Raw genomic sequence first — 62,181 nt, forward strand, 5'->3', positions numbered from 1 at the left:
AATATACAGTCATAGAGTCTGATGTATCAATTGAACCGCCCGAACGACGATTATGAGTTATTATGTTACCGTTTAAACAATGTTTTCAGGAATAGGCAATTCATGAAAAGTTCAAAAACAATTATTTACAAACCTTTAAAATCCGTGTTCGGTCTAAAACATAAAACTTCACCGCGCTAGAAACAATATGAATTTTTGTATCCATTGCCGTTGCGTATGTATTTATTCCTGGTATATTTAAGTCCTTGGCCTCTTCCACTGCGGTTTTTAGTTTGTCTAATGTCGTTGCAGACTCGTTGCTCTATGCTTCTGGACTCTCTTTTTTGTTAACTCTCTGTACTTTTTTTTTTCAAGTCAAGATTGTCTCTGTAGTCTATTCAATGCATTTATATTTTTTGTCTGATAATAATAATTATTTCAAATTATATATCTTCATTAATTACTTCATTAGAACTAAAATAAATATAATGATAATCTTTATAAGCTGTCTTTAATGATTATTAATTTACAAAATATGTTCTACCATTTTTAGTTAGTACCTCGCCAGCCTATGAACCAGTCCTGTTCATAGGCCATAGCAACAAACAACTGCCTCAGAAAATTGGCCAGGTTAAGGCATATGAATCCTACTGTATAATTCATTTCCTCTGTATACCAGGGAAAGTTCATAAAGAATTCCTGTGGTAAGAAGAGACAAACAGATAAGAAACTTTTAAGCTATGAACACAGTTTTTGCTTAAAATTGCAATATTGTATTTGTTTTAACCCCTTTTAACAAATTCTGCAACACGCTGGAAGCCGCACCCTTGTCTGTGTTTCCCCTTGCCTCCTGGGAGTGGCCTCATTATTGCTGCCCTTAAAAGGCGGGTCAGGCGCCTCGATCAGAGCAGCTTGAGCTCTAAATACACATGCCAAGCTTATTGCCCATGCAATAGTTGGTGAAGATGTGTGCAGTAATTCTCATTCAAGAGGGCATCCTTATATTCTTTGTCTGCTAAAGCATGGTCCCATTTAATTTAAAACAAGTTTATTTACACGAAAGTGGCAATAGGTCAGGAGAAGCTACCTGCATTTTTGCACAAGTTTGTTCATGGCCATTGTTTATTGTGTGCATTTGGAGTTATAAAATTGAGTTATCCACCTAGTGCGGAACCAGTTCATCATCCTAACTATACAAAATCACTTCAAAGATCTTCCTGAAGCTGTATGATTCAATTTCGGTAGCCAGTATCCTTTTCAGTGTCATCCAAAAAATAAGGGAGAAAAGTTGGAAATGTTTGCATCCCATACCTCATATGGATGCATTGGTGCCTTGAATTTGACATGAATGTACAGGTATTTTCTTTTAGCACTGGATATAGTCCAGCCTCTAATGGCCAGAGCTAACTTTTCTGCATCTTTGATGGCTTCTTGTATTTCAAATTAATGTTGAATTTATGCCAAGCACCTCTCTCATCTCACCTGATTCCCTTATAATGCCAATTGCTCTTTTTCTTTCACAGAACTTTTAATGGCAAATGTTTTTCTTTTCTTGTTTTTTCTTTATTATTATATATTATATTGGCCTAGACTAAACAGTACCTGATTGTCTGTCGTTGATTGTAGCTGGCCTAGGTCTAGGCATTGGCCGCCGATTGCCAGCCATCCCAACCTCATTTGGTGCAAACGAGTCTCTAATAGAAACTAGGGCTGGATTGATACTGGGACGCCTACCTAGTATAGCATTCAATACAGCATAATGTTTGAAGTCTATTTCTTCCGTCCCAGCACCTGATTTGTTTGATTTGTCTTTAGCTGCCTTGAATGCAGCTTGCAGACATTTTATTTTGGTCTGGACATAATGTCCTTCTTTTTGGCTATGACCAAGATTTTGGAGTTTCAACGCAATTTCCTTGAAAACAGCCATCTTGTTGCCGACGCTAGCTTTCCAGTTTTTTTATTTCAAGCCTGTCTATATATTCAGGTCTGCCCCATAATGCAATCAAATCAACCACTTCTGTACTCTTCCATGTAACATGTTTAGTTTTGTTATTTTCGAATATTGCTGTTGATTGTAAAAAACTGGCCATGCTAGCTCGAGAAACCGCGCGAATAGACTGGCTGCTGATTGCGGTCGTGTCTTTTCATTGGCTGACGTTGACTGGAGGTTGAAATCACTGATGCATCAATGAATGAGCGTTATGAAATCTACCCTCTTCCGCTAGGGTTATTAACGCCACTGGCGCGGAGTAACAGCTCCCTAACGCTAATCTGCAGCCTGGTTCAGACAAAAAAGTATGTAGCTGCTTACATAACTCTACCTTAATGCCGTGAGTCTGAACATACCCATAGAAACAGTAGATTTATCAACAGCTGTAGGTAAATCATTCACATAGAGGAGAAAAAGCAAGGGTCCCAATATAGACCCCTGTGGGATCCCACATATACTGTGACATTCATCAGAACTTTTGCACTTGTGGCATTAGAGAAATTGCGTTAAACTGGTTTGAAAGTTATTTAGTAAACCGTAAACAATATGTTGCGTTATAGGCTCATTTAAATCATCAGTGGAGGCTGTGAATTGGGTCGGTTTTAGGACCACTACTATTTTTAATTTACGTAAATGATCTTTCTAGATCAAGTGACACTCTGAAAGTCATATCCTTTGCTGATGATACTACGATTTTGTATTCTCATTCTGATATCAATGTCTTATATAAAACCGTCAACACTGAACTAAATCAAATGACTGACTGGTCAAAAACCTATCTTGTTATACTAAAAAATTAATTGATATTGCTAAAAATTTTCATCTAACTCAATTAATAACTGAGCCAACGAGAATCACAGAAAATAGTAGTACTTTAATAGACCATATTTACACAACAGTTCCTAATAGTATCTCCAAATCAGGTGTTTTACATACAGGTATCAGTGACCATTCTGCTATCTATGTAATTGTTGGTAAACAAGAAAAGTGTAAAGCTCATAAGCATAAATATAAAACAAGTAGAAACTACAAACATTTTAATGAAAATGAATTTAAAAGGGATATTGAAAAAATAAACTGGCAAGAAATTCAACATTATAATGATATTGATGACGCTACATATTTTTTCGAATCTAATTTTCTTAAAATTGCTAATGATTATGCCCCGCTAAAAAAGAAGAGGGTGCGAAACAAAACTAGTCCTTGGCTAACAGATGATCTAGTTAGGTCTATTCGTAAGCGTGATGTACTAAAAAAGAAAGCATCTAAAACTAATACACCTGAAATGTGGGCTCAATACAAACTAAGTAAAAATAAGGTAAATGCTGAAATAAAGAAATGTAAAAAAGAATATTTTTCTAAACAATTAGATACAAAAGATTAAAGAAAATATGGGAAACTTTAAGATATATTGTCCCAGCAAAGAGTATAAACACTGAAATATCAAACTTAAAAACAAATGATAACAAACTAACAGCAGACTCTTCTAAAATAGCCAACAATTTAAACAAATATTTTTCTAAAATAGGACCTGACCTTGCAAAAAACATCCCACCAGAAATTCCTAGATTACTTATTGTAAATAATACTAATCAAAGTAGGGACCTACTTAAATTTAGTTTTGTTAATCAGGAATATATTTATAAACAATTAAACGCACTCGATGTTAGTAAAGCGACAGGCTTAGATGAGCTTCCAGCTAAAATGTTTACCATTGTATACCCACTCTAAAAGGTCAAACTGACGGTGACCTCGCGAGCGCGAAACGTGTCTATTATTAACCGACGGTCGCGTGCCTAATATATTGCTTACTGCACATGCGCAACAACCTTAGCATCTTGGCATGATTTCATATTTATGCTAGCTGCTATCCTAGTAAACCCAATGGGTTATCCGACATTTTATCTTAAGTTTAGATCATGATCTATATACTCAGCTTTGTCTACTTCTTGTATCTTGTGAAAACAATAATGTGGATCAGATATATAGCAGTTTTGGTTCGATTAGGCTCGGTGATTAGCTGTGATGTAGATGACGCAACCACTAGCCAATCAATCACCAGGCACTATAATTTAAATATAATCACATCGATAATAGGGAGATTCATGAAGAAACCCTGCTTAGCCATAATTAACAAGGTCATATACATGGCTGCAGTCGCGTGCTCAAGTTAGTGTTTACCGACCAACCGACCAACCAACCGACCGACTGACATAGTGAGCTGTAGAATCACGTTGCACGCGACTAAAAACACGTTTGTTGTACTGCATACCACAGCACACGGTAACGACATACATGGTCAAATACATAATTTAATATTCTATAGATTAACGCAATTGGTAATTTCAGTAGGTTGCATGACAATATGATGATTCAAATATAAAAATTGCATATTTTATTAATATTACCAACTACTTACAATTACGGTCGTAAGAAAGTGAACTTAGTAGTCCGATTGTGATGAAATTAAAACAAATTGTTCAGCAATATCTTGTTGTTGTCAATCATCGACGCAGACATGTCAATAGAACAATCTATACTGCGCATACGATTTCTACATGGGTATATTTGTTGTCAAGAAATGTAACAGTTGATTCGCAGCGTTCTATAGAGGACCGCAGTTAGAGACACGCAGTTCAAAGCAAAGATCGTATAGCGCCACGTAGTTTCGTGGCGCTATAGTATCTTTGGTTCAAAGAGCGTGTTTGTTTGATTGGCAGCAGTGCTTTAGTATAGTCAAGCCCGTAGGAAAATCGTTTTATTCCACCGTCGATACGTATCCTTCTATTCATTAATTTATGATATCACTAAGCGGTTTCAAGTTACTATAATTATGTCTGTCAAATTTATATAACTATACAGTTGTACCAATCTACGACGGGTCGGTATTGATACGTAGGTCTACAGATTTCACATGTAAATATGCATTGAAGAGTTTATGTTCAATTGGTACGTAAAGAATTACAATTTAAAATGTTAAAGTTTATCCTGTCATCCCATCTTTAGCATTTTAACAGAAGCAAAACTCTTGAATATAGTAAAGTATTTTTTTATCTATAAAACTATCATTAAAATACATATACTTGGATTAACAAAACTAAACAAGAAAAACACCAACATCAAAAATAAGATCAAACATTAAATGTTCACATTTTTAAACTACTATTTTTTTTCTTATGTTTAGAGCAAAGCACATGCACGTTCAGAGCCAAACACCTAAACATTGAAGTACTCCTCATGTAACAGCCTGTAGTGCATTGCAACTATTTATATTATGCTTTGCATCAAGCACTTTTTTTGCCTACATAAAACTGGTTAAAATAAGTGAGGTTCAATTCATATCAATAACATATGTTAAAATACACAATAATTGATTATCAATATAGTTGGAAAACCTTAATATTTTATAACTAGAAGAACCCGTGCTCCGCAAGGTATTTTTATGCCTTTGCATGGGCAAGTATAATAAAAACGCACTCTGATAAATGTACTTTGACAATTTTTTGTAGTTTTGTAATTACATTGTGGTCTAGTTTTGATACTTAATAATTACACATGTCGCGGATTCGAACGTACTGAACATTAATATAAATGGCCGTGATTAAGATAATTATTCTGTTCAAAGAATAAGTGTAATTAATTAAAACTTCGCACGGTTATATACTTTACATGGGCAAGTATATCAAAAGCGCACTCTGATAAAATTACTTTGACAAATAAAACCAAATTGTATCAAGCATAACATTCAGAACTACTGTATTTACGGCGGCCATTGATTGTTATACACTATCCCTTCACTTTGAAATATATGTAGACTAAAAAATGAAAGTAATACTGGATATGGAACTTTATACTTTACTTTTGACTGATCAGACTTTGCGAAAATAAAAGACGCTAAAGAAAAATTGTGCTGTGTGAATTAGATGATGCGCGCAGACACTAAAGTATGAAAGCATAAGTGCCAAACTATATTATTATTATTTTTTCGCATAATATTAGTTATTTGATACATACAGATAACATAAAAAAGTTTAACATAAATCGATTAGAATTGTTAGGTTGGTTTTTTTTTTAATATGAATATGAAATAAATTATAGAATAATAAAACTACAGCTGCTTACGCACACAAAAATTGTCCGAAATTAATGCACTCCGACTTTTTTTTGGCTGTTGATATTTTGTCGAAACAGGACACCCATTTGGATTCATTTTATTTGTGTTTGTGTATGTATTCGACAGAAGTTGGCTTGTACATGTAAAATTAAATTAAATTAATTTCTCTTGTGACTGCGAGAATATCATACAAAAATTAATACTGTATTTTAAATTCTGTTATTTTTCTTGACAGCTGTTGACATGTGGTCGGCTGGTGTTATTTTCTTGTCCCTCCTCAGTGGTCATTACCCGTTCTTCCGTGCCCAAGATGACATGGTATACCTTGCACAAATTATTATTTTTTTTTTTATTATTATTATTTCATACTCATCCAACAGCGAGTAACCTGCCAATTACAGGATGGATAAACTATTTAAAATTTCACAAGACAAACATATACACAAGATGCTCTACATAAACAAAGACTTAGTATTATGGGCACAGACAAGATGAAAGAAGCAGCAACTTCCTGTGGTAAGTATTGACAAAATACCAAGTAGGGGACACTCTTAGGATCCAACAAAGTGTCTCTTTTAATGGGGGTGTCCCCTGAAAAAATGTTATAGTGTTAAAACCCCTTATACGTTTTTAGGAAAAGTGTACCCACTTGAATAGGGGTGTCCCTTAGGAGAGTATTGATAACAATGTTAATGGTAGTCAGTGTTTATAGTAATAACAGTGTCATAGAAGTCTTTTGCTTGTAGTTTGGTTATTTCTATTGAGATAATACAGTACAATGGTTAGGGGTTTTTGTTATTAGTTTCGATAGGATTTCAAAAATAAAAGAAACTGAATTGAATAACCCATATAAAAATAATAATCATTTTACAGTAGGCCTATTAGACATTACCAATTCTTAATTTTGATTCATACAAATTTCAATTTAATTAAAATAACTTACTCTTTTTTTTTTTTTTTTCTTGGTTCTGCATGTCTTATCGTTTGGGTAGAAACCATTTGGGGCATATGGCATACAACATAATTCTCTGTCTGATGAGTAAAATAGAAAGGAATGTCAATAATGTTTGGGTTTAATTAAATCTCCTCTCCCATCTCACCTGACGTTATTATTTACACTATTTAAATATACCCAATCGAATATATGAAATGACATTTGATTAGTGTATGTACAGTATTCTTTAATGTCACTTAAGTCTAAGACAACAGTAGTTTGCTTAGGCTGTCTGGCCTTTCTTCCACCTTCTTTATCTAATAATAATAATAATAAACAGTATTTATATAGCGCCTAATGGATCACTGACCCCTCTAGGTGCTTTACATAGGACCTTAACTAATGGTAATAAACTATCCCCCGCCGGACACCATTCCGGTATTTCTTAGTCGAGGTTTCGGGGATGGAGATAATCAATAATGTGAGAAAAAAAATGTAACAAAGCTTAACTATGCTTAACTATGCTTAACTAAGGTAAAACTATCCCCCGCCGGACACCATCCCGGTATTTCTGAGTCAAGGTTTTGGGGCCAGAATTAACAATAGAGAGTAAATGAAGCATGCACAACTTAAGCTAGGGTTAAACTATCCCCCGCCGGACACCATCCCGGTATCTAGAGTTGTAAAGATATGTTTTGACAGCTGCAATTACTTCCTCATTTGTGGAATCCTTTGAATTTGGGTTTTTTCGAACCCCTCCTTTAAAAAAAAAAGGAGGACAAATCAAATTGTGTTAAAAGATTTCTACCTTGTTTTTCCCAACAGAGATCAAACTGGTACCCACTGCCATTCGAACCTACGGTTAGAAAAAAAGGCAGATTTGGTACTTTATTTTTATATATATATATTTTTTTTAATTTATTTCCTTTATTGCATCAAGTAAGCAGTGATGAAGTTGACATAAATATAATAGTAAATATGTAAACACATAGTATAACACAGTCCAAACAAGTGTATACTAAAATATATCATAGTCCACAAATCAGTCTTTCAATGGCCATCACAGTACATCCAGTAACACAAACCAATAGAGGTTCACAATTTACTTATCATAACTCAGTTACTGATCATTCACCAATCATTGAAAACTCCGTGGAAAGTAATGAAGTTTTTTGTGCGTTGTGTCCGGACTTTGGGGAGGGTGAACGATCTAACGCGTTGGAGCTGATGGTTGTGTGTGGGAGGTTTAGGTAAGAGAGAGTGTAATATATGATCTTCTTTTTTCATTTTATCAAAGAATTTTCTTGACAACTTCTCGCGGTGTTCAGATAGAGTGATGATGTTAAGGTATCTGCGGGTATCAGCATACAAGGTACCATCAGGGCATATTATGTTACACGCTCTTCTTTGGACATGTTCGATTTGGTCAGATTGTGCTTTGGATAAACTCGGGGACCAAACAGCACAGGCATATTCAAGAACTGGTCGTATCACTGCTTGATAGTATCGGAGCAGTTCCAGTCTATCTAGGCCAGACCTCTTGAGTTGCTTAAGAAAAAACAACCTTGGTACAACGCGCTTGGTTAAACAGTCAACATGCGTCTGCCACGGCAATTTACGGTCAAGATTGACACCTAGTAACTTTGCATGTTCAACACACTTGACTTCAGATCCATTCACAGTGATTGGGTCAAACTCAGTTGGTGTTCTCTTACATGTAATGCGCAGTTCAACCGATTTTTTTCTCATTCAGTTTCATACTATCTTGAATTTTGCACTCGGAGTTCTTATTATATCTTTGGTAAAAGGTGGTATCGTCCATATATTTCATAAGCGGCAGATCGACCTGGAGGTCATCAATGAAGGCAACAAACAGGATTGGACCAAGCCATGATCCTTGTGGGATTCCTCCATTTGGTTTTAACACCAAATGTTGGTCAGTCAGTTAATTCTTGCTGAGAATATAGGTTCTGTTTTAGCCCTAAATCTCCCACAGGCCTTTTGGGTAGATAGAGCTAAATATTATATGTTTGGAGTTCATCTCCTGTAGTAGAAATCTGAACAAAGTGTTGATGTAATTTGTTTAGGTGTAAGTACTGATGTATATTTGCATATGACCTTCACCGATTATTTGTACCATAACACAAATAGATTCAGATTGAAACGTAGGCCTAGGGATGGTAGGCTAGGCTAGGATACCTAATTTGTCTATAGAAGATACAGTATTTAACGCTATATCTAGCCTACTGACTACATATTATTTGATTTTGTGTTTTGGTAATTTCATTGTAGCAACATTGTTTTTTTGCTTTTACTTTTTAATTATGTGACCCAAATTCATCCTATCCAATCAAATGACAAGAATCCACAATTGTGCTTGATGTACCTCAATTTTTGGTTGTTGAAGCTACATCAGATATTAGGATTGACACGGTTTTGATTGACCTAGACAATATTAAAATCTCGGAGAAAAAGGAATACAGACAAGCGTGATGCGCTCCATTTAATGTGATGAGCAATAAACGAAAGAGACAAAAATCATATATTTTACATTCGTGTGGCCATAAGATGATGTCACAATGTCCGGTTAGCCATATTGATTAATGATCCGATATCTACAACTCATCACCTTCCAGAATATGTAAGTAAAAAAAAGTTTACCTCGTAGTTCAGAATCTATGATTGTTTTAAAAAAGGCATAATTTTGACGAATTGTTTTAAAATTTGATACAATTACTATAAAAGGCTGGAAAGACATAATTCACGCAAAAAAAGATGTTTTTAGCGCTACGTGCGGACCACGCGCGTAAAATTGTTCGCGCGCGTGGGAATTTTTGACATGCTCAAAATGTCATGATCAGCGTAGAAAGTTGATTAGAAATTAATTTTGCGCAATTTAAATTTTAAATGCGCGTGCGCGCGTAACTTCGTTTAAAAAATGCCATTTTTAGTGCACAAAAATTTAGCGCAAGATATAAATTAAACTTTTGCTAAGTTTCAACTTACATAGTTATATGGTTTTCAATCTATGTTGAATACGGGAAATTCATAAAATCACACGTAAGTCACGTTACGCATTTCTGACGTCATTCACAATAGTAGGTGCACAACTTCACGTCAATGCCCATATGTTGACAAAGTTATGAAATGTTATGTTTACACATTTTTGATATAAGCGAGACACAAAAATAGAGGAGAAATGCGTGTGCGCGCGTAACGTCTTGTAAAACATGGCATTTTTAATCCACAAAAAGTTGATATGATCAATCATAAAAAATCATAAAATCGCACGTAAGTCACGTTGCGAAACTCTGACGTCATTCAAAATAGGAGGTGCACAACTAGAAAGAAAGAAGAATAATACTAGACATGAAACTCGTCACTTTGACGAGTTAGTTATCCGCACGACAAACGCCACGTGCACGTCATACGTTGGAATATTGCACACAGAAAAAGATTATGGCATTATGACCTGAAAAATATGATATGTTGTTAGTGCTGAATTCTGTCAATTTTGTGTCATATTATACAGTATAAACAGTATAATATGTATACATATTACATACAGTGCAGAATAGGTGAAATTATGGGACCCGCCATTTATTCATATTTTTAACATGGCTACGGTATCAAAATTAAACTCTAAGATAGCAATTTCGGAAGGAAATTATCTCAGCAACAACATATTAACATGTAGAAGGAATTTGAATACGTAAAATATAGATGCGCGCTCTTTTAAATGTGATAAACTATGACGCAAAAGGTGGAAATACGACATTTTTTAGTTAACTGGCCATATGATGACGTCATAACATCTGATTAGCAAAATTTTCACATGAATTCGTATCTACAATCCAATAGCTTCCAGAAAACGTTTTAATCATGATTATCACTTTTTATTCTTACGAGCTATAACAGATTGAAATTTACTGTAAAGATGAAAATAAGTGACCCACGTTATTTACATTTTTAGACATGATGACGTTATAAAAATTTAAATATTTTTAACTCATTGGAAAGATAGTTGATTGACCTAGACAGTATTAAAATCTTGCAGAAAATGGAATACGGATAAGCGTGATGCGCTCCATTGAATGTGATGAGCAATAACGAAGAGAAAAAATTCCTATATTTTGCATTCGTGTGGCCATACGATGACGTCACAATGTCCGGTTAGCCATATTGATCCATCATCCGATATCTAAAACTCATTAACTTCCAGAATATGTAATTTAAAAAAAAGTTCACCTCATAGTTTAAAATGGTAAAATTACTCTAGAAGGCTGGAAAAACATAATTCATACGAAAAAAAGATGTTTTTCACGGTACGTGGCAACCGCGCGCGTAAAAAAATGCGCGCACGTGGGAATTTTTGACATGCTCAAAATGTCATGAAACGCGTAGAAAGTTGATTAGAAATTGATTTTTCGCATTTTGAAATTTTAAACACGTGTGCGCGCGTAACTTCGTGTGAAACATGCCATTTTTTCCCCACAGTCAGTTAGCGCAAGATATAAATTACACTTTTGTTAAGTTTCAATTTAAATTGCTATATGGTTTTCGATCTATGTTAAATACGCGAAATTCGTTAAAACGCGCGTAAATCACGTTGCGCAATTTTGACGTCATTCACAATAGGAGGTGCACAATTTCACGTGAATGCCCACATGTTGACAAAGTTATAAAATGTTTTGTTTACAAGTTCTTGAGATACGCGAGACACAAAATTGACAGAAAGAAAGAATAATACAGAAAAAAAAAAAAAAGATGATTTCATACAGTTACAAGGAGTTATCCGCTACTAAGCGGATAACTAATAAAGAAAAGAAAAAAAGATCCAGGACGATTACAAGGAGTTATCCGCTACTAAGCGGATAACTAATAAGAGATGAAAGATAAAAAATGTTTTCAATACTAATATTCTGTAATACTGAAAAACATTAAATATAGTACAGTAGTATAGCATGTATAATACTATAAAACTATTGCGGCGAATGTTTATATTTTGCATCCAGGGTCATCGCAGTTTGTATATCATCGTCTGACATAAACCCAGTCATATGAATTGTGTGACCTTTGGGCCTTTCAACACTCCATGAATTATAGGCCTACTGTATAAAAAGTACCAAAAAACTGATTTTCATTCGATTACAAAGTGATACCCAATATTTATAATTGGTAGCACACACATACCAAAATACTATCATTTTTATTATTTAAAGTGGAGCTACACTCAGACTTTCTCAGCTTATATTATGTTTAAGTATGTTTAATTGAAAGTGATTACATAAAAAAAACAGGGAAAACACGGAAATATTTTTCAAAAACCCATTTCTAAAAAATCGGTCAGAAAATAGTGTTTTTTAATACATTACACTTTTTCAGTAACTTAGAGGTTATTAGTTTACAATACGTCACGAAACGCGTTAATACACTTATGTGTCGAAAAATGGGGAATAAATTTTATACACACAATTAATACGATTTGTTTAGGCCTAAGTAATATTTCCGATAAAAATGTCAGTATAATTTACATGTATAACCTCATGATTTGCAACAGCATAATAATCTTATGAGATTGCTTATTAACTTATTGCTTATTGCTTATTAACTAGGCCTAGTCCTAGCTAAGCCGTCTGCTCAGCCTAGCTAGCCTTGAATTTTTGTGTAAGCCTATAATGGCATTCATGGGTTTAAAAATGCTTGGTCGTTTCGCCCCAACCGGATCAGGTGCCGTTTTCGGCCACCTCGACTATTCCATTATTATGATAGGGGTGTGGTATATTATGTTTTATGTAGAGAAGGGTGTGTCTATTGAATAGGAAGACAATACAATGAACAGTTGAATAAAATTAGGATTTAATTAAAACATCTGAAAATATACTATATTAATGATATATATATATATTACAATCGGTTCTATAAATAACTAAATTAAATACTACAGTTTAATAAAGCTTTAGAGAAAATAGAGAGGACAGAGATGGGGCGATAGTTAGAGAAATCAGATTTGTTTCCAGATTTGTAGATGGGGGTAACGCGCGCAAACTTCATCCTGTCTGGGAAAACACCCTTTAATAAAGCAAGATTAAAAATATGGGTAAGTGGAAAAGAAATGAGATCGGCAATATGTTTGATGGGCTTGGTTTGGAAATCATCAATACCGGGTGATTTGTTGTTTTTAAAGGTAGAAATGATTTTAAAAACTTCGGCCTCATTGACTGGAGTAAAGAATATTGAGTTAGGGGTAGGGTTGGGTAAAAAGACTTTAATTTATTTTTTTTTTTTTCGTTTTTGAGGAGAGGAAAGTGTTTGAACTTATATTAAAATCAATATATGATAAAGTGTGAATAAGCCTTATTTGGGTCATCAGTGTTAATAACATCAGTCCAATGTTGGGTGGAAATTTCAAGACGATTATTTTCCAATATCTTCTGCTGTTGCACTCTCATCACTAATTGACTTGGATAACTGTTCCTTGGAACTACGAATTTTCTTCAGAAGATTAGTTTTTCCTTGGCCAAATATGGCAGATGTCGTATCGCAGCCACTCCAAGCATGAGCGAATTACAAATGTGATGTTACATCATTGCCAGTATTCTTGACAAGATCACAACTTTTCTACAACTTTAGCTCTTTAATATATGACTGTTTCGCTTCAGTATATATCTGCCATAGTTGGGTTTAAAGTGGTACATCAGCAACACAAGCACGTCTGTGTCATCGGCTACCACATCAACAGTTTGCCCTTGCCGTGCGTACTCTAGATCAAATGAAACAGTACTTGTATGAACTACATGCCCATCTTTTTTGAGGTAGCAGCTTAACAATTCAATTACCGCCCATACTTGGGTATAAGCCCACCCCCGACTTTTGATTAATTTTCATGAAAAATGAGGCACTCGGGTATAAGCCCACCCATTAATTCGAAGATCTACAGTGTGTGTCGTAATACATTATTTTGTATTTGGCGACGTCCATACACCGAATACACCTACCTTTGATCATAACCAAGCTAGGCTAATATACGCTAGGCCATATGAGGCCTAGCGGTCCTGTTTTGTTTACACTCCATCGCGGTCGAAGATCGCTTCACACACGACGCTACAAACAAGTCGCCAAAACGGAAAACCACTAGGCCTATTTGGTATCGGCTGCCATAAACAAGCTTATTAAATTTCTTTGGTACATTTCTATTTAACGAACATTGTATACTTGCTTTTCTGCTTGATAAATTCTTGTTCAATTGATGTTTAAAATAAAATAAATTACACAAACTATAAGCTTAATTTTCCGACACTCTACACCTCGCGTATTATATTAGAGGCAACGTTGTACACGTGAGGGCGCTCGCTCGCATGGTGGAATACACAGTGTACATGTGCTGTTTTTTACGATCTGCATTTTTGGATCCTCGGGTATAAGCCCACCCCCCAAACTTGACGTGATTTCATGTTCGAAAAAGGAAGGACTACAGAAAAGGAAGTGAAGAACTTGCTGGATGGAGTAAAGAAAAAAGGAACAAATTGGAACATCATTCTGTACAGCTACGACTTCCAACCAGGAAGAACAAATGTAGACCTGAAATATAAGGTATAAGAACTGGAAAAATAAATTCACGATTATTGTAGCTACATTCAATTATACCATACCTTTTTGGACGGAAAAATTTATTTTTGAAGGGAAATTATTTTTAGTACTAAATTACAAAATAAAATAATATAAATATAATGCAAAACTTGCTTGGGGCCTATAAAATTAAACAATTATACCTCCCCATCATGCACCGGTTCTCATTTCAAAAAGTTTTTAATGAAAAGTGTGCGAATAAATTGTTAATGTAAAAATGAGTTTATTTCGATTCGGATTTACCGAGGTTCGGCCTAGGCCTAATGCTGTGATGAAGAAGGGCAGATAGGGGATATTGAAGCAGAGGGCATACGTAAAAGACATGGGTAAAAAGATCGTCATTATAATAGAGAATGGCTCAGTTACAATGAAGAGAAAATGTTTTGTCGTGACTGTCTAGCGCATCCAGTTACAGCGAGGCAAGCTGGATTTGAACAAAGAACGGGCTCATGTCCATTGCAAGAGCCACATAAACACACATCATTATTTAGTCACTTTAAGTCACTACTCAAAACTCACCTTTTATGATTTTTTTTTTTTTTTTTTACAGCGCCATGAGCAATGAATGTTGGAATGGCGCTATATAAATCGAACGATTGATTGATTGATTGATAGCTTATTAAGTATTGTTATGTACAATTAAATCTTGGAATCGAGACAAAATATTTTAGTAAAAATTTATACTCAAATTATGGCTGGGATTTTGATGTAAGAAGTAGTACCGTAATTGATTGAAATTACAATAATTTGAATATAATTTTACTCGACTAGACCTAGGCTATTGCAATTGAATTGACGGTACCTATCTATTGTATGGTAACAACAGCGAAAGCTCATGACGTAAATTTCGCTATGCTCTTCTGACGTCACAGCAATTTACGGCGGCGGCTGTACGGCGAGCGCGTGCGGCGATATCCTCGATTTCGCGATGGTTCTGAAATCATATGTATACCCCTAATACGTTTTTAAAATATGGTCCTCGGTACAGTTGTCCTTTAAGAAAAAAAAATATATATATATATATATATATATGTATAAGTATCCAATATAAGTAAGTATACAGTATGTCAATAATATGACAAATAGACAATCAAATCACGTACAATTGTTTCATCTACCGATGTTCACGCTAGGTTACAAAGTTTCCCGGACGAGCCCCCATAAATGTCACACAGCCGCAATTACGGCTCTTTCGGCCATGTAATATCTGGTAACCACCGGTAAACAACAGTAAATAGCCACAACTGTACACATATAAATGTAAAAAGTAAATTTAATAACAATCTTTGACAAACAATTCTTCCTTTATAATCCAAACCCCCAAAAAAAAACCCACAAAAAAAACCAACCAATTCTCAAACAATGATACAGTATCCCTATTCCCCACACAATTTATACACTTTCCCAAATTCCCAATCCTTCCAGACAAAATATCAACAATCTTCTTATTGTCAAATAAATCCCAGAACCCCCCTTCCAAATACAATAATATCACAAGATGAATAATTAAACAATAATAAATGTCCACAATATTGTTCCTTCTTGCCTTTTCTCCTACGCTGACACAAAAACAAATTCGAAAGATAAAAGTTAAAATGATTCTGCTTGTATTCCCAGTTATAATTCTTCTCAAACTGCAACTATTTTCTGACATATAAATAAATGAAATATAAAGTTAAAATGTTTCCTGATGTCCTTCTGCACTGCAATCCGCTCCCCGATCAATTATTTCTTTCTCCTTTTCCACGTAACATAATATCAGTATCAATAAAGTCAGTCTTCGATACTTTCAACAATTCTTTAAAAGCAATTAATTCTGCTATTTCCAACAGTTATTATTCGATTTATTAACTTCCTGTATATCACTTTATTTCATTTCTGCTCCAGCTCTATATCACCATAATTATTTCCAACTCACAATTTACTAACTTCATGTATATCACCTTATTTCCTTTCCGCTTCAGCTCTATATCACCATAATTCTTTCCAACCCACAATTTATTAACTTCATATATATCACTTTACTTCCTTTCTGCTTCAACATAACATAACCCTCCTTCTCTGTCTCCTCTCAATTTTCATTTTCATCTCCCTCTCAACCTTCCCTCAATTGCACACATACCACCACCTTATCCTTCTCAACCAATCAGCAACTCACACACCAACTCAACTCTTACACCTCTCCTCCAATCAGCAACCTCCACACACTCCTTCTCTGCACACAAACACTCTGCTCCACTGGCTTCAAACAATAGTTTCCTAAAACAAAAGAAAGGTTCAAATAATGAAAACACTTGTGACACCAACTCAAAATCAGTTGTTAATTTGCTTATTTTTCTGATTTTGAATAATTTCCATTTTTCTCTATCCGGTTGTTCGTGTTTATATGGCAATTTTAAAATGTTTGATTGGCCAACCGGCCAATCACCGCTCTGACAATTTTGTTTTCCAAAAAAAAAACAATTGCATTTTTTATTTTTCTGTGCCAAAACAAAAACATTACGAAAACTTTCTGGCTACACAACTACAGCGCCCGTTGCCATTAGACTACCAACCATTTGCTATTCAACAATAAGTTGTACAATTCTTACCCTCATAACAGGCACTTCCAGCTTTTGATGACCCCACTCCTCCAATCCGAATCATCTTCATTTATGACGATTTCCAGCTTAATATGGGCATGGGCTTTTTCTTATATTCTGAATTTTCGGCCATATCCTGCAGGAACAGCGCTTGGCCATGATTGTTAGAGAAACAATGGAACAGGTCAATTGATTCAATTGGGTTCACAGAATTCACCATGGCTTCAATCCCTGTAAAAATTTTGTACAAGGGAAGGTGGGGCACAATTGCCACGATTTCGACATGGCATTTACTTGCACCATTTGTCTGGAAAAGTAAAAATTTGTTATTGGAATATAAGTTACAATAAATAATTTGTTTTGTATTTTTGATTTGATGTTGTACGGTATTTTTAATGATTAGTAGGTTGTCGTAAAGTGTATTGTTAGTTGAAGATGTAGACGTTAATAAGGTATTTGATAGTTTAGTGGTATTGGATATCTGGTTATGTGATTTTACGATAGGCCTACTTTTAAAAGTTTATTTGTATATTGATTTGTTTTGGTATATGAATGGGGTTGCAATTTACCGTAAATTTGGTGGATGCCGTGCTTGAGGCATGGCCTTCTTGGGTAATTACTACTGCGCTCACAATAATGTTATCAGTAAGGGTTGCGGCTTTTTCCGCCGCAGATCCCCATAGAGTTATATTCATGGGGGCCTCCCTTGTCCCCATGGTCAGTGTTCTTCTGGTGTAGGTTGGTGCCTGAGTCAGTTGGCCGATCTAAAAGAGAAATATAATTATTTTAAGGCAACATTGTGATTTTTATTTTAGAATGAGAAAGTGAAATTGTATGTTTTAACCAAAGATGTAAAAAGATTTAATTTGAAAATTATGAAAACGAAACTCTAACGCATTGATTTTTCTCCGCTTTTTCGTACATCCCGAATAATTTCGTGAAGTTATGAAACTAGCGTTTAAACGAGCACTCTTTTTAGTAGGCGGGTCTTGTTTGTGAGTTTGTTAGGGAAAGTTAAAGGAAAAGTATCTAAGTATATGTATACATTTATATTAATTGTTCAATAGTTCGTTTAAGTGGTATAAGTAAACTATCAATATGTATAGAAAAGTTGTATACATCGTTTGGTTTCTTGAAAAGGAAAATGTATACATAGGTGGAAAAATATTAAATGTAATAAAATGACTGATTATATTTTTTTATTCGCAGTATGGTTGTGTTCAATTTGTAGATTGAATAAGTAATTTTATTTTATTTATCAATAAAATAGCTTAATAAGCTATGACTTTTCTGCACAAGTTATTTTTAAATTTTAATCCATATATTCCTCCACTCCATGCATCGCCATCAGAATCACTCGATTCTTTGATCTCTGCTTCTTCCGTTTCACTGTCATTTTCCACCTCATCATGTGTGTCATCATTTGAAAACATTGTCCATGTCTTTCTTAATTACACTGTATCCTAATCTCATACAATACAAAACAAAATAATTAAACCAATACATAATAATGCATAATACTTAGACTTGCCTAAAGCTTAATTAATGACATGGTTGAAATTGCTTGGGAATAATCTCGGCAATTTTGACAGCCTCCTCCGATGGCTCAGCTGGAGCTGAACTTTTACCTTTTGCCATTTTCTTACGAGTTGACATCACAACTTTTTTTGCTTTCGGCCTCTTTTGTTTTCGTAGCTGGGCTGCCGACCGTTAATCCTGCAACTGAACATTGAACTCTTGTTCAATCATACGAAAATTATTTTCCTTGCTTTCTAAGGTACCCTCGTATTTCTCAACAAGGGCTACCAATGTACATCTTTCGAATTCAGAAATTTTCGGCATTTTGATTTTATGAATAGTGAGTGTAATTTCAAAAAGGTATAGGTGCCTATTGCGGTGAATGTTTAGAATTTTGCGCTTCAGTAAATCGAGGGACATCCAGAGTTGTCGCACTGATAACTTTAACAGGAAACAATTCCTGCCATCTTTTCTCCAATCCAATCTTTTCAGGTATGCACTTGCTAGATTGACAATACCAATGCGTATGAGATGATATGCATATTTGTTATGAAAGTTCCAGATCAATGGGTAGGCCTTCATAAAATCATCTAGGTCAATGTGTTGATGTTATAACATGCTGATGTCCAACTTCATTTGTTGCTTCTTCATAGTAACGCAGAAAGTCCAGTAGGGTTTCATAGTCTGTTTACACTGTCAATATTTTATTAATAATAAATACAAATCAAATTCAGACAAATAAAAATATTTGACTGTACCAGTCCAATTAAATTGTCTTTGCCACAGCTGGCTTGATTAGACAGTCCAGAATGCATTTTGTTCCTGAATTACAATCTTTACCCCCAATGAGTAAAGTAAATGTAAAATGTTGATGTACGCCAACCTATGACATGATGCATATTCGCTTATGTATATTGTTTGAATGTTGGCGTGTCAAAATCAATTGTTGATATACTACTATATTCTCGACGTAACAACGTAAACTGAACAGTTCTTTTCAGAACTTATACACGTGGTGTACCACAAACTTTATATCAATATACGCTTATAGTGCTGAGTTGTACCTATTATGCATCATACATACAGTTATACATTGTAGCATAGCATGTTCTAATTTGTTGGTATGATGACGTTATCAAAATAAACTGGAAGATGAAAATTTCGAAAGATAATGAATTGAGCAAAAAAAAAAATGTAAGGTTTGGAAGAAAATTTGGCGTGTACATGTGCAATGCGCGCTCTTTAAAATTGTTATAAATGTGACGAAAGATATGAAAAAACTTTGTTAATTCAACTGGCCATATCACAACATCCGATGTGAATTTTTATGTGAATTCATATCTAAATTTCAGCAGCTATCAATTTATTTTCACGAATCATTCTATTCCAACTCAAGTTCCATCTTTGCTATATTAACAGTCCAGTCAACATTAGGGGATAGTGAATGAAAACCATTAGTTTTTCATTTACTATACCCTATATTACATAGTAATTTTTATATTAAAAGTCTAGACACAATAATTGACAAATGAGTTTTAAGTGAATTACCAAACCAATGTTTATTAAAGAAAAGCAATAGAAAATAAAAATGCATTTCAACTTTTAAAATCCAAAAGGAAAACAAATTATACGGTCTTTTCATCGTTTTCGATAAATGTCATGGCGAGACATGTGTTATTTAAATTTGTTTGTTGGGAAATCTTTTTTTTGTCAAGGCTAATGAAAATGTCAATGGTTATAATTATAATTTAATTGGTAAACAATGTAACATAATTGCAAAGAATGGTGAAATTAAACCAGCTAATTTAAAAAATAATGTATTATAAATATAATAATAATCAATTTACTTACTTCTGAAACAGTCCCACGTACTGAAATCCTATGTTTTGTAGGAATTCGTGGGATATCGGCAATTTTGAGTACAGGGGAAAATTGGTAGGCATCAATGAAAAAAAACTGCAAATATAAAAAAAGAAAGAAATGAATGAATGAACTAATTTATGCATTACCGTACATTGAAAATGCTCAAACTAAACAAGAAGCTGTTGATGATACCAATGAAGGAAAAAAAAGGAAACATGGCTTCACAGATGATGGAAATAATTTATATTTGGCTAAATCCTTTTCCATCAATGAAAAAAAACTGCAAATATAAAAAAAGAAAGAATTAGTTCATTCATTCATTTCTGTGATCTTTGTCGGTATGAATTTATGCATTACCGTACATTGAAAATGCTCAAACTAAACAAGAAGCTGTTGATGATACCAATGAAGGAAAAAAAAGGAAACATGGCTTAACAGATGATGGAAATAATTTATATTTCTCCTCTGGTCTTTCTGGGCCAAGTTTGTGAACTTAGTTGAATTCTAATACAAAGGTTGATTTCTTAATTATAAAAGTATATTTATTATATTACAATTGCTTCTTCCATCAAAACTCGAAACTCCCCTGGGTCTTGGTTACCTCTTGGGAGATGTTTAGCAGTTACAATTTATATTTGGCTAAATCCTTTTTCATCAATGATTGCTTCTTCCATCAAAACTCGAAACTCCTCTGGGTCTTGGTTACCTCTTGGGAGATGTTTAGCAGTTACAATTTATATTGGGAACATCTTCAATGCAGAAAAATATAGTTGCTTTGATCTATGAAAGTGGTCAATTCACGTGCACGTGAGAACATCACGTCGGCTGTATATTCACGCGTTTCAGATTTGTAAACAACTTGCTTGATGTTCAGCAAAAGGAGATCATCGAAATTCCGCTCATCATCGTCCCCACTAAATCTAGGAATGGTCCTATAGACTTGTACTGCGCGCCGCAACCATCAGTAAAACGCACTATCTTAGTAAGTTGAGTTGGACACACTTCTTTCACATGCTTTATTGCATGGCATGAAAATGTGTGGACATGGTGGTCATGGTTTAAATCATTAGATATGTAGACAATGGAATGGGATATTGTTTTCTCGCAGGGATTATGACAGTTGTAATAGCATGATTGGGTGAACTGATACTTGCTCTTGTGTCCAGTGAGCCGATTGGACCTCATCTTGAGCTTTACATGTGTAATTTTCGGGGTAGTCGAGCACCATTACACAAATACCTTCTGGAAGTTTGGAAGTTAATTGAGAGAATTGTTGCTGTTGCCAATTCTTCATGAATATATGATGTGACATTGTGTTCAGTTCATCTTTCAACTCCTCTGTTAACTTACTAATTGTCCCATCCTTAGGCAGCTTCATCTTTTTCATCAAATTGACACCAATGTTACGTCGAAGAGGGGTTTTTTGGTAACCACAGTCTGTCGGTTTAAAGTTTTGAGACGTGAAAAGTTGCTTTTGTATGATAAATTTGGGATATTTTAACATTATAAAATGAACAAAATAAATCAACATGGCGATGTATTCGTACATAAAAACATATTTATATATCCATCTTCTTTATTGTAACACAATTTTGTGTTAAAAACAGGAACATTTTCATAATCATACAATAATGATTTAAATGAGCTGCATTAGTATAAACCCTAACCCTGTATCCCAACCTGATGGAATGACCCATATAGTAAAATAGGGCTTTAAGCTGTTTTTGTAAGCTAATTAAAACAAATGTAACCATTATTGGATCATTATTGACGTTTTGCGGAAGATGGTCATTTTCAAGTTCATAAGGTCAAATAGAGCACAAACCTGTTAATTATCGGTATTAATAATTGAAATAAATATAATTTTCATGATAGGCTGGGGCTAATGGTTATAGTGTGGTGTCAAAAAGACCAGAATTGTACTGGGAAGACCGAGATTTTTACCACATAAACTGACCTTAATACCCAAACCTGAAGATGGCATCAACCACTATCGTTTTTATGTTACCCTACAAAGGATACATTCAACATGGTTGCTATTAACAAAAATTCTCTCCAGCCCTTACTTTTTTTTGGCCTCTCTACTACTGTAAATATTGGGTGTAGATTTTTTCCCTTTCGCATCAAGTTAGTGTTGTGATACACGGTAGTGTTACGTAACAGGATGCAAGATTAAATGTTCGGTAAATCCCTAATACAAACGTATGAGATGCGTTAACAGTGCAAAATTTACTTATATCCTACAGCTGTTCGTCAAAATATAGTATCACAGATGGCGGATGATCTTTTCCTTTATGAAGTCATTACCATGAATATCATTAATGATATTTTGGATATCGTCTGCCATGTTTTTTCTGTTCTGAAGAATCAATTTTTTAAGTTCATTTTGTTTGACATTCTTCACCTGCTTCAAGTCTCTTGGCGGATTAACATTATTTGAGTTATTTAGAACTATATCGCGCTAAAATTGAGGTTTTATTGTTGGAAATGCTATTAGAACTATAGGCCTATATATCACATTTCGTTAAATTAACACTTTAAATTTGAAATAACTAGGACTAACTTAGGCTTAGTTCCTCCTGTTCTCTAAAGAGCATTGGGCAGCAATGTCTTGTGTCTTGCCATCCTCCCAGTTGAGGCCCATTTTCTCCAGATCTTTCGCCACTGTTCTCTTCCATGTAGTAGCTGGTCTTTCTGGTTTCCGCTTACCACCGTTTGGTATCCAATCAAGAGAGGTCTTTGGATGTCTGCCATTTTCCATTTTGAATGGAAAATGGCAAACTTCAGACGGCGTTCCATCACAATGGTGCTGAGTTTCCTCTGGTCTGTCCTCTGCAGAAATTCATCATTGCGCATTTTTTCTTTGTAGGTGATACCAAGGAGTGTTGACAAAGTGCGAGGCATGCGCGGCATGCCAAATATTTGTGCGAGGCATCATTTTATCATTTCCAAAAGTGCGAGGCATGCGAGGCATATAGTTTACAATTTCAAAAAGGTGCGAGGCATATCTTAACGTGCTATTATGCTATATTATAGGCCTAATAATCAATCGATACAAGCGTATCTAAATAGATTCGTGTATACACTCATCATGTTGTTTATTTTTATGTAACGATTGTTTTTTCATTCAAGTCATATCGTGTCAAATTTTACTTTTACAAAAGTGCCCAAACTACGGTTCAAAAATCTGAACGACAGTCTTCAACTTTCGATAAACAATAATTGTTATAGCGACACACTCATCAAATGACTCCAATAGTCCAGTCCCTAAGGGGAAATGATGTTACCATAGTGGATACAAGTGTGCCCTTTGGCATGTTGATAGAACATGATATGGAGATACCAAAACAAAGTTACTGGAAATCTGATTTGACCTCTGTGACCTCTGACCTCAATTTTTATATTTCTATCTTAAACAGCCATATCTCCGCAACGGGTTTGACAATTGAAATGATATTGGTGTCAAATAGATCAGAGGGTACATATTTATATTCGCTCTAATAGAACTTTTTCCAAAAAAACGACCAGAAATGTAATTTCTCAATGTTTTGACCTTTGACCTCGGCTTACTATATCTCAATAACTACTGATCAAAATTTCTTGAAATTTGTTTCAAATTGTTAAGAGCATACATATTTATATATACTCTAATTAAACATGTTCTTCCAAATCCACAGGAAATGTCATTTACTGACCTTTGACCTTTAATGTTTAAATATGTCTGTATCTCTGTAACCAAATGTCATAAAAAGTTCAACTTGGTGTCAAAATGTTCAAAATGTAAACATTTATATTAGCTCTAATAGAAGATGTTATCATATTTTTACTGGAAATGCCAGTTTGAGGTATGACCAGGATATACTGTTAAGCGTGCGTGTTTCATACTTATAATAATATACCTAAAATATAGATTTAATGGACCAGAACTACATTCAATATCCTATTTAGCCTTTTACAATTTTCTTAAAACTTAATGTTTAATTTAATTTCAATATATAATTCTATCGCATGGTAGGCCTACACCGTAAGAGTTAAATAACATTTTTAAAAAAGAAAGAAAATCAGGATCTTAAAGAAAGAAAAGAAGAATTAACCAATACGAGTTGATACTCATAAAACATATGACCTAATTATCAATTAATTGCTTGAAGTATGCTGAAAAAATAAAATGTTTGAAACAGTGAGGAAAAAGCGAAGAAAAGAAAAACATATGTTTAAAATATTAGAAATCTGAAAAGGATCAAAGAAAAATTAATTACAAAGCTGATTTCTTTTCAAGAACATACTGTAGTGGAATATAAAAGGAAAACAAACCAGTGAGCAGTCAAAATTACCATCTTGGCTTGATGAGGCAATAACACATCCAGCTCATAACACTATACAACAAAATCTTTGAAACCAGAAGAAATTAAGAGAAGCAATAATAATTATGCTTTAATCCACAAAAACATGACAAAACTGACATCAACCATTACCGACCAAACGAACATTATAACATTTACACAAATAATTTACAAAAGTAATCAAAAACCAAAATCAGAGACCGACTAGAAGTAAATAAACCAATATATAAGGCTTTATACAGTAGGACCATCTTATACAGTTTGTCAATCAACTAAAATAAAAAGGAAATGAATATCACCAAATCTTTGATTTAGAGATTATCAGAAAGCATTTGACTCAATAAAACAGGCATTACCATATATTAGAGGGAAATATTATACCTCAACAAATATTGATTACGATCGTTCAAAGAGAAGTTAAGAAAGATTAGTAAGACAAGGCAACACTTAAGATCTTCACTGCATTGGAAGAGGTGTTTAATCAAAGAGCTAATCTAAAAAATAGAGTAAATATCACGTTAAAGACAAAATAAACAGTTAATTTAACCAAAATCACATTGACTTCCAGCCTATTTTTTGCTTTGAATTACAGTTTTTTTGGGTATGCACTATATCATGTTTCTTCAATCCAATTTTTGGTGAAACTATTATGTGTGACATTAAAATTGCATATTCAACAAAAATATTTGTCAAAATTACTTTTGTCAGGGGGAAAATAAGTATATCTTTAATAGCATGTGATATTATTAGCAAATATTTCAAAAGTAGTTTTAAAACTTTCCCATTACAAACAATTGCCATAATTCTGATAACATTACAATACACCCATCCTCTGGGACTTATTTTCAAATGTAGCTAAAAACTTTCCAGTACAATTCCGGCCATTTTGATGTGTATAGATGCATGCAGTAGCATTGGAAAAGCGAGAGAGGGGAGGTGGTTGGGGTGATGGAGAGACACATATTTTTTACATGTTTGTCTACACTATAAACTAGTTTAACAAAAAAGGTGTGATGTGCCCAAATATGGTAGTGATATGTCATTCATCGTGTCCATATATGGGCACATCACATTTTTTTGTCGCATAAAAATGTTATAGTGTAGACAGAGTTTAACATTTGTGTAACATGTAACAAAAATATGTGTCTCTCCATCCACCCCAACCCCCTCCCCTCTCTCGATCTCTTTTTATAGATTATTAATTGCTAAATATATGCAAAACGATGGGTCATAGCTCAAAATGACATTTCCAATTGAATTCTGACAAAATATTTTGTTAGAGCAAATATAAATGTGTATATTCTAAACAATTTGACACCAAACTGAACTTTTTAGGACAAATAGTTACCGAGATATTGACATATTCAAACATTAGAGGTCAAGGGTCAAAAAAGCTTAATTTATGGTAATTTTTTGAAAAAAGTTTCTATTAGACTAGGGGCCTGTTTCTGCTGCATAAAAATAACCGGTTAAAATCGGTGTGAATAAATTAAAATCGGTGTGAATAAATTAACTCCATTTTCTTGGCAGCAGAAACAGGACAAATTTGTGGTAACCGGTTAAAAGGCAGCGCAAAATAACCGGTTAAAAACACCAATTTAAATCGGTGTTAGAACGCCGTTTAACCGGTTATCGCTGAGCAATTCTTAGCTGCAACACGAAATAACGGTTATTTGATTGACAGTTGTGACCCCGGGTCAGATACCGTCGCATACGGTGTGTGTTTTCCTCGTGGTTTTGACAGTCGAACGAAGAAGTGAACATGTATGTGGATGAATGAAATCACAAGATATGTTATTCAGTTGTGGAGGGAGAGAAAGTACGGGGAAGGATGGCAGGCAATAGAAAAGAATCACAGATAATAAATAAGAGCATTTTTGCGAAAGTAAAAGAGGAATTTGGGGTGGAGTTCCGGGGACTACCCAAGCTAAGCAATTTGAGGCGTTTGTACACGCTCGCGAAGGGTATGGATGGTCCTATATTAACACCAAAACGGAAACAAAAGGGACTCAAAATGTTGCAAATACCTACCAAACGATAGTAGATAATGGTTAATTGATTATGAAAACCCAAATTTTATAGCAAAAATCATCCGAATTTATGTTATAAACGATGAATTTAGCAATAAAAACTTAATCCAAACGAGCGTATTTATGGCACGCCCTTAGTGCCTTTAATAGGAGAACAATGAACAATCTTAATTTGATCGTTTTATAAAATTTTTTTAGAAAAACATCACATCGACCGAAAACAAAGGTTATGAGAGCCTTTGATAATATATTAAATATGATTTTATTAAGCATAGAAATGTGTTATTATTTATGTTAGTACATAATATTATGCGAAACAATGTTTAATACTCATTATTCTATTAAAGGCACTATGTGCGTGCGATATTCTATGACTTGGATACTCTCGTTTGATTTAAGTTTTTGTGGCTAAACTCGTCGTTTTTAACACAAATTCGGACGATTTTTGCTATAAAAGTTAGGGTTTCATGAATCATAATTAATTAACAATTATCTACTCTCGTTTGGTAGGTATTGCAACATTCTAAGTCTCGTTTTTGTTTCCGTTTGGTTTTTTGTAGGACCGCGCGCTCGCGAAAGACAACAGTCGTTCACGTGGTAAGGGCCGTATCATCATCGCCTTTGTTGATGAATTTTAGGCTAGATAAAAATTATCCTAGGCGATCGGGCGCTGCACGACCCTCCCCATGTTATTGAAGGCGCCATGAGAATTAATTTTATTAGCGATCAGTAAGTAGGCTTTACAAAAAACAAAACTTGTAGATCTGTAGACAACATTTTATTATTTTAACATGTTTGAGATGTTCGGCGATATATGCACACGTGTGTACTGACGACGTCGATGTAAACAACAAACAGCCAACTTACTACTTCCGTCTGAGTGTATTGCATTTTGGGTAATGATGACGTTTTGCTCGACGACCACCCATAGATTTAACCGGTTATTTCGGAGCACAAATTGAGCAGAAACGCGGTCTTGTTATTGTTATCTATTTTTAATCTATTTAAAAATAACCGGTTAAATTGCGTTATGCAGCAGAAACAGACCCTAAATATTAGATTTATTTTCTTAACATTTTGAGCCCATTCTCAAATCTCTGAGATTGCGTGTTATTGAGATATTAGGCAATCAAGGTCAAAGGTCAAACTGAAAAATAAAGCCTTTGCGGCCATTTTTGTACAATTTTTTTCATTATAGCGAATATAAATATATATCTTCCAAGCATTTTGAAAAAAAAATAAATGTAAAATGTCCATGCGTTGTCAAGATATGGCGATTTTTAGTTATATAATAGAAAAATATAAAAATTGAGGTCAGAGGTCACAGAGGTCAAATCAGATTTCCAGTAACTTTGTTTTGGCATCTCCACACTATACTCTACCAAACTGCTATACTGAAAAATTTGTATCCAGTCTGGTAACATCCCACCCCTTTTTCTCCCCTTAGGGACTGGACTACAATGTTTGTTGGCATTTCGAGCGTGTTCACTCACATGTCTCTCGAACATAGCAGAGTAAAAATAATATTTTGTCACACCCCTGCGCCTAGATCCGGTAGACCCGAGAGATGGAAAATCCCTCTTTACTATTTAGCAGGTAGCGGAATGATTCAGCCCTCAGCTCAGAGGATTGTGGTGCATTCCCCTCCTATAGCACGTGGTTTCAGCAGCAACGCACAGACTTCTCTCTGAGCGGCGTGCCAAAGACATTTTTGACATTCCATTCTCTAGGAACAACACGTGTACCTCTCTCGCAAATAAGGTGAACAGCGATTGCCAGGACAAGTTCAATAACTGGCGGTGAATAAAAGGTAACTGATATGCCGATCCAATAACATGCCGCAAAGAAAAAAATTGCGACAGAATTCTGGAGCGCGTGTGAAAAAAGACTTACGTCCGACAATTGTAATACTAGGCCTAAAATTAAACTTCAGCTAATATGCTTAGCCCCAACCTAGATAAAGGCGGCGCTAATGCAGTTTCGTACCCACCCCTTAAAATTACTCAAAATCTTCATCCAACCTACTCACGAGTTGTCTACAACATTCTGCAATCATAAAATTGTAAAAAATCGAAATTTTTTTTTTATTATTCTATTTTTAATCAATTAATACTGAGCACCCTTCGGAAATACATCGCCAGCTTAGGTTCGACAAAATCATCGCTAGACCTGCCGATAAAAGTACGGAGGCCTCACAGGACATTAACTCTATTAATAGAGTAAACAGTTGCGTTCTATAGAGGGCGTAGTTACTAACGTTTAAAGCACGCACCAAATAATTATAATTTTCATTATTTCCGACATGCGTTTCGTATTTTTAATAAAGAAAAGAAATACTATACAATTGCTGTATTCATCATTGTGGGTATCATCATAATTATGTTATGTTTTTAATTTGTTCTTTCATTTGACTAGTAGAATTTCACACAGAAAAGAAGATAAATATGGAACTGCTGACCCTTGAAGATATAAGTACTGACCAATTTTCCTCTGTTTTAGTTTATTTTACATTATGGTTTGTAGGTCAAATAAATAAATGAAATGAATAAAAAGAATTACAGTACTTCATTACTGAGTTACATTTTTAATGTTATAACACAATAATCAAGCTATGACGAATTAATTGTTTTAGTATTTGTTATCACACTAGCTATACTAGACACGCTAATGGTTTCCCTGTTTTAAGATTTTATAGAAGTATATTATTATTAATAATTATTATTATTATTAATTAACATTTTTTATTCACCTATGAAAGACCTCTTCAAATACATGGAAATAGGAAATGCAACAAAAACAGAAAGATATAATTTATTGAAATGTAATGTACAGTAATACAATAATTATAATAAAAATGTTTTCCATCAATTACTAGAATTTATTTTACTTCTGCTGACACTGAATACATCATTTCATGTCTTATATTTCTTCTTTTTTATCTTCTTTCCTGTTGTGTTTATTAAAATAAAATCAAATAAAACATTAAATAATGAAGCAACTATTCATTAATTTATTTCAACAATATTTTATGAGGGGGGTCCATCCAGCCGAAGCTGATCATTAGGGACCCTTACAAAAAATATAATTTTACAAGACAATAACACACAACATTCAAAATAAATAGAATTTCTAAAAATTAACAACATAATTAAACACAAAATATTTCTTTATGAAAAAAACTTAAAATCCGTTTCACGAGGAACATGTAAAAAATATTTTATTATCGCCATAATATGATCATAACAGCGTCCTCTATAGATCGATGCCCTATGAGGCCTCCCTACTTTCATTGGGAGGCCTAGCGATGATTTTCGCGAAGCTAAGCTGGCGATGGATTTCTGAAGGGTGCTCAATTAATTGATTAAAAATAGTTATAAATAAAAAATTATCGATATTTTACCATTTTATGCTTGCTGAAAGCTGTAGACAACTCGTGATTAGGCTAGATGAAGTATTGAAATCATTTTGAGTAATTTTAAGGGGTGGGTACGAAACTGCATTAGCGCCATAAAGGCCTATGTAGAAAATAGTTTAATCAATTTTGATAAAATAATAATTGGTGTAATATTTAATAATGATACACTATTCCTGTTTTAGTAAGCTAGGTATATTACGAACGATTTTTATTTATTGTTGTCCATGTACGTACTAATAAACCTGGCGCTAGTTTCCTTCGCTTATATTTTTACTCCAAATTTGATAACTAACTTTATCGTGTGAATACCACACCTTAGAAGTATACCTCATGAGTACTTTAATGAAAGAATCACATAAAAAGTAACAAATATATCCTTAAATTAATGATTTTACAGGCGTGTTTCTCGCACACTGTTCGCGAATTTCACTTATTCAATGTTCAATATTTTTGTTTCTATGGAGCGCCAAAAGAGCAACGATAATAGAGGACTAAAACTCAGTGGAATGCGTCAATTTCTCATGCATTTATTGGTGAAAAACACGTTTTATTTCAATATATTTGTTAATTTGTCAATAAAAATGTTGTAATATGTTACTGCTGATACTGTTCTGTTTTCAAAGAATAATAATCGATCCTAAATCAACATCACTACCTAGTCTAGACCTAGGACATCCTACTAAGGATATTATGATGAATTTTTCTATTTTATTCTTTAAAAGGTTAACGAAACCGTGTACATTATCAACAGTAACATTTTTCCTTACTGACAGTGACAAAATCTATTGAAATTGTACTTGATTTTCACCAAATAATGCGTTAAATATAAATGGATTCCACAGAGTTTTTAGCCCTCTAATTAATTTTGCTCTTTTGGCGTTCCATAGAAACCAAAATATTGAACATTGAGTGTGCGAAATGCGAGAAAAACAACGTCTGTAAAATCACCAATTTAATGGATTTATTGTTACTTTTATGTGATTTTTCTTCATTAAAGTAGGCCTACTAATTCTAAGCTGTGGTATTCAGGATAAAGCCTTGGTTAAATTACAAGGCAGGTGCAAAAGGAAACTAGCCTAGCGGGCCTAGGCCTACTAGGCTACTTCAATTTCGGTGATTTCCTGCCTTGCAATTTTGAGAAATGATAAAATGATGCCTCGCATTTTTTGATGATGGTAAAACGATGCCTCGCATAAATTTCTGACTTGCCTCGCATGCCTTCCCTGCCTCGCGTGCCTCGCTGCCTCGCACTTTGTTACTACCCGATACCAAGCAGTTTTCGAAGACATCTTTGGTGTCACTCGCATATATAGGTACAGGTATAACTAGAGAACTAGTTTTGCCTACACCAATTTTGCTCTTCGGAGTGATACGTTTCATTGACCAGATTTTGTGCAGTCTTCGGAGGTCTAGGTAGGCATCCAATTAAAAACAATACACCTGTCTCTAGGCCTAGCAGTAGTAGGCTGACCTAGGCCTAGGCCTAGTCCTTGCCTATTTTATCCTAAGGCCTAAGCCTATTTAAAACATTATTAGGGCTAGGTCTAGGCCTCTAACCTACTAGCCTACACTAACTAGGAAGTAATTTAATTAGGTTTAGGCTTCATACATATCTAATAATTATTTTCATAATTATACCTACCTACCTACCTACCTTGTCGTCTGTCATGGACATTGTGTTCCATATACCCAAAATGATACCCCAGGAACACAATGCTTTAACATAAAACGGCCTCATATTACAGTGGTTTATTCATCATATATAATGCATTGTGTTCCATATACCCAAAATGATACCCCAGGAACACAATGCTATAACATAGCAAAACGGTCTCATTGCTTATTGAAGTGGTTTATTCATTATAATTATATAATGCATTGTGTTCCATATACCCAAAATGATACACCAGGAACACAATACTTTAACATAGGAAAACGGCCTCATTGCTGCAGTGGTTTATTCATTATATTATAATGAATATATAATGCATTGTGTTCCATTATACCCAAAATGATACCCCAGGAACACAATACTTTAACATAGGAAAACGGCCTCGTATTGTGGTTTATTCATTATATATAATGCATTTGTTCCATATTCAAATTCAAATTCAATTTTCATAGGAAAACGGCCTCATTGCTTATTACAGTGGTTTATTCATTATATATAATGCATTGTGTTCCATATACTCAAAATGATGGTATACTTGGCTGCAAGTAACAAATATTCAGATACAAGTACTGTACATACACAAAATAAAAAATCTTTTATTAATTAGAAAAATATAATTACACAAAAAAATACGGGATATTGAATGATAAAGACAATTACCATCCCATCGGCTTTTTACTGCAACGCAGGACTTTCCACAGAAAAAAACTTATTTTGAAATCTGTAGTGTCAGAGTGAAAGAAATGAAATTTTAAACATTTAGTGTTGTAAACATGTACGACAGGCAATTTCTTTAGGTTACTAGACAAAACAATGATTGGCACGCCATAGTTCTGATCATAATTATTATTTATTCATTAATCCGTCATGCTCTAAAAATAGAGAGTAGAGAATGCTCGATCGTCGAAATGACGCTCTCCCTCAAACTATCCAATCACATCTTCCTTTAAAACTCCCTAAGTTGTTAATAATCAATGTCCATGAACATGTTCCTGTCTTCATTTTGATGGTCCGAATATACCTGCTCTATCGAGGCATTTTCGGAGTACCGCATTACCAAAATGTTCATTTTGTTTGAAGGTTTTTCGATCAAAGTTTATTATTAGTTCGTCGAAAAAGATCCGTACAGTATTTAGGAAGGATTTATTTAACTTTACATTATGTAATATTTGTTATTAAGTGTGATGGAAACAGTTTCTCTAGCCTATTAAACAGTGTGTAAGCATCTATTTTTTCAAAAATTTTCGGAGCCTCGGGAGGGGGGGACACCCCCTCCCAAACCCTCCCCCGCTCGGTGCTACGCACCTCGTTTGCCACTTTCGTGGCCACCCCCCCTCGTCAGATCCTAGATCCGCCACTGCTTAGTATGAGGTTTTCACTGGTTGACGACCTGGTCATCCTCATTTATAACCCTACCGAACGCGACTTTTCAGTACTACGTCTTCCTGAGTTCCGTTAACTTCGATATCGATTTCTCCTATATTGACTGCCATAATTCAAATGAATATTTAACATTGTGGTGGTTTCCCGTTGCCTTCCTCGCTATTTAAGTTAACTTGGACATCTCTAGATCGGTATTACACGATGGCCATTTTACACATGCGTCACATGTGTCATGCCCTCAAATAATATATTACAATCTGATTGAGTTGAATTATCATGATGGATCATAATTTAAAGTGAACAATCGCTTTTCAAAATTTAGGTTTGTAAAAATAAAATTGTTTCTGGTATACCAATACTATTGTGTCAATAATGACAAATTTCTGGTGCAATCCTGGCATTGCCTGATCATATAATATCAACATACCATAATGTTAATTTTCAGGTTCTGTAATATTTTCTTCTATACTCCTGCTTCCTCTCTGTGTTTTATTTCCTCTTTTAGATTCGAGAACTTATCCTTCTCTGATTTATGCGTGCCTGGCTTGATCAGAAAAACCTACCCCGTCAACCGATTTTGAATATTTACTAAATATCTGTGTCTTTCTTTCAGAAGGAGGAGTACCATGATGATAGCTGCTATCAAGAATCGTACTACGATGAAGAAAGGCCAATAGGGCTAATAACCACGAGAGACACAGTACACGCAACCAAAGAGGCGCAAAACAAAGTTACAAAACATTTGTGGCGCAATTAATTTCACATTCCATATAATAAAACTATGCGTCGTCACCTCCTCTGATCTTCTCTCACGCGCGGCGGTCGATCGCATCGCCGTCCATGTTCGCGAAATAAACTTCCCGCGATCTTGCGACATGATAAACGGAATATTACTATAGAGAGAGCCCTGTGTTTTTTCTGAATATTTTATGGATGCGTGAGAAATAGCCACGTATGCCCGAGACCTAATAAATCGGCCCTCATGCGTGAGACGCGCGCATTATCCGGGAGAGTTGGCAGGTGTGTGCTATCGTAGCGTAGCTCTCTAGCTAGCCATCTGGGAGCCTCTTTTGACCTTGTCTTTTGTGATCGAGCATGGAACATGTTTAAATTAAAATTATTAATAATTTAATTTTAAATATAGGCCTAGACCTACAGAAGCCCTATAGGCCTAGTCGAAGGCTAAAGTAAAATCTTTAAAAATTAAACCTAAACCGCTCAGTCAAATTGACTCAAAGTTACGTCACTCACATCTACGTTTCCTTGCAAAATAAATTTATTATGGATACACTCTCCAGTGAACTTGTACTCTCCACAAATGTTTATATTTAGGATAGTAATATACAAAAAATGTCGAATAGAAAATTCTACAATATGAGAAAATTAATAATTATAAATATTTAAGAATTTGTAAACCCATTCTTCTTTTATTAACAAAATGGGTACCGTATTTAAATGCCAATGACAAATATTTTAATGAAATTGATATTTAAAAATGGGTTCTTTCTTTTGTGAGCATTTTCTTGAAAACTATTTTCCTTTTTTTGGAATCAATATTTTTATTTTGTTTATTGTCATTTTCAACTTAAACAAAAATAAGACATTTTTATTTGTATAGTCAATTAAAATATTTGGCATAGAGAACATGAGTTGAAGCCCCTACAATCTTATAATTATTCTTAATAGTACCTAGTGTAAGATGATAGCAATTGTATACACACTGTGAAACAAGATACTAGAGGAAGTACGACCTTCCTGTACAGGTTTCCTATTGAGGTTTCCTTCATTACCTGTGTATAGATGCCTTCAATTCATAACGAAATAGATTTAGCTAACTTCACAGGCAATACACATAACACAGGTATGTTGTTTTTTGCAAAATAGTTAATCATTCTTAATATTGCATTACAGTATTTAACATAATTATATTTTTTTAGTTGGCCTAGACAATAGAGAACGATGTTTTAATGTTGACCAAATCTAAGCCACACCAAATTCATAATATTTCAGCACAGGTTCGTAAAGAACCCAGGGCATAGTTTGTGGAGAATTATGGGTAGCTTGGTGTTCTGCTTCAGTTCAGTCCCTGATGTTTTACAGCAGTTTATGGGACCTGCTGTTTCTATCAGATTCACTTGCACCCAATCCAAGTATAGCTTCATTTCTGCTGCAATAGAGATTATCAAACCAATATGATAGAAAGCCAGTGTACCTGTAATTTGTTATTGGGTTTTAATAATATTTTTTTTCTGTGGTCAATCTAGCAAATTACCGTTATGAAGTAAAAAGTAACAGTACATACACAAACTTAAACATACTTATTGTATACTTATTTTCTTGTATTGGACAATGACATAAATTATAATGAACTAACACTGCAACAAATTTACTACAGGATTAAGTTGCTAGAGAATACAAAGAGTATACTTTAGTATTTGTGATGAGATGCGTTTTGCTATACATTTATTGCTAGTCTGTTTAGCACTTACCAATTCAATATATTGAACTTATGATTATGATTTTGTTCTTCAAGAATGGCAACACTCCACTTCATTTGTATCTGTGTTATGGAGATTGTACCGTGGAAATAGTGGAATTCTTCGTACAGCATGGTGCATCATTAACTTTGCAAAATAAGGTAATTTAAAATACACTTACTGTATGACAGTACTTACACATACTTATTACACACCTGTTTGTTTTCTTGTATTGGATCAACAAAAAATAAATAATTTACTCATTTCAAAATTAAATTATTTTCATTTGTGATAATATGATGTGTTTTGCTATACATTTATGGTTTTTATTATCACTTATCAATTACTTATATAGCTGTTATGAATATTATTGAACTTATGATTATGATTTTGTTCATCAAGGATGGAAACACTCCACTTCATTTGTATCTGCGTAATATATCTTGTACCATGGAAATAGTGACATTCCTGATTAAGCACGGTGCATCATTAGCATTGCAAAATAAGGTACATTTTTTATTCACAATTATGCCAGTACATACACAAACGTAATGTTCAAATGTTCACAATTATTAACTCACTGTATGACAGTACATACACAAACTTACACATATTTATTACATATTTATTTGTTTTTTTGTATTTGATCAATGAAAAAGAAATGATTTACTCATATAAATTGAAATTATTTTCAAGACTTTGTATAACGATCCATAAGAGTGCATAAATTACTATGTAAAGATACTGTAACAAAGGTAGACAATGACGTAAATTATAATGAACTAACACTTCAACAAATTTACTACAGGATTAAGTTGCAAGAGAATACAAAGAGATACTTTACTATTTGTGATCAGGGAGTATGTGTTTTGCTATACATTTATTGGTTTTCTATTTAGCACTTACCAATTACTTGCATAGCTGTTATAAATATTATTGCACTTATAATTATGATTTTGTTCATCAAGGATGGAAACACTCCACTTCATTTGTATCTGCATAGTGCATTTTGTACCTTGGAAATAGTGACATTCCTGATGAAGCACGGTGCGTCATTATCATTAGGGAATAAGGTAATTTTTGTTCACAATAATACACAGTTACTGTAAAAATAATGTAACAAAGGTAGACAATGACGTAAATTATAATGAACTTAACTTCAACAAATTTACTACAGGATTAAGTAGCAAGAGAATTAGACTTGCCCCAAGAAGTCTGTATTGTTTTTTATTTATTTGTTTTATTTCGGCCGCGATTTTTGTCTGAAAATACAGACTTGTGAAACACGTATAGAAATCGATTTGCAGACCGCAAACATCCGATAAGAATGACGTAGGTTATCATACCGTATTTGGCTATATGGGGCGGGCGGTATGTAAATATGGATTTTCGAATCAACCAATGATCATTTTGTTTCAAAATGAAAAAGATCGAGTACGTACAGTGCTGAATGTACGATCGAGACTGTTGAAATATGAAATCGTGTTGCCAATTTGTTTTGTTTATTAATTGTTTAGTCCTTAGCCTAGGCCTCCTTCGTAGGTCCTACTTAACTCGCACGTATGACCTGCCAAATAAAACGCCAATAAGGTAGGCCTACATACCACCACCGGCACACAACAGGATTCACACACAACAGACAGGGCTACACTACACAGAACAGGACAGGGTCTGGGTGGGAATTAAATCAAATTATCTCCGCGTAATATTAAATGATCCATTCAATGTTTGATTTGCGGAGAAGCAAGACGAGTTTTCTTGGGAAAAATCCCATCAAATTTTTACCAGACTACTACTAGGCATACGGTATAAAATCATTTCTAGCCTTCAGAAACTTTCATTAATGTACCCAAGTACACATTGTCTAAACGTAACATAGCGCATGCGTACCTTCTTAGTTGTTGAGTCTTTGAAATTCTGAAACATGAATATTAAAACTGTGTACGAGTGAGTAGCCAATCGCATGCAGTTGAAACTAGTCAACCGGATAATCTATGCACCAAGAATTCTTGGTGTCAAACCACGTGACTTTTGCGTGTTTCCCCAGACGGAGTATCCAAAATCAAGTAATACACGTATGAAACGCCATATGTGCAAAAATATTTATATTTTTACTAATATTAAGAAAAAACTCCGTCTGGAGCCCAGACTACAAGAGAATATACACAGTATACTTTACTATTTGTGTTCTGGCTAATTCACGCAAATCATGCACATTGTTAATGCGATTGTTGTCTTAAATTTTAATTCATTCGATTAACTGAAATAATAAAATATATCTTATGAGTACAGTAATAAAACAATAGCAAATAATAATAGTAAAAGTTATACAAATTAAATAATGATAAATAAGCAGGTGAGTATACATATACCAAATTGAAAATTAAGGTGTGGCTCAAATGGGTCAACCACCATAGTTAACATGAATAAAATATAATCAATCAATAAAGGTATAAATAAACTTAAAACTCATGATTGTGCTACTACTACTACTACTACTACTACTACTGCTGCTGATACTACTACTACTACTACTACTACTACTACTACTACTACTACTACTGCTGATACTACTACTACTACTACTACTACTACTACTACTACTACTACTACTGTTGCTGCTACTGTTGCTGCTACTACTACTACTACTACTACTACTACTACTACTACTACTACTGTTGCTGCTGATACTACTACTACTACTACTACTACTACTACTACTACTACTACTACTACTACTACTACTGTTGCTGCTGATACTACTACTACTACTGCTGCTGCTGCTGCCGCCGCCCCCTCCAGCTGCCGCTGCTGCCGCCCCCTCCAGCTGCCACTGCCCCTGCCACTGTTACTGCCACCAGAACATATACAGGCCTAGATTGCCTTCTACTATGATTGAATTAACTTGATTAATTCTTCTTGGGGACACATCCACCTAGCTTTTCCTTTCAACTGTAACTGACTTAACATGGCTTTTTCTACTGCCACGGCCAAGGTCAGGCTGAAACGTGAGCCACCTGGAATAGCTAATACTGGTAACACAAAAGAGTAGCCAAATTGGTCCTAGACTTATTACAGCATACCAAATTGGACCTTACAATTTTTGATAAGATTTGTTTTGCTATACATTTATTGGTTGTCTATTTATCACTATCAATTACTTATATAGCTGTTATGAATATTATTGAACTTATGATTATGATTTTGTTCATCAAGGATGGAAACACTCCACTTCATTTGTATTTGCATAGTATATATACAATTACCTTGGAAATAGTGACATTCCTGATTAAGCACGGTGCGTCATTAACATTTCAAAATAAGGTACGTTTTTTTGTTCACAATTATTAACTCACTGTATGACAATACATACACAAACTTACACATACTTATTACATATTTATCTTGTATTTGATCAATAAAAAAGAAATGATTTGCTCATTTGAAAAATAAATTATTTTCAATTTTTTTTTATGATTTTGTTCATCAAGAATGGAAACACTCCACTTCATTTGTATCTGCGTTATGGACATTGTACCTTGGAAATAATGACATTCCTTATACAACAGCATGCTGAATCATTGTCATTGCAAAACAAGGTATAAAGTCATTTTTCTCACAATTATACACTTACTGTATGACAGTACATACACAAACTTACACATATATATTATATACTTATTTGTTTTCTTGTATTGGATCAAATACAAAAGACAATAGTTTACTCATTTCAGAATGAAATTATTTTCAAGACTAGGTTTAATGATTCATAAGATTGCATAAATTATTATGTAAAGATATTGAACTTAAAATATGATTTTGTTCATCAAGGATGGAGACACTCCACTTCATTTGTGTCGGAGTGGTATACCTACCTTAGAAACAGTGAAATTCCTCATACAGCAAGGTGCATCATTAACATTGCAAAATAAGGTATGTTTTTTGTTTCACAATTATTCACTTACTGTACACAAACTTGCACATATACTTATTTACATATTTATATGTTTTCTTGTATTTGATAATAAAAAAGAAATGATTCCCTAATTTAAAAATTCAATTATTTTGAAGACTTGGTATAACTATTCATAAGATTGCATAAATTACTGTAAAGATACTGTAACAAAGGTAGACAATGACGTAAATTAAATTTACTACAGGATTAAGTTGCAAGAGAATACACACAGTATACTTTACTATTTGTGATGAGATGTGTTTTGCTATACATTTATTGCTTGTCAATTTAGTACTTCAATATGAACCTACCCTAGAAATAGTGACATGCTTCATACAGCATGGAAATGTTGGTTGTACAATAAACAGATTTGGAAAGAGTCAAATACCATCTAATACCAATATGTTTTTATTATTTAACAAAGATACCAATATATTTATCAAAAAGTGATAATATGAGTTTTAAAATTATCGTTATTCAGTTTATATAGTTGAATTGTTAAATTTTAAAAATTGCTTTAATAAATAAATACAATCAAGATTTTACCATTTAATCTGACTCTGATATAGCATGAAATCACCAGAGGTTTAATGGTAGTGTCTGTAAATCAACCATAATAGCAGGTGTCTCTTTTACACATTATTAGCATAGGCCTACTTATGTGTGTTATATTTTTTGTATTTATAGACATAATAGTCTACTAATATTCAATTCAATTCAATCTTTATTTCGGAAACTCTGGTTCATATAAATTAAATAAAATAAACAAGACTAATTAATACTACTCATCTCAGGATGACATTCCACCTGGAGAGCATCTTCGACTTAACTAAGACGTTGCTTATAATCGTTTTAGAATATTCATAATGTATTTTTGATTTTATATGTGTGTCTGAATAGTACCACTCAGTAGCCAATATCAATAAAAAAAAACTAAAACATTAATTTGTTTGTAGGAAGGAAGTACACCAATGACTATTTTAAAAAATAACACGAACAAAATATACCCAGATGAAAGGAAAAAGATTTTAAAATTTGACTTTGACAGTAAGTGATGCCTTACTTTTATATATTTAACTTGTAAGAGGTTATTTATGAATTAAATTTGATATTGATATATTTATATTAGATTTACAGTATATTCCAAGGTTGTGATGCTAGTTCAATTTGACAAAAAATTGAAATAAAAAAAATTAATGATTTACAGTAGCCTACTTAAAAAGAAATGTATTTTACTTTTAACCAAAAAATAGTCATAATTGTCTCTCAGACGTTATTTTGCCTCTCAAGTGAAATTATAATTTTTTTTCTCCACTTTGAATAACTTTATTAAAACTGCATAATATGGCTTATTCAAAGTAATCAGTTTTTTTTTTTGTTTGGTGGAACAATACATCTTTAACAAAACTAAAATTACTGTATTTATCAATGTCCATTTAGATTTTAATATTATCAGCTTTTAAGAGCCATTGTCTGTAAAAATCAAAGATTTGGTGGCAGATGTAAAAAAATGGATTTCTCTCAAATTTTTACCATGAATAGACATTTCAATTAAAAGCATATCTACAGCATTTATTTTAATTTTTAGCCTCCGTTGCCATGACAACGGTCAATTATCAACATTTTGATGTTTTTGCCATTTTTCACAGATTTTCAATAGTGAAAAAGTACAAACTTGTATACTTATTTCAACCAAAAATACTTACAGTATACAGTTTTTGTTTATAGCAGTGTAAACAACATGTATTGAGATCCATTTAATGTAGAAAAAAAAAATTACAAAATGGAGTTTGGTTGATACCATTATTTTAAAAAGGGGTGTTTTTAAAAAATATTTTTTTTTATAAAAGTATACCTTATAAACGTACCTATAACTTCCAAAGTGGTGTTTTTAAATCAATGAGGTTTTTTAATTTGATAGTCAATAGGTTTGTCAACAATAATCACGAAAAAAACACTGGGGTAAATTTCGTACATAGGTTTTGTGTTGCCAGGAAAATACAAAAAATACAAAAAAATACAAACAAAATATCAACAAACAAAACACATGAAACACAATTAAAATATGGCTAATCCAATAATAAAATGTATATGTGGCTTGTCATAATGCTACTAGAGTCATACGAATAGTTTAGATAAAATAGGAGAATGTGTTGCCAGGTTTATTTCAATTAATTGCCAGAAAAACAGTATTTTGCATTGAATTATTTAGTTGATGGAAAATAATGTTAAACTTTGAAATAATTGCGTCAATGGTTTTTATAAATTTTTAAATCTATTATGTGTAAAGAGATACATAAAGACCTCCCAAAAAATCTGACCTTGTAAATAGGTCATTTGAGGTCAAAAGGGGTCTACAAAACAGGACAGGTCCCCACTTTACTACAACTATTAATGTTTGATCAAAATTTACAAGATAGTTCATAACAATTCTCAAAAATTTTCATTTTTTACCTATAGTGTTACCTTAGCAACCATTTCTATGTGTAACTAAGGAAAGTAATTTTTAAAAAAACGTAAAAAATGGCGTTTTTATAAATACAAAGAATTGATTGCATTTGTAATTTTTCTCAATTTTACTTCTACTGCATTCTATTAACGACAAACTTTACCTTGTAAATTCATTCATTTTGAGGTCAAATGAGATCAACATTTTACCATAGTAACTGTTTCTATGCGAAAATTAACATTTTACCTATAGTGTATTGTAGCAACTGTTTCTATACATAACTAAGTACAATATTTTTAATATGGGGTTTTATGACTACAAACAATTGATTACATAGCTTTACTACTTTTTCCCAAATTTACTTATCTACTGAATCCCAGAAAATGTCTGACCTTGTGAAAGGGTGATTTGTTGGGTCAAGTTATGTCAAAATGTATTATTTATGTTATCTTAGAACCTGTTTCTATGCGTAACTAAGGATAATTGTTTTTTTAAATACAGTTGAACCTCCCGTAAGTGGCCACCCTCGGGACGTCCTGGAAAAGTGGCCGCTTACGGGTGGTGACCCCTTACGGGTGGTGACCCCTTACGGGAGGTTCTGCCGATAAAGGGCCAAAATCACGTATTATGGCTATATACGATATTCTTAACGAAACGAGCCTCTCAATTTCCCAGCTAATTGTAGGCCTATTATTATTTATAATCAGGTGGTTTAGTATTTTGTAGCATTTTCAGACAAATTTTAAAAGCTTTTATCATATGAAAAATGGTCGGTCAAAATCTGTGTAGTTTTCTCATCTCTTCACAGTAATGTTTTAAAACCTCTTCAAAATAAAGCTAATATATAAAGAACAAGGCCAACAGCCATTAAGTCGCGTGCTACAATGCATAGTGATACCGGACCGACAGACAAACAGACCGACAGACAGACAGACGGACCGACCGACATAGTGAACTATACTGACCGAAATTACTGAACATGTTGAAATGTTTAAAAACATTTATATTTTTTTAATTTACACGTGCGTAGCCTGTCACTTTTGACGTGCTCGTATAACGTAATTTCGAGTTGAAAAGTAAGTCAAGAAAACAGAAATCGGGCAAAAAGAGTGCGCAATAACATTTAACGCGCAGTGCGCGCACAAAAATCTGCGCACTCATGGCAATTTTGTAAACGCTTAAAATTTCTTGAAACGTACTCTTATTTCATCGAAAATAAATTTTGAAAATTTTAAGCGCGCGTACGCATGCGTTACATGCGCTACGCACGTAATTGTATTGCCATATGATGATTTATGCCCTGAAATTTATGAGTACCAAATTTTATTTAATTGTGATTCATGGTTGTTAAGATATGATTACAAACGTGATTTCTTTAAATCGTGCGTAGACCGCGAATTTTTTTATTGCGCACCGTGAAAACATAACCACATCGATTCCTGGCCATAAGGAATATTCTGTGAAAAATTGACTTAGCTAGATTAAACTGATATCAAGATAAGGTCATAAAGCGATAAAACGCATAGTGATACCGGACCGACAGACAGACAGACCAACAGACAGACCGACAGACAGACCGACCGACCGACATAGTGAACTATAGAGTCGCTTCCACGCGACTAAAAACAATAAAATGCACCTCTAATTCATAGGTCCATGCAATAAGTATCACATTTTTCGATTGGCCGCTTACAAAAAATCTCATTTTTAGTATAAAAAGGTGCCCGCAGCTGCTTACGGTAAGCACCAAATGCACTAATTAGATAGGAAGAACAAACAGGCTTTTCAAAGTGCGTCCGTTAAGGGTGGTGACCACTTACGGGAGGTGCCCGCTGTAAATAAAATATGGAGTTTTCATGAATAAAAATAATCACAGAAGAAAGTTCTTACGAATATGACCTTGTGAAACGGTAATTTGAAAATGCAAATAAGGCATGCCTGCAAATAATCTACAAATTTAAATTTGTAAAAGATAAATATGCAAAATCTAAAGAATATCTCAATTTCAGTTACCATAGTAACTGTTGCTATGCATAACTAAGGGAAATAAATAATTATCAGATAATTATTAATTAATAATTAATACTGAATCCAACCATCACAGTAAAAAAAATATAGAATTTAAAACCAATATTTAATAATAAAGTGTGATATTTTACATGCTGACCTTAAATGAAATGAAATTTCACATAAGGGCTTCAATATTTGTTATGTAGCATTAACATACCTGAGTATATCATTGACTTTTGATTGGTTCTATTTTGGGGAGGGGAAAGTGGTGGATCCAGGACTTTGAAATAGTTAGGGGGTTGAAGGCGAGGGTCTAACAACTTAACTTTATGTCCTATCTTTTGCATTGCAATTTTTAACTTGGTGGGTGGGGGCTTGGAGAAAGGGGGAGGGGGGTGGGAGGGAGGAGTTTGAATCCGTCTATTCATTGGGTCGATGGTAGCGGCAGTGTGGGTGGTGCTTGAATGCATGCATTTGACACTCTATAGTGGATGATCGACCAAAGTGTTGCAGTTTATCGTTTTGTGGTTATAGTCGGGGTGGGAGGGGGAGGGGGGTGGGGTGGTAGTCGAAAGTGGTGGTGGATGGGAATGTGGGATCTGCTTAGGTTAGCAAATAAAATAAGTAAACAAATGAAAGAGGAGTTTCAAAATAAGAGAGGAGTAATCTGTTGCAAAGATTAAAATTCACAACGATCTGATAATTTATTCAAATTTCCAGAGGATATAACCTATAAAATGACATTAAAACTGGGAATTACAGAATCTATAATTAAGAATATTTTTTTTTCTCACAACACAACTAGAACTATATAAAACATTAAGAATTTTTCTGACCAATGAGTTTCAAATCAAATAATCAAAGAAAATAAAATGTTTTTACTAATATACCATGTTTTTTTTTTATAAAAATGCTTATGTTTCTCGCAACACTGCTTGTAGATTTAAAAATTACCCCAGTATTTTATTTTAGAAAACAATTATTAAACATTAGAACTACCTATTTGTAATAAATCAGCTAAAAAAATACACCACTTTGGGCGTTATGGTGAAGTAAAGTTTAGTTGCATTGAACAATTTAAAAAAAGTGAAAAACACCCCTTTTTAAATAAATGGTATCTCCCAAAGTATGAAATAAAAAAAAATAAAAAAAATATGAAACAGGTACACAATGCATTGTTATTAGGCATACACTAATTATTTTTTATAATTAAATGAACAAAACAAAAATATCGTTCATCAAAATAGTACCAATATCCATTTTAAAAAACCTTAAAAAAGGACAAAATTTGTCAAAAACACAAATTTGGCCGTTGCCATGGAAATATACTTGTGAAATAAAAAATACTTCATATTTGATTTCTCTCAACAAATATATAGCCATGTGCAAAATTTGAAAGAAATCCATTTTTTTGAGTCTGCCACTCTTTTTGATATTTCTTTGATTCTTACAGACAATGGCTCTTATCTTAAGAGGTTATGTATAAAAACAATTTTAAAAAGTGAATTTAAAATTTGACATTTTGAAAGTGTTATATTAATATTTTTGTATTAGAATTATTAGTTCCAGCAGAGATATATTCCAAGGGTAAATATGCTATTAAAATATACAAAGATGAGCTTCAAAATGGTGAAATCTCAGTTGTGAATTCAAGATGTATGTTTCTTGGAAAAGAAGGTGCTGGCAAGACAAGTTGTGTAAAGGCTATGCTTGGTGAAAGGTAACAAATAACCAGAGAATTCTAAAATTAATTTTACTCTTTCCTGTTTGTAGTATATGTATCAATAGTTTTTAGAAAGAAAGCCCATTTGTTTATTCAAATAAACATTATTCCCTGTATTAAATTTAATTTTCAAACAGAATTATTGAAACTTAGAAATTGTAAAATTATGTTTAATACTAGTGTTGTTAAAATTATTATTAGATGATTTTTTTTTACTCAAGTGCATAGTTGTATAAAGTAAACCTATGCTAACTAGGATTGCCTTTTTATTTATTTTTTCATAATTTCTGTTTTTCAGTGAATAATATATGTTTCAGTCTTGAATATTCTAATTATGTTTAACTTTACTATGCATTATTATAATAGGTTTAATTCCAGAGAGCCGTCAACAGATGGTATTGTAACAACTACAGTGTTTCAAGCAAAGAAGGATTGTAGAAAGTGGAAGAAAGTGAAAGATGTAGATGGTGAGTTAGCATCAAACAAACTCTTGAAACTTTAACAAATGAACAAAGCATTGTTCAATTACATACAGTATAAAGACAGAATGAACAATATTAGAAAGTATTTAAACATGTATTTAATTTTTAAATATTGTTGATCTATAAATATACATGTTTCATATTTCTTGCTTTGTAAAGGTGTTAAACTATCCCAGCAAATTCGTGCACATGCGTTAGAAAAGAAATTAAATGAAGGTAGGTACATACTAAAACATTAAAATGTTATTTTTTATATCTGCAGATTTAGGTATATCAAGCAATATTATTACCATAGTGATTTTTTTAATTGTGTTTAAAAGGCAATGATAACACCTGGGCTCAAGTGGTGAATATTGCAAGGAAAGGTTTAACACTGGCAACAGGAAAGGTAGATGTGAGTGACATAAAACTAGTATATGGGACTACGCTGGTCAACTAGACTACTACATAACACACAGGGTATGTTTGTTTTATGCATCTTTATTATTTGGAAAAATTTGTGTGTAAAATCATATTTAAAACTAGATGTGCATCATTTGCTTCTTTCTTAAGGCAACTCAGACAGCATCGTATGGCGTTTTGACTCGTCTGTCCTGTCTGTGTTGATTCCTGACAAGACGAGGCCTATCGAGTTGTCTTGATATAGTGTCGGGCGTATAGTTTTTAGATCATCAGGGGAACATCAATATGTTTAATTTTCCTCCGACGAGATGACTCGTCTGAGTGGCCATTATGGGTATACTCATACTGTAATGACTGAGCATGAGCTCTAAGTGCCATTCTCGTAAATTCATGAACATTGAGTTATTAAATTACTGCATAGCATTCCGAAGCTTAAGCTGAGATTCACTTAAGGTGTACTTACTACAAATAAAACCCACAGCAATATGTACAGTATAACATTTTGACCATTATGACATTCACAGATAATATATATATAACTACAATAAGTAAAGAATGATATGGTCATCATTAGCTTTTTGTATTTTTTTATAGTTTTTTCTCACAAATAAAGTGTCGTATTGTGTGGTATTTTGTGTTACGGACAACTTGAATGAATTAGCTAATTCACGAGATTCGTCCATAGTAAGTAAAATTTATTCAAGTCAATTGTTTAATTTAAAACATAACTTGGTATTGATTATAGTTTTAATAGCCTTATACTTTAAATTACAATTTGATTTTTATTTTTATTTTAGGATTCACTCAGAATGACCAATTTGGACATGAATTTGTTCTGGATAAGGTCTATTTATGAACATACTGTGTTACGACATGATTTAGGAAATCCCATTTTTGTTGATGACAAGAGTATAGAGTCACCTCCTGTCTGTTTGGTTGCTACCCATATGGACAAATTGTCAGGCACAGAATCAGAAAAAAAGATAAAGGTAATAACCCTAGTATATGATTTTATTACAATTTGACAAAACTCATTAAGTATATTGTTATAGTTGTAGTTATTTATTATATAATTTTGGTAATAAAGGCTGAGAAGATGTTCATGCAGATGTTTGATGCAATGAAAGGAATGCCTTATGCCAAGCATGTAGATCGTGTAATGTACATGGTGGATAACACTGTAAAGTCACATGAAGGTATTGAAAAACTTAAACGAAATGTTGGTAGATACATGAAAGCAATGGTACAGGAAGTTCCTGTAAAGTGGGTTAATTTGCAGGAAAAGTTGCAAATAATTGGAAAAACAAGATTGTACATTACCTTGACAGAGGTAAGGGTTGAATGAATTTGGTTTTCAACGTATAGTTGTAGAATTCTGTTATTCAATATGTTGTATTTGTGAATAATCAATCATTTGTCAGTAATGCGGCCGTGAGCAGTCTGTATAGTACCTTCCAATACTGTACTTGTAGTGGCTACTGTTATAGTACTACTACTGTCCTGTTGAATTATTTATTTATCAATTGAATTTAGTGTAATAATTACATTAAAATGTCAATTCTGCATTAGGTTTCAGAGATTTCCACCGAATGTGGAATTCTTCAAGATGTACTCACCACTGCCATAAGTTATCTGAATGACACTGGAATAATCATGTATACTGGAACTAACGAGAAATTAAGAAACATTGTGATAACAAATCTTCACTGAATGATTACAATTTTGACAAAAGTCATCACAGTAGTTACACCAACGTTTGAAATGGTTAGTAAATGCTTATTATCTATAACTAGATTTTAATATACTAGATTGCAAATAAAAGTAAAATAATAATGACCCTTATTAATGTATTTCTTGAAACTTGGTACTAGTTGTATATCAGTAGGTCTATTGCATTTAGAATCTGTACTGTATTTTTTGTACACAGAAGAATGTAAAAGATCGGAAGCAATTACAGAAGCTATGGGAAAAGCTTAGCAATAAAGGAGTTCTTGAAGAGAAGTTACTACGTTATTTGTGGCGGGACTATAACGATAAAGATCTCTTTGAAATCTTTATAGAATTGATGAAAGTTTTTCGTTTGCTCTTTGAGAAGAAAAAGGTTGGCAAATGCTATACATTTTTAATCGTTTCTTTGATGAAGCTTATACTAATCATTTGTACCAATTTATGTCTAATTGTGATGTTTATATTAACAGGGAATTGAAGAAGGTAATCGGGTATTCCTGGTTCCCTGCCGAATGGAAGTTGACAAAAAAGACAGTTTGCAAGTCATAGCAGATGACAAACAAACTATATCAATTTATCTGACTCCAACTGACTTTCTTCCGGACGCTGTGTACAACACATTAGTTGTTGCATTCCTCGAATTGATGACTGAAAAGGGTAGTGATGATTCAGAAGTGTTCCGGAATCGTAGTGATTTCAAATTTAGTAATCACACTGTCAGTTTAGGTTCTGTCAAAATTAACCATGAAAGGGAAAAACCATATGCATTAAAGATATGAAATGAATCGCTATTTTTATTATCAATATGGTACACTTTTGAGAATTTCTATAAAATATATAGGTAGCATTGTGAATTTTCAGTTTATACAGTAGTCTGCCCATACACCATGCCTCTACCATACAGATATGTTCAATTGGGTATTAGGGAATAGTCAGATGAGTTTGTGAAAAGTGAATATCTTTCATTTTCACAGCTTGAAATAACACGCTGGATTGAAATTGATATTTGAACCAGAACCAAGTGTCTGCATGGAGGTAATTGATGTGAGATTATTACTTTCAAACATAGTTATCACATAATATCAATTTATAAATAACACGTTGACCTCATATTTTAGGTACTAAGCTATAATTATATCTCAATCATTATAATCATTATTCATCATTATCAATCAAAAAAACTATATTAATTCTAGTATTGTGTTATTGTTAATATTATTACTGTCATCGCCAGCCTCGGATCTGGAGTCAGAGCTAAAGGCAGTAACAGAAATAGAGTCGGAGTCAGTGTCATTGAGGATATTTGGAGGTAACGATATTTAGATTAAGTAAAACAACTATTAGATTGTTAGTTATTCGTTTGTTGTATATACCAATTTATACTAAATACTGTTAATATCTTAAGTATTGTTTTTGTACAGGATCAGCTGAGAAGAAATTTCAGTCTATGTTGGTGCAAGTATCGAATTGGTATGATGAACATGACTCACTTGATATGCTGAAGGTGTTATGCAAAGGTCTTGTAACACCTTACATAGCTCTACAAAAGGCTGACATCACCATGGATTTGTTTAATTTATTGAAACAGGCTGGTCATCTTACCATAACCAACTTTAAAGTTGTTATCGATATCATCAATGTCACCGGTACCAAAGGTGCTCTTGAGGCTAACAAATATCTGAAGAACATGTTTGAGGAATCCTACCATCATGTAACAAATGTTACAACGTATCGACAGAAGCTGATAGATTTTGGCAAAACGCTTTCCCAAGAAGATGTAAAAATGCTCATCGATCTAAACAATGTTTCTAGGAAACAACGTGCCAACCAGTGGACTGTGATTCTAGATCTTGAACAGAGGGGCATCTTAAGGGAAGATAAATTGCGGTCATTTATCGAACATTTGAAAGAGAATAAGATGACAGTTGCTGCGGAAATGTTAGAATAGCACCTATTTGAACTATCACCAAAATTACGGTAGTTAGGGAAATGCAGCGATGGTTAAATAAGTATGAAGTGGTTGACTTATTTGGTTCTTATTTAATAATTTCAAACAACCTCATTGAGATTTGCTGTTTAAAGAGTTGTGATATCTTCTCCACTCCATAATTCTCTATATACGCCCACTTCTGTGCAGAAAATGTTTGTGGACATAGAGGCCTACGTAATCAAAAGGTAGAGGCATTATACCCTTATAATTGATATTTTTCAATTATAAATATTGCATTGGTGAAAGTAGAAGTTTTTGATTTAGACAAAATTGGCTTGGTAATTGACAGTTGGTTTTGTAACTATAGGTTGTTTTCTGTTTAAAGCACCCAGAAGTCACCACTTTGAAACTTAAGAGATGATGAAAAGGGTAGTTTAGTACCCAGGCCCAATCATAACTTGACCAACCATAGAGTAATATAAATAAATGTGTTATAGAAATAGAACTGGAAGTCACAACTATTTATAGACACTAATTAAAAAGAAACAGAAACTTGTTGTGAATACTGGCATATCATCATATATATATATATATATATATATCTATATTGAGGCAGTTTTAACTTATTTGATCTTGATTTTTTTCTATATCCTGCCTATGCAGCTCTTTGATTTATATATATATATATATATATATATATATATATAAATCAATGATGTTGCGTAGCACTGTGTAAATTATATATAAATCATACTGTAAATTATAGAAACAGTGCTCATATTCGCCGAATATGAGCACTGTTTCTATAATTTACAGTATGATTTATATATATATATATATATATATATATATATATATATATATCTATAATTTACAGTATGATTTATATATAATTTACACAGTGCTACGCAACATCATTGATTTACATATACACAATATTATTTAAAAAACCGTTGCGATTTAAAGTTGGAATTTATTCTGACTTGTTAAGCCTCCACTGATTGTGAGGGCGTTTGTTGTATGAGAGAATGTATCTGGTGGGTGAAAATCTGTGATAATACCATACATGGCTCTGTGGTCTAGTGGTATGATACTCGCCCTGTAAGCGAGAGGTTGCAGGTTCGAATCCCGCCAGAGACATTTTTTCATACAACTAAAAAATACGGAACTTTCGCCAATGAGCTATGCTCGACGCGATTATGAGATCATGTTCCGAATATGAGCACTGTTTCTATAATTTACAGTATGATTTATATATAATTTACACAGTGCTACGCAACATCATTGATTTATATATATATATATGTATATATATATATATATATATATATATATATATACATTTATACATACTTTAACACTAAGGAATAAAAAAAAATTGTTTATACTGTTTTATTTACATTACATTATATATACATATATAATGTAATGTAAATAAAACAGTATAAACAATTTTTTTTTATTCCTTAGTGTTAAAGTATGTATTTTTCTTTTATATGTTTAATTTTGCTCCTTTAGATTTCATAAAATTGAAAATGATTGTGTTTATACGAAATAATCAAACATAAATCATCATTGGATGGAAATGTTATTTATTACATTAAATGACGATGATAAACTGTAAGTCAACAATTTGGCCGTGCTATTACACAATCAAATATAAACACGACCGACCGTTAAGGTACAGTATATATAATCATATAGTTAATCCTAGTTACATATGTTTATGTTAATTATCACCTAAAATTCGTACTACACTATATAACTAGAGTATTTTAGAAATCTACATAAATTCATATTAAAGTACAAACATTCGTATTAAAACCTATAAGGCCCAGAGGCACACCACTTCTGTATTAAATGGATAAATGTTTTGCTAAAACTTATACAAGAATGATTTACTATGTCTATAATTATACAGTTGTATTGATACAAGTACGGAACATATGGCATACATTTATTGTAATACAATTAATTCACCGTAATCCTATATATTATATTCCTATAACCCTAGCATGTCGTTTTGATAACCATATCTGGGTAACCGCGCCCAAAAAACCATCTCGGTAGGTTACCACCCTGACAAACGAGGGGAACCCCAGAACCATGGATTGGAGTATACGGTCCCGTGCTAGATTTGGGTTAAAGTTGAAAATCATTAAGAAGCAGCCAGCTGATACTCCTAATGCTCACTTTAATATTTGTATTTAAATTGAGAGTTGTAAAAAGAGAAAAACTGCTAAAGAAGAAAAACGCTGTTATGTTGAGATATTTATTTATTTGAACTTACACCTTTAAATCGGTGGCACTCAACAATTGGTGCGTTCATAAATAAAAGTTACAAATTCACAAACTTAACTAAACAAATATGTAAAACAAGAAGAAAAAAAATGCATAAATACACATGAACTCTTTACTAAATACTGATATGATAGAACAGATAGCTCTCGGAGAAAAAAAATGTCACGTCTCTTAACAAAATAACAAATTAAAACTTAAATTAACTGATGTTCAGTAATACAGATCTTGATCTAATATAAAGATTGAACATTTTTTCCAAGCTCTCTTGGCATAAAGTGTACAAAATCTATCAAAAATCTGCTCTACTTCATTAGGTAGAGAAATAGCTATTGATCCTAAAACATAATACAGTTTATTATCGATAGTTGAGTTTGAAAATTCATTCCAGATATTATTATAATTAATTAGTGCATGTTCAAGCTTATCCATCTCTTCCAATCTTATGTTTGTAAGAGCAGGACAGAAAACAGAAAGTGTCTTATAGTTTCCTCTTGATTAATGTTGCAAAGTGTACAAAAACCATTATTTTCTTCAGACCATCTAGAAAGTAGAGGATTATTACCCAATATGTATTGTCACGATTGTTCTAGAAGGTCTTATCTATATCTAATTTATTTATGGTACACCATACATCTGATCCATAATTAATTGAAGGGAGGGCAATTGTCATCCAAAGGATGTCCCAAAAATATACCCTATTGAAATTATCAAAATTGTCAACAACAGACTTGATATAAGCAATCAATCTATTACCTTTCTTTCCGCAAAATGCTCTGCAACAAATCAGAGAAACCTTTTCAGTGATTAATACAAATAATCACAAAATATGAATAAAGATTTGTAACTAATAATATAACTTACTTTATAGAAAGGATAGGAGAATATCTGCTTGACAAACAAAAAACACTGTGTAGCAATGCCAAGACATTCACACCATTTATAATGAACGAAAAAACTGCTATTGACATTTCTAAAATGTTCATCGATCTTGAAATGGACCTTCTCAAAAGAACGGAGGTGGAAGAGTGCCGGCAAATAACATCAAACAATCTATCAACTATGTCTATCAAATTCCTAAAGGAGATTGGTTTTAGTGTGAATAAGTCATGATTGCAACCAGTCAATACCATTGAATACCTTGTTAACTACTATCACTACTATACAATCCAAATGTGGATGTAAAGTTCTTATAGAGGGCGAGAGTGGCATTGGAAAGACAACATTGCTACAATACATAGCATTAGTCTAGGACCTGGGTCAGATTTGTATGCATTTAAGAATATCTCAACTGTTATAGGATAATTTGACCCCAACGAACAACATGGAATGTGTGCCAAAATCGGGGTCAAAATGTGTGGTTCTTATATCTCGGCAATCACTGTGCAATGTTCCGTTGTTTCTTCTTTCAATTTGTATTATATGGGAAGATGAAGCAAACAAGCTTCCATCTGATAAATGTGTAACAGTTCGTTAAAAGGCAAGAACTGAGCAATGATATTGAGGAATTTGAAGACGCGCCGGTAGACTAAATCTAAATGCCATGATTTTGTTAGGAAAGTGCATGTATAAATCTTTAAAATTAAATAAATATTCAATATGCCAATAAGATTTGAAAGATGACAAAATAATTACTAACCTGGCCCTAAGACTTGGATTTGTTTATGAAGAAGCATCACCTTTAAGGTCTGACCGCGGCAATGCGATAAAGATTTTAATATCCCCGCATAATTTAATAGTAGAATCTTTAGTAGGGTTTTACTTGTGCAGTGTTTGTAGGCCAATCGATGAATGCACAATGCGCTTTGATGAAAATGAATGGAAGGAATTAATAGATTGTCAGTATTTACAGAAAGCAAATGAGTTTGCTGTTGGTTTTCTTGGCGCCGCACAGTGGGCCAGAATTGGTTCAAAGTGTGCCAAAAGTCTATACGCATAAATAAATACTGATTACCTTAATTTTTAAAGGATCTAAGGGGTATTCAGACCCGTAGAATTTAATGGAAGTATTTTTAAATAGGTATGACGTAATTTCTGATTGGTTGAGGCGAATGTGCTTGTAATTCTTATGTCGATTGATATTACATTCATTATTGAAAGTGTAATGGTTTCTATTACACCCAATAAATCCAACTGGAACATTTTCTTAATATATTAGACGTCATAAATTAATAATTTTTGATTAGATGACTTTAATTCTCATTGCAATATCATGTGTGATTAAATTGCATCCATGATTAAAACGTACTTAAATTATTTAAAGATCCACAGAGTTCAATGAAACCATCTTTTTAATGTACAGTGTGATGTCATTACAAATACTGTTTTCTGATTGTGTGAATAATATTAATATTGAAAATAGGTTTTTATTGCATGTTACAAATAAGGGTTTAAATGACTGAAATACATCATTGTCGTTTGTTTTCATTGTATGTTTTCGTCGATAGACTCTTCGCTCATCATACCTATCAGTAATACAGAACTCGAAATAATTGATGAACCATGAACTAGGAGAATATGTACACTAACTGGCATTTTATACCATGGATAGAGTTGTATATATATAACCAGAGCCATAGCTGTAAGCTTCTTCACTTGACGATGGGAATTTATCCAAATCATTAAACTGTTTTGGAGTAGCTCCACATATATAACATCGCATTGAATACGTGGTTTCAGTCAAAGCATTCACGACCTTTTGGTCAACTATGGTGAATTGTAAATTGTAGTATATTTAGATGTTGTCTTTTCTGTTTTCATCTGCAGCCAGTTCATAGTTAATTAATATCAAATAATATATTGAATTGCAGGTGTAAAGGTCAGCAAAATCACGAGAAAGTATCTTTATGTTCAACTGCTTCTTTAATTTCTTCTTTTTTTTAGTGAACAATTCGAAGTGCAGTTTGGTCCAGCAAGCTTTGAAGGGGTACTCTTGCCGAATCTTCTTTAACCGTTATATTATTTGCGTAGCATCTATGCTTAGCTTCCCTCACGTTCCACAAACCTGTTTGGTATGACTGTTTTGTCATATCAGTTTCAACTAGCTAAAAGTGAGAAAGCTTTTTCACTTGTAAACTTGATCGGTTCTGTTTTTTTTCTCGGATATTAACTTTCTTATTTTAGCTGGTCTTAATGGTGTTAGCATTGCAAACTTCAGCACATATTTTAAATGTGAATTTTGCTTATAGACGCCTTGTGAAGCAGCATAGAGAAGTTCTTCTGGTTCTCTGACTAATAATAGCTGATGAAATGAACCTTGTGACGGCCATACTTGTACCATCTTCTTCGTAAATAATAAAGAAAATAGTTTGATAGTTTTTTAGTAGTATACTCCAAAAGTTCTTTTGGTATGTTCTCGTCATTCCTTACATTGTAATGTAAACGCAATTCACGTAAACATACATTGCAGGCTAGTTCAATGTTGGTAAATAAACCAGCCGAATGGACAGCTTTAAAGGTTGTATTTTGATATGGAGGCCATGTTACCTGTACCTACATTTATGAATGCTTATTCTCACACTGGTAGCATTCTCTTTTCCAATACAGACGCGTCGTGGAAACGTTTTCTCTTCGTGAAGTTCGTGCGATTGCGGTACATCAATGTGTCAATGAAAATGCATTATACATTTATTTAAAACGGGACATTTAAATCGCTTCCTATATGCAATGTCGCAAATTTTCGCAGTCAAATTTGATATTAACGTAAAGCTCAAGCTTTGCTCGAAATATTAATGTCAAAATTATCGCGCGAATCGACGCGAATTCAAACTATTTTAGTGGTTTTACTTTAAAAATATGATTTTTTGGTATTTTTGGGCTATATTTTGTGACTTTTAACCCTAAAATAAAGCAATAATCGAAAATGTTATTTTACTGCCTAATATTATTAATAACAGACAACAATTTCATGCAGTATCAAATCCATTGCTTTTTTCTAGAAAAAATAACAGCGAATTTATCAAAACTGTTGTTTTTACTCATTTTAAGTGAAATGTCATGGTTTCTTCAAGTTTCCATGGTTACAAGACACTATTAAAATTTACAAAAAATAAAATTATTAGTGGATTTATATAATTTAAGATGTCTTCTTTCTAATCCAATATTAAAAAGTTTGGAATGCCACATTTACCATTTTGGACTTTTGGCACACTTTGAATTGATTCTGGCCCACTGTGCGCCGAGGCAGATACATTTTTTCTTTGGTAGTGTTATCTTGCAATTTCATATAATGAATTTGGAGAAGCTTAACCTTGATTTGAGCAATTTTTATGCAACATTATCTACATCGTCGCCTAATCGCAAAGGAAGAATTCTTGCACATATTGCATATTTTTGTACAAACAAACTTGATGTACGTAATAGCAATTTATCAGGTGATGTTATGAATAGCATGATTAGAGTGTGTACTGAAATGGGTGGTAAGTTGGAATTGAGAGAACTTATATCAGTAATAATGATCTTAGCAAAATTTATGCTAAATCATTATATTCTTTAATGATGATGTCTAAATATTTTTCATTTGAGATGATTAATTGCAATCTATCAGGTGAGATAATAAATGTTATAAGTGAGTATGAAGGAGGTACAGTATGTCGCAAATATTAACCCTTACAATGAATGACAATAACCTTAGTGACACTGATAGTAATGTGCAGGGTACTTTCTTCAGTACAAAGTTTTCTAACCTGATAGTGCTTAACATAACTAATTGCAAACTATCAGGTAAACAAATGATAAGTATGATCACAATGTGTTCAGAATATGGAAAATTAAATGCACTTTCTATTGGAAAAAACGATTGATGACGTGGATGATACTTTACTGGGTGAATTCTTAAAAACGTCTTCACAACTGGCTGTACTTAGTATGAATGATTGCAAATTATCATGTAACAACATGAAAGGAATGATAAAAGTGTGTAAAGACAGAGATTTATTTCTATTGCAAGAGCTTAATATTTCGAATAATGATGTCAGTGGTATCAATGGTACTTTAATAGGCACTTTCTTGATTAAGTTTTTTTAACTGCGAGGTCTTTACATGTCAAATTGCAACCTATCAGGTGTTGTGCTGAACAAAATCTGTAAAGTGTACAGCACATTTAACGGATGAATTAGGATCAGAACCACTTCCTACTGAGTGTTTTGAGATCATAAAGACAGCTTCTCTAAATATACCTTCCCGTACCTTGCCAGCTGAGCTGCATAATTACATGTGTAATTTCACAGAAATAGATAACGAAATAACAACAATATTGAAATTGATATTAAGAAAAGGATTACCGTTCCAAGTGCTTGATATTTCCAAAAATAGTATCAGTGATATTAATGGCAATTTACTTGGTACTTTCTTGAGAAATTCCCCTAACCTCCTTAAACTGTACATGGAAGAACAAGACACCGTTCGCAGTAAAATTGTAGCTATTGTAAAATCTACCACTCTACCACCTTCAAATTTAACCCCCAAAGAACGAAAGGCCATAAACAACTTGAAGAAAGATAAATCTATTCTTATTCTCCCAGCGGATAAAGGTAGATCTACTGTCATCCTAAATACTAATGATTACAAAGATAAAGTGGGAACCATGGTGAGCGACACTAATGTTTACGAACTGCTAAAACGTAATCCAACACAAAACTATAAACGAAAAGTGGTCAACATCATAGGCAGGTTGTTCAAAGAAAAGAAAATCAACTACAGAGAGAAAGAATGGCTGTTTCCCACGGCTGAAATTGTACCTAGGTTGTATTGTCTTCCGAAGATACACCGTTTTTTACACCGTTGCACAATTCCTCACCAAAATCCTGGGTCCGCTTGTCGGAAACACAGAACATCATGTAACTTACTCAGGAGAGTTGGCGAGTGAACTAAAAGAAATAATAGTCAAACCAAGTGAAACATTTGTCTCGTTTGACGTAGTATCTCTGTTTACAAAAACACCAGTAGAAGAGGCCCTCAAAGTTGTCGAAAATCGCCTAACAACAGATCCGACACTTCTGGATAGAACTAAACTACATGTGACAGACATAATGGAGCTCCTCGGTTTAATTGTGAACAAAACCTATTTCTCGTTCAATGGTAACATTTATAGGCAAATACAAGGCATTGCTATGGGAAGCCCAATAAGTCCTATATTGGCGAACTTGTATCTAGAGTGGCTCGAACATCAAGCCATAAACACGGCACCCACTAACATCAAGCCTGTGTATTGGAAACGATACGTTGATGATGTATTAGCTATCATCCCCATAGGTACAGTACATACATTTAACACACATCTTAATAACATCGATATAACTGACAATATCAAGTTCACCACAGAATCGATGACAAACAACACAATACCTTTCCTGGACATGCTCATCACACTCAATGACAATGGAACAGTTACCACCTCAGTCTATCGGAAGCCCACTCACACAGACCAATATTTACATTTCAACTCACATCATCCACTCGAACACAAACTGGGGCTTATAAACACGCTTGTGGACAGAGCTGAGAAGGTAGTGGGAGATATGGATTTGAGGAAAGTTGAGATGGATAACATCAAGAAAGCGTTACACAACTGCCAGTATCCAGAGTGGTCCTTCCAGAGAGTTATGGAAAACCGAAAAAGGAAAAAGAACAAAGGACACGAACCACAGAAGGAAAAGATCAAGATGCGAGGTAGCATAGGAATCCCCTATGTAAAAGGAATGGCAGAAAGAATACGACGCACTCTCTCCTATCACAATGTCGGAACCTATTTCCTACCCCAAAATAAAATCAAGAATAGCCTCGTCCACCCAAAAGATAAAATCGAGAAGATGGATACATGTGGAGTAATCTACGAAGTCACCTGCCGCAACTGTCCACAAGTTTATATTGGGGAAACAGGGAGGGCATTACAAACACGAATTAATGATCACAAAAAAGATGTTACAACAAACACGGGGGGAGTAATGACTAGGGCCTCCAGAACATCCACATCTTCGATCATACACAAATCTGCCATTACAGAACATGTCATAAAACACAATCATGTACCGAACTGGGAGGCTACCATCTTAACCAAAGAGCCTAAACGCAAAGACAGACAGATTAGAGAATCATTACATATAAGGAGAAATAAAGAGAAGACCATGAACCGGGACACTGGAGCCCACGAACTCTCGCATTTGTACAATGATTTGATAGACACATCACCTGGCCGAGCCCCGCACAACCTCCAACCTACAACCGGAGGCGTACAACGTCATCAACAGATGACGTCAAGAATGACCAAGCTGCATTAACACTCCGCAGTCAGTTGAGAAGGATCTCTGATAGAGATCGAAACGTTCGAGTAAGTACTCCGTTAACTTGTGCTTTTACAAAAACGAAATTTGTCATCTATACAAAATCGAAGCTAAATGAAATTCTTTCAAGATGTACATGAATAGTTTCAAATTATCAGGTGACGTAATGAATGAAATGATCAAAGTGTGTGCAGAAGATAAGTTAGCACTACAAGAGCTTAATATTTGCAATAACGATATGAGTGACATTGATGGTTCTTTACTGGGTACATTCCTGCGTAATTGTCGACTTCCATGTGACGCAATGAATAAAATAACCAGAGTGTATTCAGAAAGTAAGTTAGCATTAGAAGTACTTGATATTGGCGTTAACGATATGAGTGACGTTGATGGTATTTTACTGGGTGCTGTCTTGACAAAGTCTCGAAAATTGTGTTTTCTTGGCATAAATAGTTGCATATTGTCGGGTCCTGTAATGAATGAAATGATAACAGAGTATGCAGGAGATAAGTTAGCACTACACGAGCTTTATATTTCCAATAATAATATCAGTTATATTAATGGCACTTTACTTGGTACTTTCTTGAGAAATTCTCCGAAGCTGCTTAAACTGCACATGAAAGATTGTAAATTATCAGGTTGCGTAATAAATGAGATGATCAATGTTGCATATACCAGGCGTGGGAAATTGTAAACTTGTACGTGACGTAATAAATAAAATAATCAGAGTGTATGCAGAAAGTGAGTTAGAATTACAAGTATTTGATATTGGCGTTAACGATATCAGTGACGTCGATGGTAATTTACTTGGAGCTGTCTTGACAAAGTCTCGACAATTGTGTTGTCTTGGCATGAATGTTTGTAAATTATCGGGTCCTCTAATGAATGAAATGATAACAGCAGGAGATAATTTAGCACTACAAGAGCTTAATATTGGCAACAATGATATGAGTGACATTGATGGCACTTTACTTGGTACTTTCTTGAGAAATTTCCCTAAGCTGCTTAAACTGCACACGAATGATTGCAAACTATCAGGTCCTGTAATGAATGAAAAATTATCAGGTGACGTAATGAATGAAATGATCAATTTGTGTTCAGGAGATAAGTTAGCACTACAAGAGCTTAATATTTGCAATAACGATATGAGTGACATTGATGGTTCTTTACTGGGTACCTTCATCGGTAATTGCCAAATGTTGCATACACTATGCGTGGGAAAATACAAACTTGTACGTCACACAATAAATAAAATAATCAGAGTGTATGCAGAAAACGAGTTAGAATTACAAGTACTTGATATTGCCGTTAACGATATGAGTGACGTCGATGGTATTTTACTTGGTACTGTACTTTCTTGAGAAATTTCCCTAAGCTGCTTAAGCTGCACATGGATGATTGCAAACTATCAGGTCCTGTAATGAATGAAATGATAACAGAGTATGCAGGAGATAAGTTAGCACTACAAGAGCTTTATATTTCCAATAACAATATCAGTTATATTAATGGCACTTTACTTGGTACCTTCTTGAGAAATTCCCCTAAGCTGCTTAAACTGCACATGAATTATTGCAAATTATCAGGTGACGTAATAAATGAGATGATCAATGTGTGTTCAGGAGATAAGTTAGCACTACAAGAGCTTAATATGGGCAACAATGATATGAGTGACATTGATGGTTCTTTACTGGGTACCTTTCTGGGTAAGTCTCCAATGTTGCATATACCAGGCATGGGCAATTGTAAACTTGTACGTGACGTAATAAATAAAATAATCAGAGTGTATGCAGAAAGTGAGTTAGAATTACAAGTATTTGATATTGGCGTTAACGATATGAGTGACGTCGATGGTAATTTACTTGGTACTTTCTTGAGAAATTCTCCTAAGCTGCTTATACTGTACATGAATAATTTCAATGTATTAGGTGATGTAATAAATGAAATGATAACAGTGTGTGCAGGAGATAAGTTAGCACTACAAGAGCTTGATATTGG

At 33.6% G+C, this 62,181-nt stretch overlaps 2 protein-coding genes, 3 long non-coding RNA genes and 1 other non-coding gene across 7 annotated transcripts; 4 read left to right on the plus strand and 2 right to left on the minus strand.

Annotated features, from left to right (window-relative positions):
• Positions 1-7,044: 7,044 nt before the first annotated feature.
• LOC140057473 (uncharacterized) lies at positions 7,045-17,839 on the minus strand. Its single transcript, XR_011846945.1, has 4 exons — positions 17,798-17,839; positions 17,238-17,535; positions 7,826-7,873; positions 7,045-7,115 (listed from the first exon to the last, which is right to left on the minus strand). It is a non-coding gene; the product is annotated as an uncharacterized lncRNA (long non-coding RNA).
• Positions 17,840-17,854: 15 nt separating this feature from the next.
• Positions 17,855-23,189, minus strand: LOC140057474 (uncharacterized). Its single transcript, XR_011846946.1, has 3 exons — positions 23,173-23,189; positions 20,598-20,702; positions 17,855-17,992 (listed from the first exon to the last, which is right to left on the minus strand). It is a non-coding gene; the product is annotated as an uncharacterized lncRNA (long non-coding RNA).
• Positions 23,190-35,224: 12,035 nt separating this feature from the next.
• Positions 35,225-36,414, plus strand: LOC140057231 (uncharacterized). Its single transcript, XR_011846892.1, has 3 exons — positions 35,225-35,313; positions 35,986-36,090; positions 36,332-36,414. It is a non-coding gene; the product is annotated as an uncharacterized lncRNA (long non-coding RNA).
• A 537-nt stretch (positions 36,415-36,951) lies between these two features.
• LOC140056378 (uncharacterized) lies at positions 36,952-47,636 on the plus strand. 2 transcript variants are annotated; one of them, XM_072101736.1, is made up of 10 exons: positions 36,952-37,002; positions 39,146-39,253; positions 39,421-39,528; positions 39,761-39,862; positions 40,841-40,931; positions 45,898-46,063; positions 46,433-46,533; positions 46,708-46,764; positions 46,869-47,007; positions 47,545-47,636. In XM_072101736.1, the coding sequence occupies exons 1-9, from the start codon at positions 36,967-36,969 to the stop codon at positions 46,985-46,987; spliced, it is 888 nt and encodes a 295-aa protein (XP_071957837.1). In that variant the 5' UTR covers positions 36,952-36,966; the 3' UTR covers positions 46,988-47,007; positions 47,545-47,636. The 2 variants fall into 2 exon arrangements, with proteins under 2 accessions (XP_071957837.1, XP_071957838.1); XM_072101737.1 differs by lacking the exon at positions 39,421-39,528.
• On the plus strand, positions 47,259-51,172 carry LOC140057673 (uncharacterized). The gene is made up of 9 exons (XM_072103393.1): positions 47,259-47,297; positions 47,545-47,634; positions 47,748-47,939; positions 48,038-48,280; positions 48,520-48,714; positions 48,878-49,051; positions 49,149-49,713; positions 49,913-49,987; positions 50,100-51,172. The coding sequence occupies exons 1-5, from the start codon at positions 47,259-47,261 to the stop codon at positions 48,658-48,660; spliced, it is 705 nt and encodes a 234-aa protein (XP_071959494.1). The 3' UTR covers positions 48,661-48,714; positions 48,878-49,051; positions 49,149-49,713; positions 49,913-49,987; positions 50,100-51,172.
• A 504-nt stretch (positions 51,173-51,676) lies between these two features.
• Positions 51,677-51,748, plus strand: Trnat-ugu (transfer RNA threonine (anticodon UGU)). The gene has a single exon. It is a non-coding gene; the product is annotated as a tRNA-Thr (tRNA).
• Positions 51,749-62,181: the final 10,433 nt, after the last annotated feature.

This window comes from Antedon mediterranea, chromosome 8 (genome assembly GCF_964355755.1).
Source record: "Antedon mediterranea chromosome 8, ecAntMedi1.1, whole genome shotgun sequence".
Taxonomy (NCBI): domain Eukaryota; kingdom Metazoa; phylum Echinodermata; class Crinoidea; order Comatulida; family Antedonidae; genus Antedon; species Antedon mediterranea.

Coding starts and splice junctions, on each gene's coding strand:
- LOC140057673 (XM_072103393.1), top strand. CDS start 47,259: ATGACTCGTCTGAGTGGCCATTATGGGTATACTCATACT. Junction 47,940..48,037: donor AATCAGAAAAAAAGATAAAG/GTAATAACCCTA, acceptor TTGGTAATAAAG/GCTGAGAAGATGTTCATGCA. Junction 48,281..48,519: donor TGTACATTACCTTGACAGAG/GTAAGGGTTGAA, acceptor ATTCTGCATTAG/GTTTCAGAGATTTCCACCGA.
- LOC140056378 (XM_072101736.1), top strand. CDS start 36,967: ATGAAGCACGGTGCGTCATTATCATTAGGGAATAAG. Junction 39,529..39,760: donor CATTGTCATTGCAAAACAAG/GTATAAAGTCAT, acceptor TTGTTCATCAAG/GATGGAGACACTCCACTTCA. Junction 46,765..46,868: donor AGAAAAGAAATTAAATGAAG/GTAGGTACATAC, acceptor TGTGTTTAAAAG/GCAATGATAACACCTGGGCT.